Source organism: Vipera berus (genome assembly GCF_964194415.1).
Source record: "Vipera berus genome assembly, chromosome: Z".
Taxonomy (NCBI): Eukaryota; Metazoa; Chordata; class Lepidosauria; order Squamata; family Viperidae; genus Vipera; species Vipera berus.
In genome coordinates this window covers 51,364,541-51,436,629 of record NC_138205.1, presented here as the reverse complement: position 1 = coordinate 51,436,629, position 72,089 = coordinate 51,364,541, and the positions used below count along the sequence as shown (strand labels likewise).

Below are 72,089 nucleotides of genomic sequence, written 5' to 3'. Positions count from 1 at the left end.
ACACAAAGGTTCTAGGAGTGCTCTTGACTTTATAACTGACCCCACTAGTTTTCCTGGATGTCATGCCTGAAGGTTGCTGAGTCACAACAGGACTCATTCACAGGGAGTTTCAAAGAGAAACAACCTTGAAGAAAAAACCTCCAAGTTCCTGTTCAGGTCTGCCAGAAATGTAAGGTCCCTGGCCCTTACTTGAACTTGAGATACCATATCAATCTAATCAGATAACCCAAGCAGAGGCTTCTTACAGCTCTTTATTTGATTAAATAAGATGGCTGGGTGGCAGACAGTCTGAAATGCTGGCAGAGGTACATCCAGAAGTGCCACACCTTAGAAAGTTAGTAGCATTGCTTTATAAACTTTGTTAGCCAATGAAAATCAGCCATCAGAGCCATTACATCATAAGGAAGACATCAATCATTTCTGTACACTCCCTTATTCCCTCCTTCAGTACATCCCATCCATGTATATATTTCCCATGCTTGCATGAGATTTCCTTGGTGCAAAAGCTGATTACAGAAAGCAAGAAACAATTTCGTTCCAGTTACAGAAACCTTCATATTCCTTTTACATTCTGTTCAGGGTTACAGAATGTAAAAAGAATACATTTCAAAATTAATGTATAGCCTATTATTTGAGGACGTCTGTATTACAAGTATGGCTAAATCCCACTTTGTTGTACTGTACAATATACACTCAGGCAAAATAGAATATAGAGATTTCAAGTATGCTGTTTCTGACTAGTATTTGTGACACATTGTGACTAGGGCTGCCACACATTGGATTTGCAGTGTGGATTGTAAATTATCTTTGTTCATTTGCCTTATTTTAACTGGCTGCTCAGCTAGATATTAGCCTCCACTACAAGAGTATACATATCAAATAGAAGAGCAGAGAAAATTTAGAATTTAGGGTATATTTTCATGATAAGCATACTGTCCTTTTCACATAGCCATTTTCTATAACTGTAGAAATTGGACTGCTCTTATCCTCCCTACATTACTATGACGGACACAATTACCATGAATGGCCCTATAGTTTTGTGTGAAAAATAGAATAGAATAGAGCTGGAGAACCTACATGGGTAGGCAACCTTAGCTCTTTTATGACTCATGGACTTCAACTTCCAGAATTCCTGAGCCAGCATGGAAATTTCTCCTTAATTCCAGGTTGCTTCTCTCTTTGATCAGTTTCCAACCATTGTTTCTTGCCCTGCCCTCTAGTGCTTTAGAGAATAACATGACACCCTCTTCTTTCTGGCAGCCTCTCAAATACTGGAGTACTGCTATCATGTCACCCCTATTTCTTCTTTTCTTTAGACTAGCCAAACCCAAGTCCTACAGCTGTTCTTCATATGTTTTAGTCTCCATGCCTTGGATCATCTTAGTTGCTCTTCTCTGAACATTTTTCAAGTTCTCAACATCTTTTTTGTAGTATGGTGACCAAAATTGGTTGCAGTATTGCACGTGTGGTCTCACTAGGGTTTTATAAAGTGGTACTAATGCTTCATGTTGTTGGAAGAATCCAGAGAAAGAAATATTTTGGGAAATATTAAAAAGGCAGAATATATTTCCCCAAAGGATTTTAAAGGCAGAAACCAACCCCCACCCAAGTTTCTCTGCCCCAAACAGAAACCAGGTCTGCAGAAATGCAGATGTGATAATCTTCTCAGAAAGATTGGAGCCAGGAAGCTTGGATTAGAAAGAAAGATCCCTAGAATAAACAATCCCTCACACCAAAAAATCCAACAATAATCAGCCACAGCCCTGTGGAAACAGGATGTGACTTTTGGGACATAATAGAATTAACCCGCCACAATCAGAATATCAGAAAGGCTCACTCAGACTCAGGTCAAAGTTCATGCCACAGGAACAACTCCAAACAAAAGCTCAAGAAGGTATAAAAGCCTACCACTCCCTGCTACATGTGGTCAGTTTTTCCAGAGCCATCTTTCTGTCTGGTTCTCCTCTTCAGTAAACTACAACTTTGTTTCTAAAGCAGTCTCCATGTTATTTATTCCTGGCTTGGACTGGACCCTGATAAAGATTTTTTTCTTTCAACAATTTGGCATCCCAGATGGGACTCCAAGCTAACCTCTCTAATGGACTGAGACTGGTAAGCACCATCTTGCCAGCAGCAGACCCCTTGTGTCTGTGGATGGGTTTCCCAGGCTCTGCCCATTTGGAGTAAGGGTAGTAAAGGGAGTTTTGAGTTTGAGCTCAAGGGCTGCTTTGGAAAGAAGGTGAGTACCTCTAAATTTTAACTTTAAAGCCCAGGGGAGGGAGAGAAATGTGTGTATGTCTGTGTATGTGAATGAAAAGACCCATTTCCCAATCACAGTTGGATTTTGCTGTCTGGCCTTTCCTAACCGCAGAAAGAATCTGTTCAACCAACAGACCCAGGAAAGCATGGGGGTTTGACCACAGCAAAGAACTTTTTCTTAGGGAAAAGGGAGAGGCTATGTGAGATGGAATGGAAAAGTGAATGAGAGAATCAGATGTGGGCAATCAGCTGGTAAGACCCTGTAAGCAAAGCCCAGGTCTGGGAATGAGGTGCTCATGATCACTGCTTGGGAAAAAGGCAAGCAAATCCTCCCAGACTCCTCTGAGTCTAAAATAGTAAAAGTAGAAGTGTGCACAAAGGAAAAGTTGTGAATAAAAGTGTAGTTGTAAGTAGTTGTGAAAAGCCGGTGGAAGGAGGAGCCTATACCTGCTGGTTGGGGACAGTACGTCCTCTCAGACCCCTTTTGGCCTGCAAACTGAAAGGAAGTGTTCCCATTAAAGGAGGGGCCCTTACTCTGCGTTGAGAACCAGAGTCCTTTTGGACATTTTTTAGTCAAAAAACTGATAGGCAGTGTGGTAGGGATTTTGCTGTGAGGGAGACCCAGCTAGAGCCCATTGAACACACATTTGAAGGGAAACATGGGAAGCTGTAGCTCGAGGGTCGTACTCGGATCCCCTTTAAGTGATTTGCTGATGGCATGGGATGAGAGGCAAGTGCCCGTCCTAACTAATATGAAGAAAAAGTGGTAAAGGGAATTTTGTGAAGAATGGGTTTTGCTCAGGGCTTTGCTGGGAAACCAATTTGGCTAAATAAAAGTACTTAAAAGGAAAATAAAATATAGGAATAGTGATTTTTCTCTCTCTCTTTCTATGCAAGCACGTGTTATGTTAAGATTTGTGCCTTCCCTAATTTGAGCTAACTAAGATTTATGGTGGGAATGACCAGGATGTGTAAAACTAAGAGCTCGGTTTCCCTTTTCTGTTCTCTTTTCCTTGTCTTTGTGTGTATATGTGTATGAGGTAAATGTAACTGTTAACTGTCTCTAATCCAAAGAGAAAAGAATTTTAAAATTCTGTTAGAAATTCTGCTTAAAATAAGCTACCAAAAGGAAAATACCCTCAGTCTGTTTGTCTGGACAGCAAACAGGGTGAAGAGAAATGTGGGGTTTTTTTCTTCTTTCTCTCTCTGTACCTGTAAGAACAGCCCAAAGTTGTCAGGACGGAATGTTTTAAGTTCATCTACAGGAAAAGTTTCATTCTTCCTTTTCTGTACGTGTTGTAAATGGGTTTTATATGTCTATCCTTTTCCTGAAACATGAGGTGTGTCTACTACAAGAGCTTCATGAGCTCAAGTTTGCTTGTGTAGGGTAATAATCTTCTTCTTATGTTTCTTTTCTTATTCTATCACTGCTCAGTGAAACTACTATAGAACTAATCATGGAACATATAAGCATTTATTTTCAATCTCTAATGTGATAGTTTTATCTAAATTATGCATTGGTAATGCTGGGCAAAATGCTGTCATGATATTTTAAAAAAATTGAACTATTTAAAAGAAACAGACCAAATAAAAGAGGAGGTGGAGTTACTCTCTATATAAGAAAGAACTACATCTCTACAGAAATAGAGCACAAGAATGATGAAAACTGTAAACTTGAATGCATTTGGGTCAATATAAAAAGGGGGAGGGGGGAAATGACATTGCCATAGGTGTATACTATAGGCCACCCAACCAAACAGAGGAAATAGATGAACTTTTTGCTTGTCAGCTAACTAAGGTATGTAGGAAGCACACCACAATAGTAATGGGGTACTTTAACTACCTTGACATCAACTGGGAAACAACTCTGCACCAAGTGGAAGATCAAACAGATTCCTGACAAACCTAGCAGACAACTTTGTCACCCAAAAAGTAGAGAAGGGAATTAGGGGATTAGTCATTTTGGATCTAATTCTCACTAACAGAGATGAAATGATACAAGGTGTTGAAGCCACAGGAACCTTGGGAGGAAGTGATCATGCAATATTGGAATTCAACATTATGGAAACACAAGCAATAGAACACAGTCAAAGTAGAGTCTTGGACTTTAGGAGAGCAAATTTCAATAAACTTAGAGAGGGCTTGGAAAAGATTCCATGGATGAGAATCCTAAAGGGGAAAACAATTCAAGAAGCTTGGGAAATTTTGAAAAGTGAGATAATAAAAGCCCAGTCTAGCACAATGCCAACAAAGAAGAAATATAACAGCTCTCAAAAGAAACCAGCATGGCTGCATAAAGGACTCTCTGATAAATTGAAAGATGAAAGGGACAAGAATAGAAAGTGGAAAGAGGGGCACATAATTAAGTCAGAATATCAGCAAATAGTCCAAGCCTGCAAAGGTGAAGTGAGGAAAGCTAAGGCTCAAAATGAACTAAGGCTTCCAATCAAAGTCAACAATAACAAAAAAAAAGCTTCTTTCAACATGTAAAAAACAAGAAAAAAGTGAAGGAAATTATTGGTCTATTAGTGGGTGAAAGTGGCAAGAAGGTGACAAGCAACAGGGAGAAAGCAGAACTATTTAACTAATTTTTTACATCTGTCTTTACACAAAGGGGGAAAAAAACAGTCCAATCTATCAAAAACAGTGCCATAAAAAACAGAATAGAAACAGAAGTTAATATAGGCAAGGAAACGGTAAGTGAGCACCTGTCCAGCCTAGACGAGTTCAAATCACCAAGACCCGATGGATTACACCCCAAGGTTCTCAAGGAACTGGCAGATGTGATCTCAGAACCACTGAACTATAATTTTCAAAGATCCTGGAGCACTGGGGAACTACCAGAGGACTGGAAAAGAGCTGATGTAGTTCCCATCTTCAAAAAAGGAGAAAAAATAGATCCAGGAAACTACGGACCTATCAGCCTGACCTCAATACCTGGGAAGATTCTGGAAAAGATGATCAAACAATGATTCAGTGAACACCTGGAGCACGGGTCGGTAACCCGTGGCTCCGGAGCCGCATGCGGCTGTTTGAGCCGTCTCCTGCAGCTCCCAGTCGCCTGGTGTGCGCGCACCTCTCCGAACGGGTGGAGGTGCGCGCGCAGCTCTCCAAACCTTCAAGGCGGCACTCTGCCTAGAGAAGCGGGAACTGGAGGGGCCACAATTTTCCCTCCAGAGGAAGAAGGCGCCGGATGCGGTTGGCCCCGCGGGGAAGGGGGAGCGGCGGCGGGGGCGACGGAAAAGCCGCAGAAATGGCAGGAGAGATGCTGACTGGTGGCGGCCTCGGAGGAGGCAGAGGGGGGGAGGGAGGGAAAGGTGACCGGGCGGGGGAGGGGGGGTGAGCCAGAAGGAAAAGGGAAACTCATCCCGCAGAGCGGTTGCAAAGAGGGAGGAGATAAGCCAGCCCGGTACCTGGATCCGCTTCCTGTGTCTCCTCCGCTCCGCCATGATGTCCCCGTTTGGTCTCCTGGTGACGTGGGGCTGAGCTGGAAAAGGGGGATGGGGAGACCGAGGGAGGGAGGGACGGAGGGAGGGAGGAAGGAAGAGAGAGAGAGAGACAGAGCCAGCGCCAGCGCCAGACAGCCAGCGGGCTCGCAAGGGGCGGCAACCACGCGAGAGGCCGCGCGTGAGCCATTAGGTAACGTGCGCGAGCCCTTGGGGAGGCGGGGCGGGATCGCGGTCTGGCCGCCGGGCTTCCTTTCCCACTTGTCCGCATCGCTCCAAGGAACTGCGTTGTTTGGGGATGGCGACGCTGGTCGTTTGCTGCGGGGCTCCTGCTTGGAAGGGAAGGGAAGATTTGTGAGGGGAAGATGCCCTATGGGGGTGGACATATGTGTGCTCTGCAATATGTAGAGTTTAGTAACGGGCCGCAGGACCTTTCCATTCGGAGGCAGCTCTCCAAACCTGATGTTGATGACAAGCTTACTGTCGAGCCCCTCGGGCTCGACATACTCACCGGGAGAGGGATCCAGCCGCAGCCCGCAGCCGCGCCCGACAGCTGATCAGCGGCCGATGGAGACCCCGGGCACCCGCGCTGGGCCCGTATCTTCTGGAACAGCTGCTCAGCGGCCGACAAAGACCCCGGGTGTCCCGCAGCCGCAGCCGCGCCTGACAGCTGATCAGCGGCCGACGGAGACCCCAGGCGCCCACGCTGGGGCCGTATCTTCTCGAACAGCTGCTCGGCGGCCGACAAAGACCTCGGGTGTCAACGCCGAGGCCGCGCCTGCTCGAACATCTGATCGGCGGCCAAAAGCGCGTTGTAGAGGACCTGCCCCTGCCCGAACGGCTGTTTGGCGGCCGAAAACGGGTCTCGCCGAACACGGGGAAGCCGCGCCAGCCTTAGCAGCTGTGTGGCGGCCTGAAACAGGTCCCGGCAGGCAAGGGGAAGCAACTGTGGGGCGGCCTATTATCGGGTGCGTATCAAGAGAGGAGACGAGTGGAAAACGGCGTTTAACTGCCCATTGGGCAGCTACCAATTTCGTGTAATGCCATTCGGACTCCAGGGGGCCCCCGCCGTGTTCATGCAACTAATAAATCAAGTTTTGCATGAACATTTATATAGGGGGGTGCTCGTGTATCTTGACGACATCCTTATATATACGGAGACAATGGACCAGCACGTTGCCCTTGTACGCCAGGTTCTGCGGAAACTCCTAGAGGCACGGTTGTATGTGAAATTATCAAAATGTGAATTTCACGCATCTCGACTGGACTACTTGGGCTATCAGGTCTCGGCGGCCGGGATTGCAATGGATCCAAAGAAAGTGGAGGCTATATTGCAGTGGCAAGCCCCGGGGACCAGACAACAGCTACAGAGCTTCCTGGGGTTTGCCAATTTTTACCGCCAATTCATACCATCTTTTGCTGCAGTAGCTCTTCCATTAACAGACTTGCTAAAAACCAAGAAGTTAGCAGTGAAACCACGGCCAGGGTTGCGTGTAACGTGGACCATAGAATGTCAACGGGCCTTCGAGACCTTGAAAGGTTTGTTCACCCGAGAGCCCATACTTTTGCATCCCGACCCAGCAGCGCCATACGTTGTGCAAGCAGATGCTAGCGACGTGGCAGTCGGAGCTGTTCTATTGCAACACAACAGTAAAGGCGCATTGCAACCTTGTGCTTATGCGTCCAAAAAGCTATCGACCACCGAACGCGCCTGGGCTATCTGGGAAAAGGAGGCCTACGCCGTTCGGTGGGCGTTGGAGACGTGGCGGCATCTCCTGGAAGGGGCAGAGAAGCCCTTCGAAGTATGGACGGACCACAGGAACTTAGAAGCCCTACAATCCCCACGTAAGTTGGCCCCTAAGCATGTGCAGTGGGCCCTGTATTTCAGGCGGTTCAGGTTTACCCTGAAATACGTCCCAGGGGGGAAGAATTTCCTGGCGGATGCCCTCTCGCGGCTTCCGCAGTATGACAACCAGCGGGAGGAGGTGGTGCAAGCTCTTATCCCTCCTCTCGGCCCAGAGATGGTACGGGCTGTACAGAACAAGGTTGTGGATGACCTTGTACAGCGGCTGAAAAAAGCTCTGGTGGGAGATGGCTGGCTACAGCAGCACCCGCGGCTCCTAACCCGACGGGATGACCTGGCCTGGTATGGGAGTAAGATGTACGTGCCGCAAACCCTGCGAGAGACTGTGCTTTATAGGTGTCATGATGCCAAGCAGGCCGGACACCTCGGGTTCCTGAAAACCCTGCACCTTGCTAGACGTCAGTTCTGGTGGCCCGGGATGAGGCGGCAGGTCAAAGATTATGTCCAGCGTTGCCGCACGTGTGCTATGGCCAAACCCCAGCCCGGGAAGCCAGCGGGGCTTTTACAGACAGTGGCGGACCCTAGCCGGCCATGGCAGGACATTGGGATGGATTTCATCGTGGACCTACCAGAGAGCCGGGGGTACACTGTTATCTGGACCGTGGTTGACCTGTTTTCTAAACAGGCCCATTTTGTCCCGTTGAGGGGCTTGCCGTTGGCCCGGTGTCTGGCCTGGCTATTTATAACCCACGTGTACCGCTTACACGGGGCGCCTAGACGCGTTATCTCGGACCGAGGAGTGCAGTTTACCGCCAGGTTTTGGCGTGAATTCCTCCAGTTCATCGGGTCATCCCAGGGATTAAGCTCGGGGTACCATCCCTGCACGAACGGTGCTGCTGAACGGGCCAACGCGGCAGTGGAGCAATACCTACGCAGTTATGTCTCGTACCAGCAGGCAGATTGGGCTGACCTACTGGCGTTTGCAGAAATCGCCCACAACAACGCTGTGCACAGTAGCACTGGTCTCCCACCGTACACAGTGGTGTCTGGCTACGACTTCCCTCCTGTTCCCGAGTGCGACCAGGGATCGGCTTCCCCTTGTCAACCCCAGGAGTGGATGCTACAAATCAGAAAGGCATGGGCAGCAACCAAGGAGGCCCTGAACAAGCAAGCCAGTATCGTAAAGGCCCAAGCAGACAAGAAGCGCCAACCGTTCTACACCCCAGGGGTTGGGGACTGGGTGTACTTATCTACAAAATACTTGAGGTTACAAATACCTAGCAAGAAGCTGGGCCCTAAGTATATAGGCCCCTTCCAGGTCACCCACATCATCAACCCGGTCACGGTGCGCCTTCGGCTGCCTAAATTCCTGGGCAAGGTGCATCCCGTGTTCCACGGCAGCTTGCTAAAACCAGCCCCCGTTCCTGTCCGGGGGGAGCCAGTAGGGCCGGGGCCCGTGGGTGATGGACAATATGAGATACAGGAGGTTCTAGACTCCAGGATGCGGAGAGGGCGACTGCAATACCTAGTGCTGTGGAAAGGATACCCAATTACTGAGGCATCCTGGGTGGCGGAATCGAATGTTCAGGCCCCTAGATTAGTTAAGGCATTCCACCAGAAGCACCCTGGTAAACCCTCGGGAGAGGGTCGAGGGGAAACTGCTGCTCTCCTTAGTGCATGTATGACTTCTATGTCTTGCCTTCCAGGAGGAGCCTTGGTAGGAGGGGCCGACTGTCGAGCCCCTCGGGCTCGACATACTCACCGGGAGAGGGATCCAGCCGCAGCCCGCAGCCCGCAGCCCGCAGCCCGCAGCCCGCAGCCCGCAGCCACAGCCACAGCCGCGCCCGACAACTGATCAGCGGCCGATGGAGACCCCGGGCGCCCACGCTGGGCCTGTATCTTCTCGAACAGCTGCTCGGCGGCCGACAAAGACCCCGGGCGTCCCGTAGCTGCAGCCGCACCTGACAGCTGATCAGCAGCCGACAGAGACCCCGGGCATCCACGCTGGGCCCGTATCTTCTCGAACAGCTGCTCAGCGGCCGACAAAGACCCCGGGTGTCCCGCAGCTGCAGCCGCACCTGACAGCTGATCAGCGGCCGACGGAGACCCCGGGCGCCCACGCTGGGGTCGTATCTTCTCGAACAGCTGCTCGGCGGCCGACAAAGACCTCGGGCGTCAACGCCGAGGCCGCGCCTGCTCGAACAGCTGATCGGCGGCCAAAAGCGCATTGTAGAGGACCCGGCCCTGCCCGAACGGCTGTTTGGCGGCCGAAAACGGGTCTCGCCGAACACGGGGAAGCCGCGCCAGCCTTAGCAGCTGTGCGGCGGCCTGAAACAGGTCCCGGCAGGCAAGGGGAAGCAACTGTGGGGCGGCAACAGCGAGGGGCGAACCCCGGCCATCGCGCAAGTGTTACGCAGTCGGAGACGAGACTTACGGACGTTTCGGCTGGTTGCATACCGGCGGGGATGCAGGGCGTTCTACAGCTACGATCAGATGATGGGGCTTGCCAAGGGGCTGCGGGTGTGACACGGAACACCGGGTTGGTGGAGGGGAGCACAATAGGGATTCCAGGGTATGAGAGAGGGGGATATTGGACTTACACCTTCCTTCACGCTGTATGGACCTCGGCGTCAGGGGAAGAAGCAGGGCGTGGGGCGACAGGATAGAGGGGTGGGGTTTTACGTGGTTCAGGCGGATGCTGGTCTGCGTGGGGGAGGGTGGGGCTAACGGGTGGGGCTGTTAATCAATTAGTAGCAACATTTAAAAGAAGCGTTGGGACGAGTGGTTCCCAACGCTGACTTTGTTATTGCTTGGAGATCCTGCTATTAAAGGTACTCTCGCAGTCATCCGTACTACGTCGTGGTTTTTGCTGTGTGCTTGCTTTTCCCGGCGAAGACGAGGTTGACACTTACATTTCCTTTAAAATAAAATAAAATGGATTCCCCTTCCCCTCCTTCCACCCCCCGTACCTCGCCGCCTGAAAGGAACACAGTATAACACTAGACTAGGCGTTTTACATGAGGGGAAACATCTCTCGTCTTCGCCCATCTTTGCTGCCGATGCTGTTTCCCGAGGCGCTCGGCTAAGGAGGAACTTTTTTTTTTAGCCTGGCTGGGACGGAGGACTTGTCCTGCGCGTCCACAGGCAACGAGGGCAAAACCCCTTGCGACCTGGTTGTGAGAAATGGGGAAAATGAACACACACACACACACACACACATACTTGGCCTCCCCGTCGCCTGGATTCTCACTTCCCCTTCAGGCGTGCTCTGAGACTCAGGCGCGCGGTGCTTTTCATTTGCGGAGCCGGGGGAAAAAAGTTGCCTTTCCCCAAAGTGCTGCGACTCCCTTGAAGCGACTCGTAGCGGGCCCCGTTTCCCCCCCCCTCTGCACAACTTCTGGCTATCCCCCATTTGCCAGGTCTGCAACTAGAGGCGAGCGCCTCGCCTTCAGCCGAAGGGCAAAAGCCCGATCTCGTCCCGCTCCCCTGTTCCCTCAGAGCGCTGCTTGATGGGCTCTCCGCGCGGGTTAAATGGTCGTCTCTGTCCGTTCCCACCCCCCGCCCAACCCCGCCATTGATTCTGTAAGTACCGCACACGACACACACACCCCGGGGCAATTGAAGAAAATAGGATGATGAAGGACTGCAAACTAACACGTTACACATCTCCATCGATTAGCCATCGATTAACCATTATTTCCCTGAATGACAAGCAAGCCGGTGGTCAAGTAAGTGAGGCTGATGATTTATTTACACGTGAGACAGGGAGAGACGATTTCTTTATTCCGCTGGCGAGCTCAGCACCCAGCAAGCTTTGGCGAGTCAAGAGCGCGGCTCTGGGATGCGCGCCGGCCTTTCCTGCCTGGGTTTTATGAGGGACGAAGTGAGTTGGGCTCCAGCTGCGAAACGACCGCGCTTCTCCGTTCTGCCTGGGAGGATAAGGACGAATATTGTTAAAAATTGTTTTTAAAAGAAGCATCCCCATTGGATATCTTTTCTATGCAATATGTTGATAATTTATTTCTACTACTCTTGGAAACATCTCTTCATACCTCTCTCTCTGCCTGCATCCAGATGATGTTTTAATGAGGTAATTGCTTTACCATGTTTATGGTATCTTAAACCAGACTAAACAATATTGTTATCCTTTAGCGGCGGTTTGGAGAGTGTGCGCGCACCTCTCCCAAGGATGGTGGCGGCTTTCTGACGCCTCTGGCTGGAATCGCACCCATTAGCAGCAGCGCCAGGAGCGTCCGCCGGGGCAAACGAGGGGAAGGGCGGCTCCCCCAGCCTCGCAGATCCTCGGGAGCGGCAAGGACCGGGTTTCTGCTCGGAGGGAAGGGGGAGCGCCGCGGGCAGGTCCGGCTTCATCCTCTGGCCCGGCCCAAACGCCGCCTCTCTTGCCCCCTGCGCCGGGGCCAGGGGCCAGGCTGGGCACGCGAGGCGTTGTTCCCCTTCCGCAGGGCAGCCGCGGAGCAGACAAAGAAGGGAGGGACATGCTCCCTCCTTCTGCCCCCCTCCGGAAAAGCGGGTGGGGGGCGGGCTTCCTGGCTGAGCTTCTTTGGGATGCTGGCGCCTGAACAAAGGGCGGGAGCCCCCCAAGGTGGGCTGCAGCAACTCGCTTCTCTGCCCCCCCTCCAGGCAAGCGGGGCTTCGTCCCCCACCTCTCTGGACCTGCCCGCGGCGCTCCGACCCTCCCACTTTTAAAAGCCGCTGTTCTTAGGAGAAAAGCCCCCGTCGCCCCCTCCCCCTGCGCACGCCGGCCTGGCCCCGTTTGACGAACGTGGCAGGACTCCGGACGGGACGGCGTGCACCTCTCCAAAGGGGAGACCCATCGCCGCACAGGTGCCTCCCATTTTGCGCATGCGCAAAATGTTTTTTGCGCATGCGCGTGAGTGGATGCACGCGCGTGCACTTTTTGCAGCTCCCACTTTTTTGTTTGTGTGACGGAACCGGTTCTGAGTGGCTCTTTTCCTTTTTCCGGTTGCCGACCCCTGGGTTAGCATATAGACTGAAAAAAGAAAAAGATAAAAAATTGATAAACAAGCTGCAAGATCCAAAAGGTGAATTACAGTTTCAAAATGATACAATTAAAAAAATTATGAAAGATTATTATCAGATACTTTATAAGGCAGAGGAAATTCCAAAAGAAAAAATACAGCAGTATTTTAAAAAAGCAGATTTACCAAAAATTCCAGAGAATATTCAAAACATATTAAATGGAAAAATATTAATGATGGAGATTATAGAGGCTATAAAAAGGCAAAAAAAATGATAAAATTCTTGGCCCAGATGGATTACCTAAATCATTACAAGATGTATTAAGTCCAATCCTGAAAGAACTGTAATGAAATACTTCTGGAGGCTAAAATACCAAATACATGGACTGAAGCCAACATTACTTTAATACACAAAGACTCTTATTTAACACAAATAAAAAGTTATAGACCAATATCACTATTAAATGTAGATTATAAAATATTCACCTCAGTAATGGCAGAAAGACTAAAGAAATTTTTGATCAAATTTATACATACAGACCAAAATAGTTTTCTACCTAAAAGTCAGATAAAAATAATTTAAGAATGATTCTTGATGTGTTAGAGTACAAAGAAATTCATTCAGGGAAACAGATGGCTTTAATATTCCTTGATGCAAACAAACATTCAAAAGATTTTTAAGAGAAGGATAAAGTTTACTCCACAATTATTTTTATTGGGTGTTATTACAGATTGTGATACTAAAGAAACTAACTTAATGTTGAATTTGATAACAGCTGCAAGGTTATTGGTAGCACAATATTGGAAGAAGGATTGCTTGCCTACTATAGAAGAATGGACGCTTAAAGTGTCAAATTTAGCAGAAATGGCTAAGATTTTTGCTTATTTGAAGGATCATTCACGAGAAAGATACATTTCAGTCTGGAGAAGATGGATAGATTATATTCAGAATAAAAATGGAACTAAAATGTTCCATTTAGCCTATGAGTAAATTTTAGATTGTTATTATTATTAATAGTTTATTATAGTGGAATTTTTATTAGTTTTAAGTATATGATATTATTATTATTAGTATTAGTATTAGTATTGTTTAATAATTTAGATATTGTATTGTTTATTAATTTGGATTTTAATTTGTTTATGTTTTTATTATTATGTATACTGTTATTTTGCTTGTATTTATGTTAAAGGGGAGTTAAAGCGCATTATGAACTTGGTTATTTATATAATTGGTTAATGTTAGTTAGATTATGATTATTATATTTGTAACCCTGTACTCAGCTCTGGGAAGTGGGGGAGGGAGAGGGGGGGTTTAGGGTGGGTTGGTTTTGGGGATTTTTTGTAACTTTTATAAAACTTTTCAATAAAAAAAAAGAAAGGCTGAGCGCCAAAGAATTGAGGCCTTTGAACTATGGTGCTGGAGAAAACTCCTGTGAGTCCTTTGAACTGCAAGGCGATCAAACCAGTCAGTCCTAGAGGAGATCAACCCTGACTGTTCTTTAGTAGGCCAGATCCTGAAGTTGAAACTCAAATACTTTGGCCACCTAATGAGAAGGAAGGACTCACTGGAGAGGAGCCTAATGCTGGGAAAGATTGAGGGCAATAGAAGAAAGGGACGACAGAGAATGAGGTGGCTGGATGGAGTCACTGAAGCAATAGGCATGAGCTTAAATGGATTCCAGAAGATGGTAGAGGACAGGAAGGCCTGGAGGAATGTTGTCCATGGGGTCGTGATGGGTCGGACACAACTTCGCAACTAACAACAACATTTGCATTATACAGCATTTGTAGAATTGGCACAGTAGGTTGGTGATTTTCTATACCTAATTGTATCTCTTGTTCTTTTTTTTAATATCCTTTGTATAATTAGTGTCTTTGGCCCCTAAGTGATATATTATTTTCTGTATGAACTTTTCAAAAATTTGACTACAGACTCCAGCTCAGAGTTAAACATCTTCGTAGCTCCCTCTTGCGGTCAAAGAATATTATTTATTTATTCATTCATTTACCCCTTTTTCTAGCCAATCAGGGGTTCATAAAAATTGGAAAATTTCAACCATTCACCAGAGCACAACACAGGGCTTCAGATTATTTTAAAAGTAGTTAATTAAGACCATGACTTTTACCCTTACATTTCAAAAGAAAAAATACTCCATACTTGCTTGTTTTAGCCTTATTAATATTAATATTCTAAAGAACAAGCTGTTCTGGAAAACATTTTAACTTATTTAGGGTCATTTTTGCTATTATAGCTTCTTTTTCCTGAGTAGTCATTTTTAATATTCTCAATGTTGATAATTGTCCCAGAGATGGTACTCATATAAGCGAAATTCCACTGCTTGTAATTTAACACAAAGACAATAAATAAATTTGAGTGGAAAGAAGATAGCTGGATGCTGCACAGGGATATCTCTTTATAATTTATCTGCTATCTTCTACTTATCTTATATGCACTATTGCAGGCTAATTCTGCCCACAGCCGGGAGTTTGATCCTAAAGGGCTCAAAGGCCTTCCATCCTTCCAAGGTCAGTAAACCAAGGAGCCAGATTGTTGGGGGCAATATGCTGACATTGGAAACTACTCAGAGAGTAAAGCACTATGGGACAGTATATAAGTCTAAGTGCTCCTACCCTCCTCCCTCCACTAATATCCCCCTTTTTTCTAGCTTTACGTAATTTGCAATAATATGTTTTAGTAGCTGGAGAATGACAGCCAGGTCCTACAATCTGATTTCCCATTGAAATGTATGATATTTCCCACTGTGTTGCTCACCCAAAAAAAATAATTGCAAATATCTGAATGATCTCATAAAGTCAACTCATTATCTAAAAAAAGAGATCACTACCTATTTTGTTGCCATGGTTCTGGCAATTCTATGATATCAGCAATTGTGGTAAAATGATGTCACAACCAAAGAGAACCCTTGAAATGTCATGGCCTTCTCCTGCAGCCTCCATATGGAATGACAAGTGGTTGCTTAGTAACCACAGAGAGTGACCGCTAATGTTGGCTGCCATACTCTAAGGCATCCATTTTGGGGTCAAATAGGAGATGTATAAAATGGGATGGTTTGCCATCTCTGCTTTTCTTTTCTTAGTTGGGATCCTATTGGTAGAGAGCAAGGGAAACCTGCTTCAGTTAGAGTGGCTGAAAAATCGGGGGAAGCGGGTAGGGGGACTAGTGCCTCCAAACCATAAGAGGTGGCTACAGGTGGCTCTGAAAGCAAAAATTATAGAATATGAAGAGAAAACTCACGAGCTGGCGATCCAAGAGGAATTGGCTAAAAAAATTTCAAAAACCTCTGGTGAAATCAGCTTGAAAACTAAAAGCCATCTGGAAAGGGTAAAGAGCCGCTATAAAGCAGCTCAGAAAGGTCAATGGCTTGGAAAATATCGAGGATTTGCAAAAAACACTGGAAATTTTGCCGGAAAGCAAGTAAAGCCTACTTCCCATACTATGGCTGAAGAAATAGGGAAGCCTCAGCACATTTCTTCCCTTAACAGGCTTCATCAAGAATCAGGTCATTCCTTACAAAAGTTCTCCATTTTACATCTTCCAACAGAGCTCCCTCCTTTGACTTCTTCTATTGTAGTGGAGGATAGCGGTAAGGACGGGGCTGGTAAGGTGGTCTTTGTTCTGAAGTCCACCAACAGATCAGCAAGGCCCAGCCATGTAAAACATATTATAATCACAGGGCAGGCAAAAAAGGAAAATACTCCAAGTGAACAAAACTCTGAGAAAGTTATTGAGAAAGAAGTTGAGCCTGAGGAATCCAGAAAGGTTTCCAAGAACATAATTGGCCTGTTTATGTATTTCATCAAAAAAACCTGCAAAGAACACGCTATCCAAATTTGTCCTGTGGATCATATCCTGAAAGAAATCATTCAATCAGCAGAAATTGAGAGGTTATCTGCTCTGCGGAAGTTCTACTTGTTGCCGCCTAAAAATGTAAACCATATCCCTACAGCAAGCTCCAGAAAAATGGAGAAGCCTTCTGATGAGGTAAAAGCGACCTAGATAAGTAGTCATAAGAAGCGCACTCTTAGGAGCTTTACCAAGATTTGATTACCTAGATGTGTGTCTTTTTTCCCCCCAAGAGACCAAATTGGTGCAAATTATTTGCACATTCATTTCTATAAAAGCAGTTACCCTTTTAGAGTAAAAGCCCTTTTAGATTGCTTATAGTAATGTGCGAACACCATTTCTCTTATGATTCCCATGTCTGTTCTCAAGCAAAAGTGACGTGTGTATATATATATATATAAAGTTGTTGCAATTTCTCTTGTGTAAAGATCTTTACACTGGTCTTTAAAGAAAAGGGATTTACAGAACAATGGTAAAGTTAAATGTTTCCTGCACAAGATGATGACAATGACGATAATGATGATGAAGAATAATTGTCTCTGACTGATTTATCAACAATTTCTGGTTTTGAAATTTGACACGCTATTTTAAAAGGACAAAATGGATATTGTAATAAATATCTAAAGAATTGTTTTAGTACTAAATTTGGCAAAGGTTTCCTAAACAATAGGAAAATGAACCTTGGATAATATACAATGGATACCTATATTTAAAAAATACCAAATAAGACTTACTTTAATTGAAATTTTTGTAATAATCCATACACAGTGTTGCACATAAAGAAATAATCATCGCTTGTTTACCTAATTGTTGAGTACTTTTAAAAAATATTTGTTAGCCTGACACATATGGTTTCTGCCATGTCCTAGCAGCAATAATACTTTTTCCATCTATATTTATACGACTACATTTGGTCAGTGATTAATGCAGACTTTAATGTTTTGTAAACATTTTTATATAAAATATATGACTTGCATATTCACTAATTAATTCCCAAGTGGGTTTATTATGAACTTGTATTTATAAGACTGATATAATCCAATGGGTATTTTGTCAGGTTTTGTGGGGATAATGGATGATTTGGCAGACAGACCTCAGACTCTTCCGTCTGTCTTGTATTCAGCAGACCAAACTGATGGGGAAAAGTTGCTAGGGAAAGTTACAAGACTGCGTGGAGGGGAACAAAAATTCTGAAACTTGCTTTTGTCTTGCCTTGAGTTTACCATGAATTGGTAAGGGCCTCTGGTATAACAAAGTATAAACCAATAATAAACCAGGGCTCTTAAGTTCAAGATAATAAAACCTGATAAAACATATTATGGATTAGTAAGCTAACTTCAAGATATGGGTTTACAGATTAGTTGTTGCTAAATTTTTATAGGTGTGATAATATGGGCTAAAACATTCAAATTAAGCAAATTCTAGCTTAGCATTATCTGAGAACTAAGCAGTTACAGAACAGTCTGATATATACTGATGAGTACAAGTTGTCCACAATGTCATTAGTCAGGATGAAGAAAATGTTGCAATACATGAAGGCTTTTGCTTCTCTTTGTTTAACCTTACAGACAGCAAGACAGAAAATTCCACAAGATGGCAAAGTCTACCTTATTTATTTGATGTTGGCTTTTTTGGTGACAATGTTTATTATGATTATTATTATTCTAATAGTTCAGGTAAGCTAAAGTATTTTACTAGAGATCCTTATTTTAATTTATTATTCCACTATCTCTCAAAGCCGAATAATGAAAAAACAAACTTCTCCAACTCTCAATATATTGCTTTAGTGAAGAGCTAATTTCCTTTTTTATACACATATTTTATTAATTTTCTAATTTTACAATCATGAGTACTTAATAAACAACATGTTGTCTGGATCCATTGGTAATTCAGTGGTAGATACTAACTTTCTCAGTCTAATTCCAATACTACACCATCCAGTGCTTCCTTGACCCTCTCTTCTTCTGGTGGGCAAATACAATTCTTGTTACTGTTAATCCATATACAATTAAATATAGACATCTTCGTCACATTTTCTGGTATTATACATAATGTCAGTTTATAATATCTTTTCTAGCCAGAAAATATCTCAATTGCATTTGCACTTAAAATCCATTTGGTCAATCAATATCCTGTTTTTCCTGCTTTTAAAAAAAATAATTTCCCATCAATGTTCAAAATATCTCTATCACATATAATTTTCTCATAATAAATTATATTTAGATAACCAAAAACTTTCCTTATTCAAACCTTTATAGAATTCATATTTCCCATCTCATAACAAAGTATAATATTCTAGTTACAAATCCTATTCTTCTAATTATTTGATTGAAGTATTTTTGGAAGAACACTCAACCCATTTATATTCATTAAACAGCCTCCATCCTTCTCCTTCAGTGTTTTTTTCCTTTCTTGTTTGTCTATATTCAGCATTTCTCTTAACAGTTTTATCATCCATTCAATCAGCTATTCTTCCTTATCTTCAAATGTGTTCTGAGATCTTGACAAGTAAGATATCTTTTCCATTACCAGTTTTATCACTGCATCTTCTAATTTTTTATTTCTCTGTATCTGTCTGTTAATTCCTTCCTTTAGGTCCTCGATCTTTAGATCTCTTCTAATTTTCCTTCTGTTTTCTAGGTTACTAGTTCCCTTTTTGTAGTCATTGTCTGGATTCGTAAGTTTAGGTTAGAAAATCATTCTTTTATCTCATTTGCATTATTTTTGGTATCATGAAATGAAACAATTGTCTCTTGGATTGATTTAAACATAGAATTTCTTTCTGAGATTCATTAACATTTTCTTGTTGGTATATCAAGCTGGGGACTTTGGAGACAAGTGTTAAAGATGCTTTTTATCATTTGAGGCTAAGTATGAAACACCCATTTTGTTTTTGTATGTAGGCTTTATTGTCCAACACAGATAAGCAGCCCAAAACGTTTTTTTTCCCTTTTCCCAGCTGCAGTCTGCAAAAGTGAGTTTCCAGGAACAACAAAGAGTCTTATTTAAGTCCGGGCTTCAAGCCAAGTTTCCTTTAAGCATAATAAATTGTAGTGCCACTAGATGTCATTGATTCCACCCTCCAGCTTACCAAATCCAAGCCTATTTTACAGACTTTCAAATATCTTTTCTAAAAAAAAGTCTCAAAGGTATTTTTAGTCCCCAAATTTCAAAGCTGTATTAATCTGCATTAATTCCAAATTGATCTTGTAGTTTTCTCTATGTTTCCCCAAAGCAATTAATTTGCTGAGGGAGTGAGGCAAAAACTTCCCTTCCCTCTCTCATCGGGGAGGATACTTTGCTTTGGGCATTCTTTTTTCCAGGGGAGTAGTATTAAGGTCATAAAAAAAGAATAAAGTCTCACCCAGTTCCATCCACATTGCTCAAAAATTGCTAGTTAGTGCTTATCTTTGGTTGTCAGGAGCGTCTAACTGGCCACACAAATGTATCCAGTCTTTCCCCCGCCGGTTTGGAGGGCTTCCTCAGATCCAGCAGAAAGGCTGCCCCTCCGCGATCGACGAGTGTCCCCTCCTTCTTCATCACCTCTTTGGGATGACTTTCGACCCTTTTTAGGGTCCCCAGTGGGGCAAAATCGAATGTGGAAGATGGAACCCCATCTTCCTACACCTGTCATACCGTGATACCTAACTGGACATCCCCCAGAGCTAACATTTCCTTAAACACTGACTCAGGGGGACCACATTACTGCAGCCAAAATTAAATATAATATATTCAGCCTCAAAGAGCCACAGCAGATGTGGCAGTGATATAGCAACATCACAAGAAAGGGTGGCACTGATTTTTGTAAAATTATTGGGGAGGGAGTCAAATAAATGGATGTATTGAGTGGGATTCTTTCCATCTCCAGTTCTGATAGTGAACATCTGGCTGGTAGGCTTGATTTGCTTCATAAGACCTTCTTAGAAGCCTTATCAAAACCAAGTTGAAGGCCGCAGACCTTTTCACACAGAGACGATGGAGAAAACGAAGAGTTTCTCATGGAGAAACAGAGAAAAGACATTGTTCTCTGTGCCAGTCATTGATTCTTTTTCCTCATTGTGAAAAATCGTTACATTTATCCCTCATAACCACAGCTCTCTTTTTAGATTAAAGAGATCCGTTCCCATCAAACTGCCAAGGAAATGGAAGGGACTTCTCTGGAAAAACGGTAACTCTTGCCTGAAGATACTTAGTTATTTGCAACTCTCTACTCTAAAAATGCTCTTATGAGGACCAGTCTCAAGATTATTTTGGCAATGCACCTATGAGTTTCACCTTTGAAAAGCAAATTTTAGTGCATAGGATGTTGCATGTAAAAGTTGAAAACACTGAGAACATTGCTGAATAATCTGCGTTTTTGCTGTCTGAATTTGTATGTATAGCATTGGCTTCCTGCTATATTCCCCAACTGGTCCCATAAGTCCCCCTCTCCTCTTGGCAACTTTAAACTATTTTCAGCGCCAAACTAATGCCAAACTTGAGAATGCCAAGCTGAGCATGCAAGCTAATGAAGCCAAAAATCCCCAAAGAAATATGTGGTTACCTGCAACATGCACTCTTAAAGCTTGGAGACAATTGCCAGTGTGTGTTTTAGCATAAGAGGCAATTAAGCTTTCTATTATCTGCATACTGCTTCTATGTGCACAAACGTGTCTTGTGACTGAAAAGATCTTTTGAGTCTTATGTTGAGAAACAGAAATATATACCCTATTTCCCTGAAAATAAGATCGGGTCTTATATTAATTTTTGCTTCAAAAGAAGCATTAGTGCTTATTTTACACTTAGATCTTATTTTGGGGAAAATATGGTACTAAATGCGTCAATCTGGCTGATGATCTTCACTGGGGCATATTTTTAGGGTAGCACTTATATTATGAGCATCTTGAAAAATGATGCTAGAACTTATTTTCCGGGTACATCTTTCATATTCATAAGAGTTTGTGTAATTTTCCAATACAGAAATGTATGCCACATTTTGTTTGAATATTGTCAAAAGGGTTTTATCCAGGCTAACATTTCACCATTTTTTCTTTTATTGTTTCTTTAAGGACACTTCTGGATAGAATGGAGAGAGGTACACTGGAAAAACAGGTGTGTAAATGTAGAAGCAACCACAAGTATTACAGATGTGGCTTAGGCAAGCCTGAATAATAATAATAATAATAATAATAATAATAATAATAATAATAATAATAATAATAATAATAATAATAATAATAATAATAATAATAATAATAATAGTAGTAGTAGTAGTAGTAGTAGTAGTAGTAGTAGTAGTGGTGGTGGTAGTAATGTGACTGGGTGGTGGATTTTTTTTTTAGATTTTGCAGGCTGCCATAAATTTGTTTAAATAAATAAAAAATAATCCTGTCATTTTGCGAGTGTATTAAACTCAATGGGGCTTAGTTCTGAGTACATATACGTTAGGATTGGGTTGCAGTGTTTAACAAAGGTTGGCTTTTACTTGGCAACTGATGTTTAGAGCCATCTGCTGTACTCTCTTTAAAGGTAACTGCTCCTGTTTTAAAGTCTCTCATTGAATTTTAAAGTCATCTAAGCCAGCACTGCAGTAGTGTGGATAAAGATGGCAGCTTCCCAGCCATTCCTCCTGAATTTGCCATTTCCCTCGCTTCTCTCCATTTCTTCTGGATCCTGTAAGCCAATCCATTGTCTTCAGGAACAGGAGGCACCCTTATTTTCTGCCCACATAGAAGTAATTCAGAACCACTCTGGCTTCTCTGTGGAGAAGGAGAAGGAGGCTGTTGGAATAGCCAATGGTCTTAATCCCAGCCTGTCCTACACCTGTGATTTCTAGATGACTGACAGTTTGAAATGCCCAAATACATGCTATAGTATTTAGAAAAAAGCAGTATTTTGAACCTTTTTGGTAGACCTTTTTATGACATACTGCAGTTCCCACATTGTGCCAAACTGTGGATGACCAGAAAATTATTTCTGGAATAAATCACAATGGCTGGATTCACAAAACCTGAAATGAAAATATGGCTTATTTGCAACTTAATGTGTAAAGTGTATTGAGTCAGGTGTGCAAACCATGTCATACAGTTTTATGTATTTTGTATATTATTCCTATGAGATCTTTTCAGAAGAAAAGTTTTGCTATAACCAGTTGTGACTTATTAAATATACCAATATTAACAAAGATGGCTTTGTTTACTGCAAGTATATTTGTATCAACTAGATGAATTGATAAAAGCCTCATTCTCAAACAATATTAAAGCATGCATTTATTTCATAGATCATAACTAAGCCCAAATTAAATGACATATATTAAACCCAACACCCCTTGCAAAATTTAGGAATACTAGGACTGGGGAATTTTTTAAAATTACAGTTACTAACTACTAATGTTACTGGCTACTAATACTAATTGGCAGAAGTACAAAATATGTTCCAGGAATCCCTATTGTAGATAAAGAGGGAGCTAAAACTGGTGACCTAATTAGGAGTTCACAATTAAGTTTGCTCTAATTTGCTAGTCACATATTCCTTCAGGAAGAACCTCCATTCCAGGAATTGGAATTTGAGATTCAAATAAAATGATAATGCAACATATAAATTAAAAACTTAGAATGAAGTTTTATGATCATTTTTAACATCCTTTCCTCATGTTCAGACAAACATTTGGGTTGAAGACATGTATCAACCTCTAGATGAAATAAGGAAAGAAGTTATGATTGAAAAATTACATGATGAAGAGTACACAGAAGAGGAAAACATATGTAATTGCGCTAACGCAAGGTATTGTTTCTTCTCTTTTCTTCTCTTCCCTTCCTTTCCCCTCCCCTCCCCTCCCCTCCCCTCTCCTTTCCCTTTTCTTTTCTTTTTCCCTTTGGCACATATTTCAAGAAAGAAACTGGCAAAAATCTGATGATGATGGGTGTAATGTATTGGCCTTGTGTCTATGTTGTAAGTGTTTGCTCTTGTTGCACTGCTTGCTAATTGCTTGCATTAAATTGCTAAGTGCTAGTTCATGTGTATGTTGTAGTGGGTGCTATCCGGCCCAGACTGGTTGTCTCCAGCCGGCTAAGTAGGTCTTTGGGCGGGAAACCTATGCTTCAAACCTATTGGTCGCCACCTATTGGCCAACCGTATAAACAGCTGCACAGCAGCTCCCTTGTTGCTTCTGTTCTGTTTTGACCTTTGATAAAGCATGTTGCTGTTTTGAACCTTCCGTCTTGCTCAATTCCTGCAAGAACCGGCTACACAACAATGGTGGTGATGCATTCAGTCATGTCCAACTCTTGGTGATTCTATGGGCCAAGTCTCTCCACATCTTCCAATCTTGCAATAACTTCTTTGAGTTTTTGTCTGCTCTGGCTAATGTCAGATCTGATAGTGTCCAGCCACCATGTTCTTTCATGGCCTGGACTTCTTTTACCACTAACTCTTCCAAATATCTTTGCTTTCTCCAGTGAATTCCCCTCCATGACAAAGTAAAATTATAGAGGGAATAGTCCCATTTTGCAAGTTAGAGGACATCTTTATTTTTTTCATTACAAAATTTTTGGGACAAATTTGCATTTCTCCAAATTTATATTACTGCAGTGCACTTTACATGGGGCTGTCTTTGAAGATCACTTCAAGTGCCCTTGAAGGTAACTCAGAAGCTACATCTGGTCCAAAAAACAGTGGCACGTGCAGTATTGGGTGTTCCTCTGTTTGCCCATGTTACACCTCTGTGGTAGGAGCTGTGTTGTCCCCCAGCTTTCTTCTGGGTGTAATTCAAGGTGCTGGTTGTCACTTTTAAATCCCTACATAGCAGGGAGCAGGATATTTGTGGGATCCCTTCTTCCTGACAGTGTCTGCCCATCCTACCAGATCAGATGGGGTAGGTATGCTCCAGGTCCCTTCCCTGAGGTCTTGCCCTCTAGTGGGAGCTTGGAAGTGTGCCATTTCCTGTGGTTGTGCCTACCTTATGGAATACTCTTCCCCAAATGATTCAGCAAGCCCTCACTTTTTCAGCCTTTTGGAAGGCTGTCAAAACCTGAGCTTTTACCTGGGTGCAGGGATGGAAGAAAGAATGTCTGAAGCTGATGGTGGTACATCCCAGGGGGATGACTGAGAAGACGGATTTTTGTTCTCATTTTATGGTTGTATAGTTATTGGTTTCTTTGTTATGAGCCACCCAGAATTATGGGCAGCCACGCAAATATTGAGAAGAAATAGAATAGAACAGAACAGAACAGAACAGAACAGAATAGAATAGAATAGAATAGAATAGAATAGAATAGAATAGAATAGAATAGAACAGAATAGAACAGAATAGAATAGAATGGAATGGAATGGAATGGAATGGAATGGAATGGAATGGAATGGAATGGAACGGAACGGAACGGAACGGAATGGAATGGAATGGAGCGGAGCGGAGCGGAATGGAACCGAACAGAATAGAGCTGGGAGGGACATTGGAGGTCTTCTAGTCCAGCTCCCTGCTCAAGCAGGAGACCCTATATCATTTCAGATAAGTGGCTGTCCAGTCTCTTCTTGTCTGAAGGCAAGCTGCTCCACTGGTTAATTGTCCTCACTGTTAGGATGTTTCTCCTTAATTCTAGGTTACTTCTTTCCTTGATTAATTTCCATCCATTATTTCTTTGTCTTGCCTCCTGGTGCTTTGGAAAATAAATTGACCTCCTCCTCTTCTGGCAGCCTCTCAAATACTGGAGTACTGCTATCATGTCCCCGCTAGTCCTCCTTTTCTCTTCTTCCGTTCTCAAATTCTGCAATTGTTGTTCATATGTTTTACTCTCCAGGCCTTTAATCATCTAAGTTGCTTTTCTTTGCAAATAAATTGAATAGAAGTAAAAGTGTGGCATTCTATAGAACTTTTTTTTTCCATTGAAAAAAGCCACAACAATTCTGCGAGAATTAATAATGTGTGAAACTGTAGCTGTTGCCTTTGCAGACTGCAAAATTTGGTTGTTCTAATCTTTTCATATACTGCTTCTATAGTTTGCTGGGGATACTAATTTGCTTTTCTGGCTGTGGCTGTTTTCTCTGAACGCAGGCAAAGGAAATGTATGTAATATTGTTTTGAAAATAAGTTTGTTTACAAACTCAATGTACAAAAACTGTACATTAAAACAAACCAAACTATACAAGTTGCAAATATATTGTTCTACAACAAACTCTGTAATTTCTGCTCTTCTTTACTTATCAGACCTCCAGTAATCCCTGAGTTTATTACTGTGGAAAAACTGTAAGTAACTACAGGCGCTACAAAAGATTTACTAATATTTGTATGTTAAATTTAAATTTACTGACAAAGAAGTAAAGGGAGATTACTTTACTAATATTGTTTTCCTCTTTAAAATTTCAAGCACCACAGCAATTCTGCATTTTTGTTGAAATGAAATTAGTAGAAGAGTTGTTTCCAACATAATTGAGTAGAGTTAAAGGTATTGTAAGAACAGTTATGGTACTTCATTGAATTTTTTAAATTTTGACTTTATTAGGTATTTTACACCATAGGGGCTTATGACCTGCAATTAAGTACTTTGTTTTTCAAATGTAACTATATTTTCCTCATATTTTAGCAATCCAAAAGTGAGGATAAAATTAAATTTACATTTTACAAACAGCTACAATTGATAGTCTGATGCCATGTTTTAGGCACTAGGAGAGAAACCGGGAGATGGTGAGTTCTAGTCCCACCTTAGGCATTATGCCAGCTGGGTGACCTTGGGTCAGTCAGTCTTTGGGAAGGAGGGAATGGCAAACCACTTCTGAAATCTCTCCAAGAAAACTGCAGGGACAAGTCCAGGCAGTTCCAGGAGTGAACATCAATATGAAGACAGGTACAGAAACAACGTTTGTTAAATGAATAAATCCACCCAGAATCTTTATTTAAATCCCCCCAAACCTGTTAACCTAGAGCAGCAAGGGTGCAGAACCACTTCAACACCTGTGTGAACAGGTATGCCTTTAATGAGTAGAAGCTTTCAGGCTTAGCGTCAGTCCCGAAGGAAAAGCAATAGAAATCCTTTATATTTGACTTTATCATACCATTAATGCCATTCAAGCCTTAATGTTGATTTTAATAAACATTTTATTAGACGTGCCATGTTAAGAGTTTGGAACAAATATAAAACAAGGCTTTTTATGAAATTGCCCCCGTGAGTGTCCTCCCGAAGCTTTTATTTTTTTAGAAAAGAAATGGTGGTGAATCCAGACTGGTGGAGGATGGTAAAATAGTATCTTTCCATTCTGGAAACCCCATCCTCAAGTCTAGGGAAGAATTAGAATTAGAAGGTCACGCTTGTCACTGGTTAACCTATCAACAAATGAAGGAAAGATTTAAACTAGACAAAAAAGACCATGGTTTTGAGTTCGCTAAAAAGGAATTGGAAATCCTACTAAGTGGTAGTGATGATCATATAATCGCCAAGGTCTATAAAATGTTATTAAAATTGAATTTGGAGAATGAACGTGTAAAACACCATATGATCCACTGGGCAAGGAATTTTGGGTATAATGTGATGTTTGAATCATGGGAGAATATATGGATAAAAGACTTTAAATTAACATTGAATTATAACCTAGTCCTAGAAGAAAATTTCTACAAAATGATTTATCATTGGTATTTAACACAAGTTATCTAGAGGGCTTTTCAACCTTTTCACCTATTGTACCACTTTTAGAATAAGGCACTATCCGAGTACCACCAGTCGTCCAGCAAGGTGTCAAAAACTTGACCAAAAAAAAGGAAAGTACAGGTAGTCCTCGACTTACAACAATTCCCTTAGTGACTGTTCAAAGTTACAACGGCACTGGAAAAAGGGACTTATGACCATTTTTCACACTTATGACTGTTGCAGCATCCCCAGGGTAATGTGACTTACATTCGGATGCTTGGCAACTGATTCATACTTATGACGTTCTATGTCCCAGGTTCATGTGATCAACTTTTGCAACTTTTCAACAAGCGAAGTCAATGGCTGGGGGTGTGTGGCCAGCTCATCACTCAGGTTGCAGGGTGCCTGTGTGTGTGTGGAAATCCGTGGGTCTCTGGTGGAATGGGGTGGGATTGGGGTGGGTGCCTTTCATCCCTCCCTCCCTCTCTCCCATTGTCCCTACCTTTCTTCTTTCCTTCCTTTCTTCCTTTCTTCCCTCCCTCTTTGTCCCTTCCTCCTTTCCATTGTCCCTCCCTTCCCTGTTTGTTCCTTCCTTCCTTCCCTCCCTCCCTCCCTCCCTCCCTCCCTTCCTTCCCTCTTTGTTCTTTCCTTCCCTTCCTTCCTTCCTTCCTCCCATTGTCCTGTGCTACGCCGCCCAGACCCCTCCCTGGTTTTGGCAGGCAGCAGAACATTTTCACCACATGGAGTGGCTGCAGGTGAAGTGAATCGGCGCCATCATGGCCCTGCCTGTGCATGCGCAGTGGCAGAGGAGAGCACATGCTTGAAGGTGGCCATGCGCGTGCCTCTTCTTTGCCCAGGGTGCCGCTTGACCCGCCATGCCCAGGCGTGTCGTGTGGCTGGCAGCTTTGTACAGCATGGCTGGGGTGGCGGGCAGGCAAGGGGGGCTTCTCCCTCTGGGGATGGGGGGAGAAAGACGCAGTCTCCAACTGGCTCTTCCTTCCCCTTCTCTGGGATGGGCTGCAATCTCACCCGCTGCTTCTGCGCCTCCTTCCTCCTCCCCCCCCTTGCAGAAAAAAAGGAGAAGGCAGGCAGTGGGGCAGAGGGTTCCCCCATCCCAGATGCTCCAAGGAAGGGTTTCCCTTCCTTGCCCACATCCCCACCCTGGATTGCTGGCATTCTCTGCTGAAGAAATCCTTGTCTTCGCAAGAGAGGCAGAAGTGATCACCCTTTTGCAAGCAGGAAATCTTGCATGGGAATTGCAGCCGGGGATTCCCCCCCCCCCACACACACACACATTTTCCCTGTCTTCCCCGTATCTGGGGTTTCCTTCCTTGTGATGAGACCTGCAAGATTTCCTGCTTGCAAAAGGGAAATCACTTCTGCCTCTCTTGGAAAGACAGGGATTTCTCTGACGGAACAAAGCAGAGAGGCGAAGAACGTGGAAGTATGATAGGAAGGCAATTCCTTAGCTTCGGCAATCATGCCTGAAGTTGAACACTTCCCACATCAATTCACAGCAGGGAAAAGCAGCCAGATGCTTCTCCGCCTTCTCGCCAGGTATCGCTAGTGGTGGCACATGGGGCGCTTGGAAGCCACCAACGCGGGGCGCTCGGAAGCCACCATGGAGTATGTTATGTATGCAGGCATCTGCATAGCAACAGCCATCAGGGGGCGTTGGCCTGGACAGTTTCGACGGGAAACCTAGGGCCAACCCCATTGGCTGTTAGCTTACCTGGCCAGGTATATAAGGAGGCCAGGTAGCCCTCATTCCCCAGTTCACTTCCCCTTCCAATAAAGAGCTGAACTCACACACCGGCTGGCGTCTCTCTTGCGTCGGACCCACTACACAATAGTGGCGACGAGGATGGGATTGCTGCTGACCAAGAGCTGAAGTCACTGGGGAAACGCTCCGCGAGCTGAAGGAAAAGACATTTTTCCTTCTTCCCCCCACGACCGCCAGCCGAACCGGCAACGCCAAGCGCCACATTCACGACCAAGACAGCAACTGCCGCCATGGCTAGAGCCGGACAACCCTGTGAATTCGAGACCCGCCACCCCGAAACCTGGGCCCATTACCTGGCTCACGTTGAACTATACATGCGGTTCAATCAGATATCGGAGGACGGTGCAAAGGCGGCCGCCCTGCTCTGCTTTGGGGGGCCAGCGCTGCTGGAAGTCGCCGCGAACCTGTTCCCCCAGGAGGCCATCAACACCGTCACGTATCAAGACCTCGTGGCCAGGCTCAACACACATTTCAGGCCTCGGCGCTCCAAGGTGGCCGCACGGTCACAATTCGAGAAAAGGGACCAGCGCCCCGACGAGACCGGCGCCGACTTCCTCGCCGCCCTGCGGGAAGCTGCCGTCGCTTGCAGGTTCACAAATTTGGAGGAGCGACTACGGGACCGGCTGATTTGCGGCCTACGCGACAGGCAGTTGCAGGAGCGCCTGTTCGAAAGAGAGGAGGTCTCTCTCCAGGAAGCCGAGGACGCCATTCTAGCACACGAAGCGGCCTGCGGGGCCGTCCAAGCCTGCCAGGGAACCCGGTCTGTGCCGGGCCTGCAAGAAAACAGGCCACATAGCCGCCGTCTGCCGTAGCCGCTGCCCCCGGGAGGAGATCCACGAGCTGCAGCCGGAGGAACCGCCGTTCAAAGGTACTGGGGCCCCCACCAAAACAAAAATTGGCTATGTTGAGAGCCGGCTGGCCATTAACCACACAGGTAGCCGCCGGCTGCTCAAACCCAAAATTAGATTAGCAATCCGTTTGCAAGGCATCCCTTGCAGCATGGAGCTTGACTCCGGATCAGCGGTCTCGATTATTTCGGACGAGACCCTTAACCACATAATTAGCCGGAGCAAGCAACGGATTAAATTACGGCCTACTAAATTAACCCTGACCGATTTTCAGAATTCGCCGGTCAAGGTGAAGGGGGAGGCCACCATTTCAGTGGGGTTTAAGGGTCATGAAGGGCACCTGGATGTTGTAGTGGTAGAGGGCCGCAGAGCCAGCCTGGTCGGGCTGGACTGGTTTGAGGCCCTGGGAATCTCAGTATCCGGGATCCATCGGATCCAGGGGGACTCCGTTGAGGCCGTTTGCCGGGAGTTCGCCGACGTCTTCGACGGGTCATTAGGCAAGTACACCGGGGCCCCCATATCGTTCAAGCTTAACTTGAACGTCTCCCCCGTTAGGGTCCGGCCGCGGCGAGTCCCTTTTGCGCTCAAACACAAAATCGAGCCTGAACTAGACAAGTTGGTGGCCCAGGGAATCTTAGAGCCCGTAGATGGAGGGGAGTGGGAAACCCCCATCGTGACCCCCCTCAAATCCAACGGGGAAATAAGGATCTGCGCCGACTATAAGTGCTCGGTGAACCGTGCCCTAAACCCACACGCTTACCCGGTTCCCACGGTCAGCCACGTTCTCGCTTCCCTCCAAGGCGGCACCATCTTTGCAAGGCTCGATCTTGCACAGGTGTACCAGCAACTCATGGTCACTAGGGAAACAGCTGACATCCAAACCATAGTAACCCATAGGGGGGTGTTCCGGGTGAACAGGCTGCAGTTTGGAGTCAGCGTTGCTCCTGGCATTTTCCAGGAGGTTATGGAAAAGACACTCAAGGGCATTCCAGGAGTCTGCCCCTATTTTGATGACATCCTGATCGCAGGAGCATCAGCAGAGGAACTGGCAGGTAGGCTTAGGGAAGTGCTGGCAAGGCTGCGCACAGCTGGCCTCAAACTCAAAAAGGAAAAATGCAGCATAGGTGTTCCTTCCACAGAATTTTTGGGGTTCAGAGTAGACGCCAGGGGAATCCACCCCACAGAATCCAAGGTGAGGGCCATCAAACTAGCACCCACACCCAAGAACAAAGCAGAGCTTCAGGCATTCCTGGGTCTGCTGAATTTCTACCATACATTCCTCCCACACAAGGCAGCCATCGCTGAACCACTCCACAGGCTGCTAGACAAACAGGCAACATGGGCCTGGACGGCCACCCATGATCAGAGCTTCAAGGCCCTGAAGGCATTGCTGTCGGACAAGTCCACAGTAACCCATTTCATCGAGTCCAAGCCCATTTGTATCGCCTGTGATGCATCCCCTTATGGTGTGGGCGCTGTCCTAAGCCACCTTGAGCCCAACGGGGCACAAGTCCCCATAGCATACTATTCTAGGACACTGTCTGGAGCAGAAAGAAACTACGCCCAAATAGACAAAGAAGCCCTGGCAATCGTGGCAGGAATCAAGAAATTCCACGATTACTTATATGGCAGGGAGTTTACTGTCTTCACGGACCACAAACCACTCCTGGGCCTGTTCACCACAGACAGGCAAAACCCCCAGATTCTGTCCCCCAGGATGCTCCGGTGGTCCATCTTCCTTGCAGCATACAATTGCAAGCTGGTACACAAGCCAGGGAAGGAGATGGGCCACGCAGACGGTCTAAGTAGGCTCCCCTTGGACACACACGACCCAGACCCAGCACCAGCCACACAGATCCTAGCCCTGCAGGAACTACCCGAGTGCCCAGTTCTTGCCAAGGACATTGCCAGCCACACAGCCACAGACAACATCATGGGCAGGGTGCACTCATGGGTTTGCACAGGGTGGCAGGACAAATCCCCGGGACCAGAGTTTCAGGCCTATTTCATTAGACGCGATGAAATCTCCACACACAAAGGGTGCCTCCTTTGGGGTAGCAGGGTCATAATTCCACCCGCACTACACGCCAGGGTATTGGACTCCTTACACGAAGGGCACCCGGGGGTGATCAGGATGAAGGCACTGGCTAGGAGCTACCTCTGGTGGCCCTGGTTGGACAAGGAGGTTGAGGATCGGGTCAAGGCCTGTTATACGTGCCAGAGATCCAGGCCAGAAGTGCCACATGCACCAGTACACCGGTGGGAGGACACACACACGCCATGGTCCCGCATTCACATTGACTATGCGGGGCCATTCCAGGGTCAACTATTTTTAGTAGTGGTGGACAGTCACTCCAAGTGGTTAGAGGTAGTCCCTGTCCCCAACATGACCTCGGGGAGGACAATCCAGGTGCTCAGAGCTCTCTTTGCCACACACGGCCTCCCCGACGTAATTGTGTCTGATAATGGGCCTCAGTTTACTGCTGCTGATTTCCAGGCATTCTTGAAGGCGAACTGGATTAGGCACGCCACCTCTGCGCCTTTCCATCCATCTACCAATGGGCAGGCCGAACGGATGGTAAGGACGACCAAAGACGCACTCCGGCGCATCATCAGCGGGGACTGGCACCACAGACTGGCCAAATTTTTACTAGCCCAACACACAACACCATGCGTGGCTACCGGCAAGAGCCCAGCAGAACTGCGATGGGGACGGCGCCTCATCACCAAGCTGGACCGCCTACACCCAGACCGGGTAGCAGCCGAAACCGGAAGGGCAACATCACCATCAGCACCATCACCAACAGCATCACTACCATCACCATTGCCATCATCATCCACACACAGGGTCCTCAACCTGGGGGACCTGGTCTGGGCAAGGAACTATGGGGCTGGACATCCTTGGGTTCCGGGGACAGTGGTCGGGAAAACTGGACCCCTTTCGTACATTGTAGGGGTGGAGGGGGACAGACGCATAAGGCGACACATCGATCAGCTCAGAGGAAGAGTCCCTGAGCACGTCACACACGCCCCTGAGCGTGTCACACACGTCCCTGAACTCAACGCACACGATCAACAGGAGGACCACACTCCAGGAGGGGTCAACCCAGCTGAGGACGTCACAGGGCAGGGACCAGAGGAGGAGGACTTCCTGATGCCGGCTCCTTGCAGCCCTGCACAAAGGCCTCAGGAACCCACAGTCCAAGCCCAGGGGCCAAGCACACCCAGACGATCCACCCGTCCACACAGGACACCAGCCTACCTGTCGGACTATGTGTGCAAGTGATCCTCACACAAGTACACCACTGTTTTTTTATATTTATACTCATAGTTATAGTAGTTGCATGTTGTTGTTGTTATGTGGGTCTTCTCTAAGGGGGGAAGGGTGTTATGTATGCAGGCATCTGCATAGCAACAGCCATCAGGGGGCGTTGGCTTGGACAGTTTCGCCGGGAAACCTAGGGCCAACCCCATTGGCTGTTAGCTTACCTGGCCAGGTATATAAGGAGGCCAGGTAGCCCTCATTCCCCAGTTCACTTCCCCTTCCAATAAAGAGCTGAACTCACACACCGGCTGGCGTCTCTCTTGCGTCGGACCCACTACACAATAGAGTACTCAGAAGCCAGCGGCATGGGGCGCTCGAAAGCCAGTGGTGCTCGGAAGCCACCCACACAGAGCGCTCGGAAGCCACCCCACGCGGGACACTCTGAAGCTGGCAGCGCTCAGAAGCTGCCCGGCGCTCGGAAGCCGCCCATGCTCAGAAGCCGTGCTCTGGGTGCAGAAGTGCGGCTCAGCTGTACTTGCACACATCGATCCTGCGTTCCTGCCCCTTTCTTGCTTTCTGCTTGCTTTCTGCTCATTTTGTTTGAGGAAAACATGCTTCTTGCTAAGTGAAGTCCCAGGATCAGTAGCCCAGGATCAGTAGCCCAGCACTGATCCTGGGGCTTCACAAGAAGCATGTTTTCCGCAAGCGAGCTGGGAATGAGCCGTTCACTTGCCAGCCCTTCCCCCCAAAACACAACACTTGCTCACTCACCCTTTCTTGCTGCTCCTCAGAAAACAGGCCAGGACAGTCTGCCCCTTTTATACCTCTCCTTCTCTTGGCCCTCCTCCTTTTCTCTTCCGGGTGCATCAGAAGCTCCAGTCCAATTAGTATGTCGCCACAGATCCTGGGGATTCAGGCAAGCTCTGCCGCTCCAACTGATCTCCTCCAGGTCTGTGTGGCTCCATATTAATTTTTTTCTCTTTCCCACTCCAATTACCTAGGCAGGCTTGCATACCACCAGCCAGGTGCTCGCTTACCACTGGTGGTATGCATACCACCAGTTGAAAAGCCCTAAAGGTATTTCAAATGAATGTTGGAAATGTAAATGTAAAGAAAGGAGTTTTTATCATTTATGGTGGACATGTGATAAGGCAAAGAAATATTGGAGTAGGATTCATATATTAATGCAGAAAATTCTTAAAGTGAACATAAAGATTAAATCAGAAACTTTCCTTCTGGGTCTAATGGAAAGAGAACTAGAAAAAAAATTGGAACTTTGATTTTATATATGGTGACGGAAGGATGCCTCGGTTCCCACCATGGACGAATGGACGAATGGTTACAAAAGCTGATGGAATTAACAGTGATGGCCAAATTGATTGTGCTGATAAAAGAAAAGAATCTAAGTACTTTTGTTTCTCCTTGAAAACTGCTTCTGGACTTTGTGCTTGAGGTGGAAAAAATAATATTATGATTTTGGGTTTTACCGATTAGACTGATTTGCCAATACAGAAATGGCTGAGATTTGATTTTAATGTCTGATTTTACTGCGAGAGAGAGAGTTGGAAGTCAATGCCTTTTGTTTCTCCCCCTCCTTTCTTTTTTGTTTTCCCTTTTTCTACTATTGTCCTCTACTATTTCTTTTGTATTTTCATATTTTTTGTTATAAATGAATAAAATTAATAAAAAAAGAAGTCCTTTATGTTTGGATGAGCAACAAAAACAAAACAAAAAAGTCTGTATTTTGTTCAGTGACAAATTCAGATTTCATATGGGCTAAAATTAGTTTGTTATTTTATTGCATCTTCTCCTCTAGGATGGTTAACAGTCTCTCAAGTTATAGAAGAGACATGAATATTTTTCAACTGACCAGCTTCTGGTACCAATGCTAGAGAAATATTTGTTTATATTTTTATTTGTTAGACGTGTGTTTTACCATTTTTTTTTATTAATTTTATTATTTAAAAACATTGGACACAGTACCAGCGAGCTGACAAACCTTTTTGTCTACAATGTTTAAATATATATATATATACATGTATATATGTACATCAAAAATACACTTAAATACACTTAGATTACAAATCGATAAAATACCACAATATTTAAAACAGTGAGCTAGTCTGTAAAACCTAATAGAGACCTTTCTTTTTATCCATCCAAAGATACAATTTGTTCCAAATTCTATAATAGTCTGATTGATCTTTATTCTTTAATTCCAAAGTTAATTTGTCCATTTCAGCGCAATCCCAAATTTTCCTAATAACCTCTTTTTGTCCTGGGATCTCATTCTTTTTCCATTTTTGCGCAAATGATAATCTAGCTGCTGTGATAATATGGATCGTTAAGTATAGCACATCTTTAGGATATTTCTCTTTCGTGATTCCCAACAAGAAAAGTTCTGGACTAAACTCCAGATCTTGATTCAATATTTCTTTCAGCCAAATCCAAATCATTCTCCAAAATTTTTGTGTTTTACTGCAAGACCACCACGTGTGGAAGTATGTTCCTATCTCTTCAGAACACTTCCAACATTTGGGAAATGCTGTTGTGTACATTTTTGCTAAGCGAGCTGGGGGAAGATGCCATCGGTAAAACATTTTAAATAAATTTTCTTTATACGATGAGGCCAGTGTTATCCTTTTATTTCTATCCCAAATTGTTTGCCAAGTATCTAGGTCGATGTTATGTCCTAAATTGTTAGCCCAGGTCAACATGGGGTCTTTCACTTGCTCTTCAAACAGCTTATATCCCAAAAGTAATTTATAAAAATTCCTTATTTGTTTAGAGTCCGGTCCCAATAATATTTTGTCCAATGCTGTTTCAGAGGTATATATCCCCCATTCATTTTTATCCTTCCTAAATCTCGATTGGATTTGTAAGTAGGCCCACCAATCGAGTTTTATACCTTGTAATTCTAGTTCATTCCTAAGTTTCAATTCCCCCTCCTCATTCAGAATATCCTTGTATGAGATTATGTTACCCAAATCAAACAGATTTGGGTAAACTATCGCTTCAAGGGTGGATAGCCAGACCGGAATTTTGGTGTAATTGTGAGATCTAATTTTTTTCCAAGTATTAAGTAGCGCTTGCCTGATCCGATGTCTTTGAAAATGCGAGAAAAGACCTTGTTTCTCCGTCCATAGGAAAGCATGCCAGCCATATTGCAAATCGTGACCCTCTAAAGTTAATAGTCTTCTATTTCTCAAGATTACCCATTCTCTAATCCAGCTCAGGGCCGCGGCATGGTAATATAATTCCCAGTCTGGCAATCCAAAACCCCCATTTTCCTTCGTGTCCTGTAAATATTTCAATTTAATTCTTGGTTTTTTCCCCTGCCAAATAAAACTTAGTGATAATTTATCCAAATTTCGAAAAAATTTAGAGTCAAGTTGAATTGGGATATTCTGAAACAGAAACAGGATTTTAGGCAGAATATTCATCTTAATGACAGCGATTCTTCCCAATAATGAGAGTTTTAGGTTTCCCCATCTTTCCAGATCACCTTTTATTTGGTTCACTACATTATCATAATTATCCTTTTTGAGTGAAGTGCATCTAGCCGTAATGTTAATCCCTAGATATTTTATTTTCTTGACTATTTCTATATCCATGATTCCGGCCAGACTACCTTTTTGTTTATTGGTCATATTTTTAACAATCATCTTGGTCTTATTTCTATTTATTCGCAGTCCGGCAACCTCACCATATTTAGATAATTCTTCCAATAGCTTTGGTCCCGTCTGACATGGATCCTCCATAATAAAAACCAGATCGTCCGCGAAAGCTTGCAATTTAAAGGTTTCCTTTTTAATGGTTAATCCTTTTATCTTTGGGTCATTTCTTATAGTTCTCGTTAATACTTCAAGAGTCAATATAAAGAGCAATGGTGATAGGGGGCAGCCTTGCCGTGTTCCCTTTTGAATTTGAAACTTGCTAGATGCTTCCCCATTAATAATTATTTTTGCTTCCTGATTGTCATAAATTGCCCTAATTATATTTATAAATTTTTCACCCATATTCATAAAGCTAAGCTGTTGGCACAAAAAAGACCATTTAACGTTGTCAAATGCCTTTTGGGCGTCTAAGAAAAGTAATGCCATCTGTTGTTCGCTATGTAATTCATAGTACTCCAATGTATCTAATATTATTCTAATGTTGTGCTTAGTGTGTCTCTTAGTGAGAAAACCATTCTGATCTGCGTGTATGAAATCATTCAGAAATCGTTTCAATCGTTCCGCTATAATTGATGTAAATATCTTGTAGTCCGAGTTAAGAAGTGATATGGGTCTGTAATTTTGGATTAATGTATGGTCCGTGTTATCTTTCGGGATAAGGGTTATGTTTGCCTCTAGCCAAGATTTAGGCGTCCTTGCGCCTTCTAATACTGCGTTAAATACCTCCACTAGGGGTTGAGCTAGGATATTTTGTAATTCTTTATAAATTTCTGATGGAAGACCGTCGGGTCCCGATGCTTTATTATTCTTTTGTGCATTAATAGCTTTTATCACCTCAGATAGTCGAATTTCCTCATTTAACATATTTCTGGTATCTTCTGTGACCTTGGGTAGTTTGGCTCTTTGAAAATATTCCTCCATTTTCTCCACACTTGCCTGACTATCTTCTTTGTATAAACGTTCATAAAATTCCTGGTCTATAATTTTTTTTTTTCCTCCTGGTGGAATATTCTCCCTTCCTCATCTCGTAATTCGTGAATCCAGTTTTTCCCCTTTTGTTTTCCCAATTTATATGCTAGCCACCGGCCCGGTTTATTTGCATTTTCAAAAAAATTTTGTTTCGTGTTTCTCAATTGTTGGGCTAATTTCTCTTTGTCTAGAATGTTAAGTTTGTGTTTAATCAGATCCATAGATTGCTTGATATTCTCTTTTTGTGGATCTTGTTGGAGTATAACTTCTAAGCTCTTATATTCCTCTTCTAATCTTTCCCGTTGTTGTCTTTTCCCCTTATTTTTATATACCATATATGCCCTCGCTACCCCTCTCATCATTGCCTTAGCTGTATCCCAATTGTTTTGTACTGAGGTGTCTATAGCTTTATTTTCCTTAAAGAAAAAACTTAGTTCTCTCTCCATCTTAGATTTGAATTCGTCTTCTTTTAAAATTGCTCTTTGGAGCGTCCATCTGGGTATTTTTTTGGAGCCTTTCCAGATAAGTTTAATAGGATTGTGATCTGCCCAAGTACCTGTCGCTATATGTACCTCGTCTATTTCTGAACTAATTTCTTTCGTCATCCATACCATGTCTATTCTAGACCATGAGCTATGTCGGTTGGAGTAATATGTATATTGTCTAGCCTTACGATTTCTTTCCCTCCAGACATCTTGGATATTTAGTTCCTCCGCCAAGTTGAGAAAAGATCTCGGTAGAGTTCTTCTCTTCTTTTTCCTAAGCGTCTTTCCCATATAATCCAAATTTGTATCTAGGATAGCATTAAAATCTCCTATTAAACAAATCTCCTCATAATCAATGCTACATATCTTATTGTGAAGTGTTTTGAAAAATTGTTCTTGGTTATGGTTTGGGGCATATATCTCTACCATCATGACCTTCCTGTGATTTATTATAACCTCAACTATCAGTATTCTACCCTCTTTATCGTTATAAATTTGTTTTGCAGTCAATTTTGGGTTTACATATAGTGCCACTCCTCTCTTTTTCTTGTGTCGGTCTAAGGAAACGAATAGGTTCCCTATTCTTGGTTGTACTAACAAATATTTTTGTTGTTCCTTTATATGGACTTCTTGTATTGCCACGATATCCAATTGTTGGTGAATAAGCCTATTAAAAAATTTCCGCCTTTTCACTGGCGAATTCAATCCATTAATATTCACAGACATAATACTACACTCACCTCCCTTCATCTTACTTATTTTTGGTTTTTGTGGATCTCGTGATTCGGGGCTCTCTCTCTTCCTTGTCTCTAGTTCCATGTTTCTCTGTTAACTCACCGGATTTGTTCCTTCTATCCTCTGTAGCTAAGATCTTCCCATCCATTGCCACACGTATTGTATCTCTTTCTCTTACCTCCCTTCCATCTTGATCTTCTAAATCTGCTTCCTCTTGGCTATGGAAGTGACGTTTATAGAAATCTTCTGCCTTCTCTATCGTGTCCAGTCTATGCCTTCTATCCTGCCACGTAACTAGAATACCCTCTGGAGTTAGCCATCTAAAGTTTACATTTTCTCTTATTAATTTAGATGTTAAAAATTGATAGCCGCGTCTCAGATCCCTCATCCTTTTAGGTATCTGTTTAAGGATGGTGATTGGTTGGCCCCGAAATTCTAATGGTTCCTCTCTAGATCTATGCAGAAGCTCATCCCGAATTGATTTTTTAACTAACCTTACATGTACTTCTTTTGGGAGGTTGTGCCTTCTCGCATAATTAGTTTGGACCCTGTATGTTTCATCAATTTCCGCCAGCATTTCCTCCTTCCCTACACCGAGTGCCTTTGCCATCAGTTCTGCCATCATGACCAACAGATCTTCCCCTCTTTTTTCTTGAACGTTTTGGAAGCGTAGATAATGAGCAGCCTTTTCTGCTTCCAGAAAAATAACTGTTGTTTCTAACTCCTTATTAGCCTGAAGGAGTGTTTCATTTAGATCATCTACTCTCTTTTCCTCTTTTTCCATTCTAGCTTCCATATCTTGAAGTCTTTGTTCATTTTTGACTAATTGTTGTTGAATCCCTTCAAATTTATCATCTATCGCTTGGATCTTCCCCTTTAATTCACCAGTGTCGTTTCTTATTTGGCCTATTTCTCTCTTCATCTCCTCGTGATTTTTGGCCATTGCCTCGTGTAGGTTTTGCAAAAGGGCATGTAAATCTTTAAAGGAATTCGAGTTAGATCTTTCCCTTTGCAGCATATCCTCTATAGATTTCTGATTGGAGGGACTTGAGGCCATCCCCTGTCCCTGTGCTGCCGCCTTTTTACCAGCGCTAGGCTTAGTTGCTCCCGAAATGCTTGTCATGTTTCCCCAATTATAGCAGCGTTTTATCAATGTGTAATACCCTGAGTGTTATATAAACCTTTTAACTCTATGACAAAAAATATATAAAACAGTTACCACCAGATACTTATTACCAACTAAGCAATTTATATAATAGAATTCTATAGTATGAATATATTCAAAGTCACGTTCTTCTTTTTTTTTTTTTTCCCCGTTTCCGGCGCAGAAATTGGCACCTTTTCCGTCTTCCTCTGCTGTCAAAGACCAGTAGGTGTCCCACTAAACAAACCTCCAGTTACTAAATTGCTAAATCAAATGGCCGCCCGTGACAAGTAGAGTAGAGTTTCAAAGGTTTCAAAAGTTCACAAATTCAAAATTTACCAGAATAGACCAGACTAGACCAAGCTGATCGCTTTCCACGCCCGACAATCCAGAGTTCAGTCTCTAAGGCTCCAAAGCTCAGACTTTGACCTGTTGTAGTTTATCTCCAGCTAAAATGCAGTCATATAGTCTTCGGCTTTCTTTCCCTTGCTGTTTTTGCCAAACGCCTCCCTCAAGACTTCTATCGCCGCTTATTCCCTCTCCATGAGGCACCCACTTCGAACCAGTACCTCTTTCACAAGCGCTTCCTATTTAATATTCGGATACACTCTCCGTCAGCTCCGCTCTACCGTTGTCCCGCTGCTTACGTGCTAGCTCCGTCCCTCTGTCAGATCTTCATGTCGGCCATTACTGGCCTCCTTCTCCCCGGTTCGCTCGCATCAGACTTTCTCCGGATCTTCAACACGAACCGCCGCTCATGAAGGTTCTCCGGGCTGCCTGCAACTTCGGATGTCCCTACAGGACCTCCTGAAGCTCCGAAAAGCCCCCGCGAACACTGGGTGAGAGGTTGTGCGTGGAGAGAGCTCCGTTCACACAGCCGCCCGCTCTGACAGTTGGCTCCGCCCCCCTTTTCTGTGGACTCAAGGTAGCATATAGGAGAATCCCCCTCATTTTATCCCAACAGCAACAATCCTGTGAGCCGGGTTAATCCCAGGAAGTGACTGGTTCCAAATCAGAGGACTCCATAACATTTGTGGAGATTTGAACTTGGGTCTCCCCACACCTGGTCCAACAGTTTAACCCAGTTATCCTTTAAATCCCACTTTCAGCTATGAATTAACAAGCTGAAGGAATGAGAATACATAAAAGAAATAAATGTATATAAGAATCAAAGACTTGAAAAAAAGAACAAGAGTCTGCTTAGGCATTTTGTGAAAGCTGGACTTGAGATTCATAAAAGTAAGGCCCTGGGTACACACAAGCATTCTCTAACATGCAGGCAACACCTGGGTTTTGCAACAAAGCAATTATATAATTGTTGCTTCCTTTAGAGAAAATGTGAAATGCTGGGTTCACACAAGGAAACAAAAGATCTTTGATCTTTATTAACCCATTTAACTTGGATTAATCTTTGTTTCTATTTTGTCCTCCTAGGGAGCTAATGCCACCACCAGCACCACCAGCACCTCTGACTCTGGCTCCATCTGAAGCTCCAGCTCTGGCTCCGAGTCTGGCTCCAGCTCCAAGTCCTGCTCCAGCTCCAGCTCCAGCTCCAGCTCCGGCTCCAGAGGCTATGTTAGGCACACACCTCCAGAGGCTATGTTAGGCACACACCTGCCCGGCCACCTGATTGGCCCAGCCGCACGGCGGGAATTCCTGGACACTGGGTTGGGTGACCAGGGGCTAGTGTGGGAAATCTGAGCCTGGGGGTTGGCCAGCGCCGGGCACGCCGGGCATATAAATACTAGCGATCGGGCAGGTAAGGCCAGTTCGGCCACGTGTACCTGAATAAACAGCTAACAGCAGTCTGGCTCCGCGTTTTCACTCGCCCGACCATTGAATTATGAAAGAGCAGACAGTGGCGCACTGCTTACCGCCAGGAGTTCAGACCTGACTGTCTCAACATTGACTTAGCCTTTCATCCTGCCGATGAGGACTCAGATGAGGACTCAGATTGTTGGGGGAATATATTGATTCTATAAACTGCTTAGACAGAGCTATAAAGCACTGTATGTAAGTTTTGGTGCCATTGCTATTTAATTTATGAATCATATTTATATAAAATGGTTGTGTTTCATAGTTGCTAGACAAAGAGAAATTGAAATTGCTAGCCGTATCTAAAGGCAAGCAAATTGGGATGGAGCAATATTTTGTTTAATTTGTCCAGGAGAAAAAAAATTCTCCAAAAGATTGGAGCTCATGGTAGCCATGTTCCAGAGGACAATTTGTCTTTAGCAGGATTTCTCAATCACAGGGCCTTTAAGATATCTGGGTTTCAACTCCCAGCCATACTTAAGATTAACATCTTAAAAGACGCTGAGATTGAGAAAAACTAGGTTAAAACTTCCTTTCATTTTAGGAACTTTGAAAACAAATGAGCCATCATCCTTCCCATCCTGGAAGGGAGACAAGCGTAGCTGCAGCAGAGTTCTTTTTAACTTCTGCTCTGTCTTTCTGTTCTTTGTCAGATCTGAAAAAGAGTCTCCCGCTAGTGAAACTTCTCCAAACGTTGAGTGAGTAGTACAGTCTGTCAAGGGCTGTTCTTTAATTTAGAACTTTTTTCTTCCAAAATATTTCCTTGGAAGAAGACAATCTTAACTGCACCAGAGTTCTTTTTAACTTCTGTTCTGCTAAAATGTTTGTCTGTTCTTTGTCAGATCTGAAAAAGAGACTCCCACTAGTGAAACTTCTCCAAAGACGGAGTGAGTAGCATTCCTTTAAAACAACATCTAATATATACTGTTACTATTGCAGTTTCATTGCAATTAAAATTAACAAAAAGAAATTGTAGTCCAACATACAAAAAAAAAACTACTGTAAAAGACGATCTAGAAATAAAAATTAAAATAAGCAAGAAAATGGTTAGTGAACACCTATCTGACCTCGAATAACAAATCACCGGGATGCAACAGATTACATCCCAGAGTTCTGAAGAAGCTCGCAGATGTTATCTCAGAACCATTGCAAAAATCCTGGAGCACCGGGGAAATACCTGAGGATTGGAAAAGGGCTGATGTGGTTCCCATCTTCAAGAAAGGTGGGGTGGGGGGACAGATCCAGAAAACTACAGACCAATCAGTCTAACATCAATCCCTGGAAAGAGCCTGGAAAAGATAATAAAAAAAGATCTGCAAACAACTAGAAGCAAACAAAGTTATAACTAGTAGACAGCATGGGTTTGTTAAAAAGAGATCATGCTAAACCAAGCTTATTTCATTCTTTGATAAAGTGGACATTAGTAGACCAGCGAAATGCTGTGGACATAGTATACTTAAATTTCAGTAAGGCATTTGACAAAGTGGACCACAACCTATTTCTTGGTAAGCTTGAAAAAATGTGGAATAGTCAACATCACCACCAATGAGTAGTCCTCAATGGTACTACATCCACATGGAGAAAAGTAAGCAGTGGGGTACAAGGCTCCATCTTAGGCCCAGTACTCTTCAATATCTTCATAAATGACTTAGAAGAGGGAATACAAGGGGAACCCATCAAATTTGCAGATGACACTATGCTGGCAGCAATAGCCAACACCCCAGAAGACAAGCTCAGGATCCAAAAAGATCTCGACAGACTTGAACAATGGGCCCTATCCAAAAAATGAGTTGTAATGTGGAGAAAAGCAAGGTTTTACATTTAGGGAGGAAAATCAAAGTTATAAGTAGAGATTAGGTGAGACCTGGCTCAAAAACAGTAACTGTGAGAGGGGCCTTGGAGTCCAAACAGTAACTGTGAGAGGGGCCTTGGAGTCCTAGTGCATGATCACTTGCATATGAGCAGTGTGCAGCTGCAGCCAAAAAAGCTAAAACAATCCTGGGTTGTATAAACAGAGGCATAGAATTGAGATCACACGAAGTATTAGTACCACTTTATAAAACCCTAGTAAGACTACACTTAGAATACTGCAATCAATTTTGGTCACCATACTACAAAAAAGATGTTGAGACTTTTGAAAAAGTTCAGAGAAGAGCAACTAAAGTGATTAAAGTTCTACAGACTAAAACATATGAAGAATGGCTGCAGGATTTGGGTTTGGCTAAATAAAAGAAGAAATAGGGGAGACATGATAGCGGTATTCCAAAATTTGAGGGGCTGCCACAAAGAAGAGAGGGTTACGTTATTCACCAAAGCACCAGAGGGCAGGACAAGAAACAATGGCTGGAAACTGATCAAAGAGAGAAGCAACCTGGAATTAAGGAGAAACTTCCTAACAGTGAGAACAATTAACCAATGGAACAGCTTGCCTTCAGAAATCGTGGGTGCTCCATCATTGGAGGTTTTTAAAGAGGTTTTTGTCTGAGATAGTATAGGTTCTGCTGCTTGAGCAGCAGGCTGGACTGGAAGGCCACCAACGTCCCTTCCAGCTCTATTCTATTCTATCTTTAACAACTCTACACACCCAAAACTCTTTGCATATATAAACTAAATAGAAAATACACTGCCCACAGAATGTTAATATCCTAATTTCTCTTGTGCTGTAGTAGTGTAAGATGCAAAAAATAAAGGGTCCATTTTTAGTAGCTGAACATAGTTCAGATTCTAAGAGCATTCTGAGTTAAAAATTCAGATTGGGGAAAGCAGAACTAGGAAGCAGAGGACGCCTCCTAGTACTAGCACTCACTAACCTGGTTGAAAATACAAGGCAAAAATTGCATTTTTTTTCTAGACCGTCCTACTTCACTAACCCAAATGAGAGTTCCTAGCTGATGTAGAAATCCTCTGACTCTCACTCTCTTTAGCTGTAAGTGAATTGAGTTAATGACACTACAAAATTTCTTTGCTTGCTGGCAAAATGGAGGATGGGAGAAATGCCTTGCACAATGCTTTTGAAGCTGTGCACAAAAGAGGATTGTCATCTTCTACCACAAATTCATTTACCTGCAAAGTATGTTCCAACTTGACTAGGGCTTGGATAAGAAGGCTTAAATGTGAGGTTGACTTTCCTCCAAGCCCAACAGAAGAGATCACACTGTGAGATTAAAGAGCATCTTTTTGCTGATGTCCCATTCGTAAAATCCTCAATGGCTGCTGTTATATATGCAGGCACCTGCATAGCAACAGCCACCAGGGGGCGTTGGCCTGAACAGTTTCGGTGGGAAACCTAGGGCCAACCCCATTGGCTGTTAGCTTACCTGGCCAGGTATATAAGGAGGCCAGGTAGCCCTCATTCCCCAGTTCACTACCCCCTTCAATAAAGAGCTGAACTCACACACCGGCTGGCATCTCTTCCTTGCATCGGACCCACTACACAATAGTGGCGACGAAGGTGGGATAGCTGCCGACCAGGAGCTGAAGTCACTGGGGAAACGCTCTGCGAGCTGAAGGGAAAGGCATTTTTCCTTCTTCCCCCCACGACCGCCAGCCGAACCGGCAACGCCAAGCGCCACATTCACGACCAAGACAGCAACTGCCGCCATGGCTAGAGCCGGACAACCCTGTGAATTCGAGACCCGCCACCCCGAAACCTGGGCCCATTACCTGGCTCACGTTGAACTGTACATGCGGTTCAATCAGATATCGGAGGACGGTGCAAAGGCGGCCGCCCTGCTCTGCTTTGGGGGGCCAGCGCTGCTGGAAGTCGCCGCGAACCTGTTCCCCCAGGAGGCCATCAACACCGTCGCGTACTGAGACCTCGTGGCCAGGCTCAACGCACATTTCAAGCCTCGGCGCTCCAAGGTGGCCGCACGGTCACAATTCGAGAAAAGGGACCAGCGCCCCGACGAGACTGGCGCCGACTTCGTCGCCGCCCTGCGGGAAGCTGCCATCACTTGCAGGTTCACAAATTTGGGGGAGCGGCTATGGGACCGGCTGATTTGCGGCCTTTGCGACAGGCGGCAGCAGGAGCGCCTGTTCGAAAGAGAGGAGGTCTCTCTCCAGGAAGCCGAGGACGCCATCCTAGCCCACGAAGCGGCCTGCGGGGCCGTCCAAGCCTGCCAGGGAATCCGGCCCGGCAACCTGGCAACCAGCATCCACCGGCAAGGGGCCACAGAGGAGGACGACCTGAGCATCGACCTCCTCCCTCGGAAGTCGACCCCCGACCAGCGAGCCAGACGCCCAGACAGGCCCAGGCCTCCCAGCAACACCACCGTTCCTCAGAGGTGTGCAGGGTGTGGTGGGAACCCTGTGCGCAGCCTCTGCAAGTTCCGGTCCGCCACGTGTCGGGTCTGCAAGAAAACAGGCCAGATAGCCGCTGTCTGCCGTAGCCGCCGCCCCCGGGAGGAGATCCACGAGCTGCAGCCGGAGAAACCGCCGTTCGAAGGTACTGGGGCCCCCACCAAAACAAAAATTGGCTATGTCAAGAGCCAGCTGGCCATTAACCACACGGGTAGCCGCCGGCTGCTCAAACCCAAAATTAGATTAGCAATCCGTTTGCAAGGCGTCTCTTGCAGCATGGAGCTTGACTCTGGATCAGCGGTCTCGATTATTTCAGATGAGACCCTTAATCACATAATTAGCCGGAGCAAGCAACGGATTAAATTACGGCCTACTAAATTAACCCTGACCGATTTTCAGAATTCGCCGGTCAAGGTGAAGGGGGAGGCCACCGTTTCAGTGGGGTTTAAGGGTCGCGAAGGGCACCTGGACGTTGTAGTGGTAGAGGGCCGCAGAGCCAGCCTGGTCGGGCTGGACTGGTTTGAGGCCCTGGGAATCTCAGTATCCGGGATCCATCGGATCCAGGGGGACTCCGTTGAAGCCGTTTGCCGGGAGTTCGCCGACGTCTTCGACGGATCATTAGGCAAGTACACCGGGGGGCCCATATCATTCAAGCTTAACTCGAACGTCTCCCCCATTAGGGTCCGGCCGCGGCGAGTCCCTTTCGTGCTCAAACACAAAATCGAGTGCGAACTAGACAAGTTGGTGGCCCAGGGAATCTTAGAGCCCGTAGATGGAGGGGAGTGGGAAACCCCCATCGTGACCCCCCTCAAATCCAATGGGGAAATAAGGATCTGCGCCGACTATAAGTGCTCGGTGAACCGCGCCCTAAACCCGCACGCTTACCAGGTTCCTGTGGTCAGCCACGTTCTTGCTTCCCTCCAAGGTGGCGCCATCTTTGCAAGGCTCGATCTTGCACAGGTGTACCAGCAACTCATGGTCACTAGGGAAACAGCTGACATCCAAACCATAGTAACCCACAGGGGGGCGTTCCGGGTGAACAGGCTGCAGTTTGGAGTCAGCGTTGCTCCCGGCATTTTCAAGGCAGCCATCGCTGAACCGCTCCACAGGCTGCTAGACAAGCAGGCAACATGGGCCTGGACGGCCACCCATGACCAGAGCTTCAAGGCCCTGAAGGCATTGCTGTCGGACAAGTCCACAGTAACCCATTTCATCGAGTCCAAGCCCATTTTCATCACCTGCGATGTATCCCCTTACGGTGTGGGCGCTGTCCTAAGCCACCTTGAGCCCAACGGGGCACAAATTCCCATAGCATACTATTCTAGGACACTGTCTGGAGCAGAAAGAAACTACGCCCAAATAGACAAAGAAGCCCTGGCAATCGTGGCAGGAATCAAGAAATTCCACGATTACTTATATGGCAGGGAGTTCACTGTCTTCACGGACCACAAATCACTCCTGGGCCTGTTCACCACAGACAGGCAAACCCCCCAGATTCTGTCCCCTAGGATGCTCCGGTGGTCCATCTTCCTTGCAGCATACAATTGCAAGCTGGTGCACAAGCCAGGGAAGGAGATGGGCGACGCAGACGGTCTAAGTAGGCTCCCCTTAGACACACACGACCCAGACCCAGCACCAGCCACACAGATCCTAGCCCTGCAGGAACTACCCGTGTCCAGTTCTTGCCAAGGACATTGCCAGCCACACAGCCACAGACAACATCATGGGCAGGGTGCACTCATGGGTTTGCACAGGGTGGCAGGACAAATCCCCGGGGCCAGAGTTTCAGGCCTACTTCATTAGACATGATGAAATCTCCACACACAAGGGGTGCCTCCTGTGGGGTAGCAGGGTCATCATTCCACCTGCACTATGCTCCAGGGTATTGGACTCCTTACACGAAGGGCACCCAGGGGTGGTCAGAATGAAGGCACTGGCTAGGAGCTACCTCTGGTGGCCCGGGTTGGACAAGGAGGTTGAGGATCGGGTCAGGGCCTGTTACACGTGCCAGAGATCCAGGCCAGAAATGCCACATGCACCAGTACACCGGTGGGAGGCCACACACACGCCATGGTCCCGCATTCACATTGACTATGCGGGGCCATTTCAGGGTCAACTATTTTTAGTAGTGGTGGACAGTCACTCCAAGTGGTTAGAGGTAGTCCCTGTCCCCAACATGACCTCGGGGAGGACAATCCAGGTGCTCAGAGCTCTCTTTGCCACACACGGCCTCCCCGACGTAATTGTGTCTGATAATGGGCCTCAGTTTACTGCTGCTGATTTCCAGGCATTCTTGAAGGCGAACTGGATTAGGCACGCCACCTCTGTGCCTTTCCATCCATCTACCAATGGGCAGGCCGAACGGATGGTAAGGACGACCAAAGACGCACTCCGGCACATCATCAGCGGGGACTGGCACCACAGACTGGCCAAATTTTTACTAGCCCAACACACAACACCATGCATGGCTACCAGCAAGAGCCCAGCAGAACTGTGATGGGGACGGCACCTCATCACCAAGCTGGACTGCCTACACCCAGACCGGGTAGCAGCCGAGACTGGAAGGGCGACATCACCATCATCACCATCATCACCATCACCACCAGCATCACTACCATCACCATTGCCATCATCACCCACACACAGGGCCCTCAACCTGGGGGACCTGGTCTGGGCAAGGAACTATGGGGCTGGACATCCCTGGGTTCTGGGGACAGTGGTCGAGAAAACAGGACCCCTTTCGTACATTGTAGGGGTGGAGGGGGACAGACGCATAAGGCGACACATCGATCAGCTCAGAGGAAGAGTCCCTGAGCACATCACACACGCCCCCGAGTGCGTCACACATGTCCCTGAACTCAACGCACACGATCAACAGGAGGACCACACTCCAGGAGGGGTCAACCCATCCGTGGACGTCACAGAGCAGGGACCAGAGGAGGAGGACTTTTTGATTCCGGCTCCTTGCAGCCCTGCACAAAGGCCTCAGGAACCCACGGTCCAAGCCCAGGGGCCAAGCACACCCAGACGATCCACCCATCCACACAGGACACCAGCCTACCTGTCGGACTATGTGTGCAAGTGACCCTCACACAAGGACACCACTGTTTTTTATATATAATCATAGTTATAGTAGTTGCAAGTGTTGTTGTTATGTGGTTCTTCTCTAAGGGGGGAGGGGTATTATATATGCAGGCACCTGCATAGCAACAGGCACAAGGGGGCATTGGCCTGAACACTTTCGGCGGGAAACCTAGGGCCAACCCCATTGGCTGTTAGCTTACCTGGCCAGGTATATAAGGAGGCCAGGTAGCCCTCATTCCCCAGTTCACTACCCCCTTCAATAAAGAGCTGAACTCACACACCGGCTGGCGTCTCTTCCTTGCGTCGGACCCACTACACAATAGCTGCAGTTGGAGAGACAAAGACAAGCTAATCTAAAGGTAGTAGTATTTGAAATTAAAGGACTGAAATAATAGATCCAATGCATGGAGAACCCATAGAAAAAGCAAGCTTACATACAAGCGCCAACTGATGCAAGGGCTGCTGCAACCCATGTAATTCCTAGGGCCTCTAGAGGGGTCCATGTTACATCACTGCTCTGCGAGCTGTACTGGTTGCTGGTTTACTTACGGATGCAATTCAGAGTGTGAGTTACTACCCTCAAAGACTTGCATGGCTTACTTGAGGAATAGTCTCTTCAGACCTTCAGACCTTCCATATGGGCCTGACGACCTGGCTCTGGTTGATGACTGGGGGCCCCAAGAGGAGAGCATGACACTGGAGGTAGTTGATGCATTAAGAGAGAATCTGCCTCAACTTTTATCTTTTAGTTATCTTTCATCTATTAACTTTGTCTTTGATTATAACCATTTGTATTATCTTAGAAATATTTATCTTTTATTGTTTTAATGCTTTCAATGCTGTACGTCTCCTGCAGTGTATGCCTCCCAGCATACACAAAGAACAGCACAGCAGGAGGCTGATGGTGCAGATCAGCAGGGGGGTTGGACAGCTCCAGGCGATAACTGCTCACGCGGATAAGCCTAATGAGTTAAGCTGTTGACAGCCCCAGGCATGGTCAGCCTGGTGCAAAGCCAGGATTTAAACCCATTGGTCACCTGCACTGGCGGGAAGCCCGGGTTTGAACTGATTGGATGCCATCCACCTGGGCAGGTACAAATAGACGCCAGGTTCCCCCTGTTTCCCCAGTTCGTTCTATTCTGAATAAACTCATCGTTACCCAGCTCTGTGTCCGCCTCTCTGTGAAGCACGCAACTTTACACTGGCGACGAAGGTGGGATCCTGCTCTGGAAAACGCTAGCCGCGGACAAACCCCCATCGGCAGCTCAGGAACCGACGCAGGACGACCCCGACCAAGGTAATGGCACAACTGGGACAATACCCCATCTTCAACAGCAACCGCCCTGAGGAGTGGGAGGCGTTTGTAGGTCAGCTCAAGTGCTACCTACAGGCGAATGGGGTCAAGGATGACCGACAGAGAGCAGCGGCACTACTCTGCAGCTGTGGCACGGAGACGTACCAGCTGGCGGTCGGTCTTTGCGCGCCCGACGACATTCACGCTGTCGGGTACAGCGAACTGATAACCAAACTAATGGAGCATTTTAAGCCCGAAACATCAGAGATAGCTTGGCGGTACCGTTTTGAGAAACAGTACCAGCGTCCAGGCGAGACCGCGAAGCAATACATGGCTGCCCTGCGACAAGTGGCAAGACTCTGCAATTTTGACAACCTCGAAGTCCGTTTGCGAGATCGGATCATCTGCGGGCTAAGGGACCGGAAGCTGAGGCAGAAGATGTTTGCCAAGCAGAAGCTGACCCTACGGGACGTCCAGGAGGAGTTCTTAGCCTGGGATGTAGTGGAGGAGTCCAACGCAAGGGAGAATGGGCCATCCATCAGCTGTCCAGCCCCGGCGACGCAGACGGGGGAGACTTCGAGGTAGACACCATCCACCGCCAGCAGCAATCGACCACCTACTCCTGGGACTGTGTGAAGGAGCAACGCCCAGCGGCAGCCGAGCAGCGGTATCAGGAGTGTGGATGCGGAACGAGCGGCCCCTGGTCTACCCAGTTTCCCGGCTGCAGCGCCCATCGCTCCCGGTCTACCTAGCAGTGCAGCAGCGGCCCCAGGTCTACCCAGCCCGGCTCACTAGGACAACACCGGTCTACCCCGTGCATCGGCTGCGGGTCAGGAACCTCCAACCGATCTACCCATTGCGCCAGCTGTGGAGGACAGCACCCCCGGTCTACCTGCCATTTCAAATCGGCAAAGTGCAGAGCGTGCGGGAAGACCGGCCACATCGCGGCGGTCTGTCGGAGCCGGCCGAGGGACAGTCTACACGAGGTGGAGGCAGACTTCCAGCTGGCCACAGGTACAGGGGAGCGGTTGCCGAGGCTTACGGTTAGCCACACGGTGGGATGGTCGGCTGTTTGCGAAACCGGGGAACACCCACTCCTCATCCCAAAAATCAAACTGAGGGTCAAAATTCAAGGTGTCCCCTGAGGCCATCCAAACTGACCCTCTCAGACTTCCAGAACTCTCCGATTAAAGTCAGGGGGGAGGCGTCAGTCACGGTCCACTACAAGGGGTTTAAGGGGAAGTTGAGCGTGCTGGTTGTCAAAGGGCAACGGAGCAGCCTTGTGGGGCTAGGGTGGTTCAGGGTGTTGGGCATTGGGATCACCGGGATCCACCAAACGCAGTGCCACCCCTCTCTGGAGGGCATCTGCAGGGAGTTCGCGGATGTCTTTGACGAACGGTTGGTGTCAAGGTAAAAATCACCTTTGTAGAGGGCGACGGACCGTGCTTCAGAGAATGCATGATATGCTTGCAGGAAGGCAAGAAAAAAACGACGCATAATCTTACTAAATAACTTTTACTTACAAAAATATAAAAACTAAATATATATTATACAGAGCTAGCTGGGCTACATCCTAACGTAACAGACAGTAACAGCAAAGTGAAGAAAACAATACAGATAACAACTCAGAACTTTCTCTAGACATGCGCAATAAACGGACTGAAACCATAACATAGCTAGTCATATGGGATTCACTATGGTTACCAGATAAGTTATCACAACAGGTGCAGAGAGCAGGGGAAATGTACAGTTAGAAATGAACTTTCTGACGAACATAAAAAAAACGTGCAGTGACATTCCCCTTCTTTCGTCAGCAAAGTGAAGACTCAAGTAAGGCACATCTTCTCACGCAGATACTCATGCTGGGCTGTAGGAAGTGGTTTGTTCAGCATGTCAGCAATTTGATCACGTGTAGGCACATACTGTAATGACACAAAACCTTGTTTAACCAGTTGCCTTATGTTTTGATATCGGATGTCAATGTGTCTGGACCTTGAACCTGTAAAACGTGTTTCAGAAATATAAACCACAGATTCATTATCTTCCATCACTGTGATTGGTCGAATCGGATGTGTCCAGATATCTGTGACTAAAGCATCAAACCAGGTTAAAGAATTGCATGCATCAGACACACAAGCATACTCAGCTTCTGTAGAGGAACAAGAAACAAAATTCTGTTTACGCACATGCCAGTAAACAGGACATCCATTTAAAAACATCATGTAACCTGATGTACTTTTCCGTGACTTCTTATCACTCGCCCAATCTGAATCTGCAAAACAACATAACTCTGCATAGTCAGTATGTGTGGGTTCCAACAACAACTTCATGTCTTTGGTGTGTTTTAGATACCTTAATAACTTCTTAACACATGTCCAATGAAACTGTTTTGCCTTGCCTACGTGTCGTGATAACAGATTAACACTAAGTGCAATGTCGGGTCTAGTCCAACTACTAATATACAGCAGCGACCCAATGACTGAGCGATATAGTGTTTGATCTTCGAACTCAGGACTTGGTTCATGTGCCAAAATGTGAAAATCAGTTTGCATGGGTATACTCACAGGCTTAGCGTCCTCCATGTTACAGTGATGTAACAGTTGTTCAATCTTCTCTTCTTGTGTGAGACTAAACCCCTTCTGAGTTTTGGCAATTTGAACACCTAAATAAGTGTTAATACATCCTAAACACTTCAATGTGAAAAACTTTTGTAAAGCTTTAGCAAAAACCTCACTCATCTGCTTATTTGGACCAATATAAACAATATCATCGACATAAACAAGAGTTATCTCATACCTATTACCGGATCTTTTAGTAAACACGCATTCATCTGTTTCGGACTTAATAAAGCCCATTGAATTTAGTTTGTCAGAAAGACATAAGTACCACATTAAACCAGACTGTTTCAGACCATAAAGACTTTTGTGTAGAAACCAGGTATCCCCTTCTTGCTGTCTGAAACCTGGAGGACCTTTGACATAAATTTCTTCATCAAGATCAGCGTGTAGATAAGCCGTTTCAACGTCGAACTGGAAAACTTCTAGGCCAAGGATAGTTGCAGTGGCTAAAGCAATTTTCACACTTTCAGTCCGCACTGTGGGTGAGTATGTATTTGTATAGTCCTCAGGATAACGTTGAGCGAAACCCTGGGCTACGAGTCTGGCCTTGTACAACGACTCACCATTCGGCTTCTTTTTGATCCTGTAGACCCATCGAGTACCAATAACTTTCTTGTTTGCTGGAGGGCTTGCAGGCGTAAACACTTGAAGTTTCTTTAGACTGTCCATTTCAGCCTGCATTGCCTCAAACCATTTATCTTGTTCTGATTCAGGAAGATGTTTGATCTGTGTGAACTTCTCAGGTGGAAGTGTAACATTACAAATCAAAGGTACAGGTGTTTTTGTTACTTGCCTCGAATACCGTTTTGGAGGGATTCCCTTTGTGGACCTCTTGGAACGTCTCGGGCCAACCGTCCATTCTTCTTCCGTGTCGTCCTCGTCTTCATCGTCGCCAGCAGCAACATCGGCGGCTTGCGAAGACGGAACAGTAGGTTGAGAAGAACTCGTGGAAGGAACATTCTCCTGTGAATCTTGATCATCAGGTTGCGTGGCATCAGCAACATCATCTCTAGGAAAATAAACTCCAGGATCGTTAGAATGAATCCTGGACCAGTCAGCATCTTCCTCAAAAGTAGCAGATTGAGAAACCACAATAACATGATGAGAGTCAATGTATTTGCTCCATTTTGAATTATCATCAATGCCCATAAATCTCATCCTTTTTGCTGCAGGACCCCCTTTCTTTCTTTGGGCTAAAGGAATATTGACCATAGCATAGGAACCAAAAATATGGAGATGTGAGAGATCAGGCTTGTGTCCATACAACATGAAATAAGGGGTCTGATTTATCACACTACTCCAAGTGCGGTTGATGATATGGTTAGCATATTTGATAGCTTCACCCCAGTATGGAAGACTGAGGTTAGCATCTTCAAGGAGGCAACGCATCATGGTTTGCAAAACCCCATTTCTGCGTTCTGCCACCCCATTTTCAGCTGGAGTATAAGGAGCGGATGTCTGATGTACTATCCCATTCTCACGCATCCAGTCCTGGAAACGCTGAGACATGAATTCAGCACCGCGATCACTCTGGATTCTGGCAATGTTGACCTCGAATTGGGTATAGACAAGACTAGCAAAGTCTTTAAAGATCTGAAAGGTCTCAGATTTTTCTTTCATAGGATATACATATCCATATCTAGAATAATTATCAACGATTGTCAAGAAATATCTTTTACCACCAAGTGTTGGTGCAAAAGGACCAACTATGTCAGTGTGTACCAAATCAAAAATGCGTGTTGACAGGCGTGTAGCGCGTTTTGGAATTGCTGCTGCCTTGGATTTGGCTTTCTTGCAGACAGCACAGTCCAAAAACACCTTACACCCCTTTAGATCCAAACCTCTTGCGAACTCTGGCATCTTCTTCAGAACACGGAAACTGGCATGACCCAATCTTCTGTGCCACTTATGGATACACCTGGAATGCAAAGGTTTATCTGTTAGTGAATTCTCAACATTAGCATTTTTGTTAGGAACCCCAGGCTTGCTGTGAGCAACCTGTGTCTTTTTTGTATTTTTATCATTATTAGGAACCTTTGGAGTAGCAACAGGATCTCTCTCTGGGACGTCTCTCTCTGGGCCTGTGCTTTTTGGAACGTGTATACTTGCCTGCTCTTGCTGCTTAGACTTTGGTTTTAAATAATAAACACCACCAATCAACACGGTTTCAGCAACAATATCTCCGTCTTTGACTATATAACTTGCTTTTTCAAGATGGTGGACCTGAAAATGAGAAAACCTAGACAAATGACTCTGACTAAGCAAATTACTACTGGCAGACGGAACATAGTAAACATTTGGAATGAGAGCATCAAGCTCTTCAATGTAGACAGTTCCTTTTCCCATGACCTGAACAGGATGATTGGAAAAAGAGTAAAGTTCACGAAGTTCAGGTTCAGGCTCGTGCATCTCTGTGTAAAGCTCTTTTCTGTAGGTAACATATAATGCTGCTCCACTGTCCAAAGTCCAAAGAAGTCGTCTGTCGTACTCTGGTTGAGGCTGTGGATCGTTGGTCACAACCAATGTGACAAGTGGAGCTTGTGAATCACGCCTGGAACCACGACCACGACTTTGTCGTCCGCCTCTACCTCTGCCTCCTCTGGAATCTGTTCCTCTGGGCTGGTATGTGACGGGCGCTGGAACTCGTTGGGGACAATCCCGGGTGGCATGTCCCACACGATTACAGATGTAGCATCTTGGCATTCTTGGAACGTAAGTCCTTCCACGGAAGGCACGCCTCGCTGAAGCTCTTGATGCAGGTGGTTCCCTTAAATGTGGCGCAGCTTGCATAAGTGCCTCTTCTTCGGCTAAAATTCTGCATACATGATCCACTGTGCGTTGAGCAATAGGCACTTGATTAATCTTGGAAATAGCATCTTTCCACTCATGATTCAAAGAATTGATGATAATGCTGATCATTTGAAAATCATCAATAGGATAGCCTTTTTCACCCAGTTCTTTTCTAATACCTTTCATTTTAGTCAAATGTGCTCCAATATGTTCACCAGATTTTAATCTGGAACCATGGAACTCAGACAAAAGTAAACATGTAGACTCAATTGATGTAGGCCGATAACATGCCTCTAACTGAGTCCAAATTTGTTGGGCAGTTGCATCTTGTGAAAACGTGAGCTGCAATTCAATGTCCATTGACATCAATAATGTTGTGCATGCTCTATTATCCAAGTCCCATATGTCAGGAGTCCATGGCTGGGCAGGAGGATTAAACACCATCATGTGAGTACCTTCTCTGCGTAACAAAAGTCCAACCTCACTGACCCATGCCCTGTAATTCTGTCCTGACTTCTTTAATTTTGAATCACCAGCCAGTGGTACAATGGAAGGTGTTTGATGAGGAATATACAACTGAGGTACTGGCTGTGCAGGTTGTGCAATCCGACCATAACCTGCAGTGGGCACCAGTGGCGTCTGTGCCTGGACATGCGGCAGTTGCATTGAAGCTGCCGGTAGTCTTGGTGCTGGCTGTGCCTGTCTTTGAGCTGCTATTCCACCCTGGCCAGCAGGAGGCGCTGGCGCTTGGACTGGTGCATTAGCATAATCTGCAGATGACACTGGCCTTCGCATATAAGAACCCGGTGGCAATTGCATGTGGGTTAAATATGGCTGTGTTCTGCCAGGTAGAGGGGCTTGCATAGAAGCAATATTAACAGGAGAAGCAACAGTAACAGGAATCCTAGCACCATCAGGGGCTGGAGCCTCAGATAACGGCAGAAATCTTGTATCTCTGAGCAAAGACTCCTCCATAGACAATTGCGAGAGTGAGAGCTCCAATTCATGTCTTAATGCAGCTTCACCAGTAGATGGTGCTATAACATTTGCTTCAGGCATCACTGTGGCTCTGTATGGCCTTTGGGACAGCCCATAATCATGTGACATAGGAGCCTCCGGTTCCCAATCGTCTTGCATGACACTCAATGATGGGCGTGACTTAGGCTTTGGGGAAGAAGGAGGCAATATGGCTTCTCCTTGTGGGTGTGGCAATATGGCCGGTTCATGCTCATAATTCCTCTCATATTGCTGAACCATTGACACATATTTCTTTGCCTGCTGCAAACGCCTTTCAAAAACCCCAATTTGTTCACAGTAGCCTTGCATAGCCCTATCTCGCATAGTTTGCTTGGGGCTTGAAGGAGCAGAAGAAATTTTCTTTGGCTGAACTTTAGGTTTCGCTCCAAGCCTTTGAAACTCATCTTGAGCCCCTGGAGTGTGAACATTTTCAAAAGCAGCTGCCAGGGAGCTTGGAAAAGTAGAAAAAGGAGTGACTGACCTTGCATCGTAGACAGGAGCAGGTGCGTCTTCTCCAAGGCGTGTGGCCGAAGCTATCGGAGTTTTTAAAGTCGAAGGGAGCTGGCCCACAGAAAGACTCCTTTTCAGCCGTGGCTTCCTTCCTGACATGTTTCAGCAGTTAATCACCACTGCCTCACTAGCACTAACTAACTGATAACAGCCGCAGAAACATGCATCTCCAAAAACATAAATCAAACCATCCTCGATACCAAAATGTCAAGGTAAAAATCACCTTTGTAGAGGGCGACGGACCGTGCTTCAGAGAATGCATGATATGCTTGCAGGAAGGCAAGAAAAAAACGACGCATAATCTTACTAAATAACTTTTACTTACAAAAATATAAAAACTAAATATATATTATACAGAGCTAGCTGGGCTACATCCTAACGTAACAGACAGTAACAGCAAAGTGAAGAAAACAATACAGATAACAACTCAGAACTTTCTCTAGACATGCGCAATAAACGGACTGAAACCATAACATAGCTAGTCATATGGGATTCACTATGGTTACCAGATAAGTTATCACAACAGGTGCAGAGAGCAGGGGAAATGTACAGTTAGAAATGAACTTTCTGACGAACATAAAAAAAACGTGCAGTGACAGTTGGGGAGGTACACCGGGACCCCGATTTCTTTTAAATTAAATCCCCTAGTCCCGCCGGTCAGGATGAAGGCGAGGAGAGTTCCCTTTGCGCTCAAGCATAAAATTGAGCAGGAACTGGATAAGTTAGTGGAACAGGGGGTGCTGACGCCGGTAGATGGGGTGGATTGGGAGACCCCCATAGTTACCCCGTTAAAGGCAAATGGGGACATTAGAATCTGCGCAGATTACAAAGGGACAATCAACCGGGCATTAAGTGCGCATTCTTACTCGGTTCCCGCCGTAAGCAGCATCCTGGCATCCCTGCAAGGCGGGGTGGTATTTGCAAAATTAGATCTTGCCCAGGCTTATCAGCAGCTGCCGGCAGACCCCGAGGCAGCAAGGGCCCAGACGATCATCACCCACAAAGGGGCGTTCCGGGTAAACCGACTGCAATTTGGGGTGAGCGTAGCTCCGGGGATTTTCCAGGAAGTCATGGAAAAAACACTAAAGGGGATCCCCGGGGTTTGCCCGTATTTCGACGACGTCCTCATAGCGGCCAGCTCGGAGGACGTCCTGGCATCACGGCTAAGAGTGGTACTCGGTCGTTTTAGGGATGTGGGTCTAAGACTAAAAAGGGACAAGTGTAAAATTGGGGTCACGGAGACGGAGTTCCTGGGATTCAGGATAGATGCTCAGGGCATCCACCCGTCAGCCTCCAAGGTGAGGGCTATCAAGGAAGCCCCAATTCCAAAAAACAAAGCGGAACTGCAAGCGTTCCTTGGTCTCTTAAATTTTTATCATACATTCCTGCCGCACAAGGCAACCATCGCAGAGCCCTTGCACAGGCTCCTGGACAAACAAACACCCTGGGACTGGACTGCCTCACACACAAGCATGTTCAGGACCCTTAAGAACATGCTAGCCGGGGACGCAACGGTCACTCACTTCAGGGAGGACCAGCCCATCTGCCTAGCGTGTGATGCATCCCCTTATGGGATAGGGGCGTGTTGTGATTCAGGGTCAGCCTGTGGGTTTGGCAGTTGGGTCGGATGACTCAGAGGAGGAGGAGGGGGTGTTGAAGACCTTGCTGAGGGGGTTGAAGATCTTGCTGATGAGAGCCCTCAGCCAGGCCCCTCCCACTTGGTCACCACAGAGACCCAGCTGTGTGAGCCTGACAGCGTGGATGAAGATGACCCACAGCTGGCCCTGTTCAAGGACGCCAGACACAGGAGGCAGTCAATTAGGAGTAAACAGAGGAAGGCAATGGGGCTTCTCGGAAGGAGGCAGAGAGAAGCCACGCCCTGAACTCTATATAAGGGGAATGTGTGGGGAGGGCTGGTTTGCTGAAGGCAACCGCTTGGATAGTTTGTGTTTCTTAAAGCTCCTGTTTCTTGGTTCGTGTCTTGTTTGTTTTTGTAGTAATAAATTTGGCAGGCGTAACTCCAGCCTCTTGCCTTATTGTAAAAGGGTTTGTCCCTGCCTTTTCTGCAGGGCCGGTAGCAGGCTGGTACAGAACAGGGCAGTCCTCAGCCACCTAAGGGAGGATGGCACGCAGGCTCCCATAGCATACTATTCCCGGACCCTGTCAGCGGCGGAGAGAAACTATGCGCAGATAGATAAGGAGGCGCTGGCAGTCGTCGCGGGGGTTGAAAAGTTCCACGACTACCTGTATGGGAGGGAGTTCCTCATTTACACAGATCACAAGCCCCTGCTGGGACTATTCAAGATCTGCAAGCGGAGCGGCCAGCGGGTTCCCCTGAGGCCATCCAAACTGACCCTCTCAGACTTCCAGAACTCTCCGATTAAAGTCAGGGGGGAGGCGTCGGTCATGGTCCACTACAAGGGGTGAAGCACGCGACTTTACATCTCCCAGGATCACTTTGAAACAAGACAGGTGCCAATTACATCAAATAAACTTACTGTGCAGTGTGAACCCTGGCTCTTCTGGAACATAATAACTCTATAGACATATATTGAGAAGAATAGTATCTCAACAGCATCTGACTTAGTACAAAATGTTTCCATTATCCTTTCTGGAATCAGAGAAGCTGGCAATACCTAGCTAACCATATCTGATTTTTAAAAAGCTGACCAGAATCAGGCCCTTTTAGCAACTGGAAGGATCATCTCCAGGTAATCCCAAGGCTGTAGATAAACTGGAAGGTTGGGGGAAAATGAGCAACAAGAGTGACAGTAACTAAGCACAGGGGAGAGTTTTTCTTAAAACTTCATTCGTGGTCATAAAAGTGGTGAAGCAAGCTTCAGTTATCTCTGAATATATATATTCTGAATAAAAATGACATATGCCAATTAATGGCTAGAGGCTGAGATATATATCTGGTTACCAGTTATAAAAGGGACACGGTGGCTCAGTGGGTTAGGACGCTGAGCTTGTCGATCAGATGGTCGGCAGTTTGGCGGGTCGAATCTCAAGTGCCGCGTAACAGTGAGCGCCTGTTACTCGCCCCAGCTTCTGCCAACCTAGCAGTTCGAAAGCATGTAAAAATGCAAGTAGAAAAATAGGGACCACTTCGGTGGGAAAGTAACAGTGTTCCTTGCGCCTTTGGCATCGAGTCATGGTGGCCACATGACCATGGAGAAGTCCTCGGACAAGCGCTGGCTCTTCGGCTTTAAAACGGAGATGAGCACCGGCCCCTAGAGTTGGAAACGACTAGCACACATGTGCGGGGGAACCTTTACCTTTTTACCAGTTATAAAAACAGCACATTGATGATACCATACTATGTGCTGCTGGATGGCCTCCTGCAGTGGTCTCACATAGATGTTAAAGAAGAATGGGGAGGGGGGGAGCCCTGAGGCACTCCACATTACAGAGGCCTAGGGCCTGACATCTTCCCTCCCTCTGAGCTTACTAATATTTACCTTTTCATCCCATATGCCATCTCTTTTCTATAAACAACTGCATGCAACATTGGATACAACAGTTTTCAGTCCTTCTGTCAGCAGAAAGTCCATAAAGGATTACCAGAAATAACAACATTTTGCTTTAACGATCAAATAAACCAAAATATAATGAAACTTTATATTCCTTTCTTTTATTTCTAACAGTCTGAATCTAATAATAATAATGATAATGATAATGATAATAATAATGATAATAATAATAATAATAATAATAATAATAATAATAATAATAATAATAATAATAATAAGAAGAAGAAGAAGAAGAAGAAGAAGAAGAAGTAGTTGGAAGGGACCTTGGAGGTCATCTAGTCCAACCCCTGCTCAGGCAGGAAACCCTATACCATTTCAGGCAAATGGCTGTCCAGTCTGCTCTTAAAAACTTCCAGTGTTGGAGCTTTCACAGCTTCTGGAGGCAGGTTGTTCCACTGGTTAATTGTTCTAACTGTCAGGAAGTTTCTCCTTAGTTCTATGCTGCTTCTCTCCTTGACTAGTTTCCATCCATTGCTTCTTGTCCTGCTTTCTGGTGCTTTGGAGAATAGCTTGACTCCCTCTTCTTTGTGGTAGCCCCTGAAATATTGGAACACTGCTATCATGTCACCCCTCACCCTTCTCTTCGTTAAACTACACATACCCAATTCCAGCAACTGTTCCCTATATGTTTTTAGTCTCCAGTCCCCCAATCATCTTTGTTGCCCTTCTCTGTACCCTTTCTAGAGTCTCAACATCTTTTTTACATCGTGGTGACCAAAACTGGATGCAGTATTCCAGGTGTGGTCTTACCAAGGCATTGTAAAGTGGTATTAGTACTTCACGTGATCTTGATTATATCCCTCTGTTAATGCAGCTAGCACTGTGTTAGCTTTTTTGGCAGCTGCAGCACACTGCTGGCTCATATTGAAGTGATTGTTTACTAGGACTCCGAGATCCCTCTCACAGTAACTACTATTGAGCAAGGTACCACCTATACTATACCTGTGCATTTTATTTTTCCTGCCTAAGTGTAGAACCTTACCTTTTTCACCACTGAATTTCATTTTGTTAGATAGCGCCCAGTATTCGAGACTGTCCAGATCCTCCTGTATTTTAAGCCTATCTTCTGGAGTATTGGCTATTCCTGCCAGCTTGGTGTCATCTGCAAATTTGATGAGTTCCCCATCTATCCCCTCATCCAAATCGTTGATGAAGATGTTGAAGAGCACTGGGCCCAGAACAGAGCTCTGGGGCACCCCAGTACACACTTCCTTCCATGTAGATGCAGTTCCATTGAGGACCACACGCTGAGTACGGTCTGTCAGCCAGCTATGAATCCATCCGGTGGGGATGCTATCTAACCCACATTTTTCTATCTTATCAAGTAGTAGGTTGTGATCTACTTTATCAAATGCCTTACTGAAGGCCAAGTAAATTATATCTACAGCATTCCTCTGGTCCACTAATTTTGTCACTTGGTCAAAGAATGCAATAAGATTTGTCTGGCATGAACTGTTTTTGACAAACCCATGTTGGCTTTTAGTGATAACTTTGTTCGCATCAAGGTGTTCGCTGATTTGTTGTTTGATTATCTTTTCCAGAATCTTCCCAGATATTGAGGTCAGGTTGATAGGTCTGTAGTTTCCTGGATCTATTTTTTCCCCTTTTTTGAAGATGGGAACTACATCAGCTCTCTTCCAGTCCTCTGGTAGTTCCCCAGTGCTCCAGGATCTTTGAAAAATATAGTTCAGTGGTTCTGAGATCACGTCTGCCAGTTCCTTGAGAACTTTGGGGTGTAATCCATCTGGTCCTGGTGATTTGAACTCGTCTAGGCTGGACAGGTGCTCACTTACCATTTTCTTGCCTATCTTAACTTGCGTTTCTATTCTGTTTTTTATGGCACTGGTTTTGGTAGGTTGGACTGTTTTTTCCCTTTGTGTAGAGACAGATGCAAAAAATGAGTTAAATAGTTCTGCTTTCTTCCTGTTGCCATTTCCCCCCAGTAATGGACCAATCATTTCCTTAACTTTTTTCTTTTTTATATGTTGAAAGAAGCTTTTTTCTTATTTTTGACTTTGGTCGCAAGCCTGAGTTCATTTTGAGCCTTAGCTTCCCTTGCTTCATCTTTGCAGGCATGGGCTATTTGCTGATATTCTGCCTTAGTTATGTGCCCCTCTTTCCACTTCTTATACTTGTCCTTTTTATCTTTCAATTTATCAGAGAGTTCTTTATTTGATTCCTTTTCATTTATTCTTTATCCAATTGTACAGAGTTCTTTCAAGGCTTTAAATACAATAGGAAAAATTATCTGAATCTCTCTCTTGGTCTGTCATTTGCATTTCCGTTTTAAATTTTATAACAAGGGTTTTTGTAGATCCAGTAAAGCATCTGTAATTTCTTCAATATTATCTTTTGCATATAGTCTATCCACAGAAGCAGACATCAGTACTGAAATTGTTGATATTATTCTGGATCGAAGCTGTTGTGCTATAATTAATCTCTTGTAAGACTTCTATGGTCTGTGTAAGCAGATATAATTAACCTTAACAGGTCTCTCCAGATAGTTTGAACTTGTAGAAACACCTTTTATATAGAAATACCTTTATTGCAATTCAGATGACGTTGTACAGCATTTCCAAGATATTCCCAAGGTGTCTCCAAGGTTAGAAAATGATAATGCTCCCAGGGTCTGCATATTGGGACCCCATGTTTTCTCCTAATGAAGCATGGCTCTCTAGGGAAAACGCAGGAGGAAGTCCATCCCAGAAAGGGGAGGGGAAAGGAAATACATCATAGGGTAGGAGGGTCTGACTGCCCACACTGTGATTTCTCCACACAGCCATGTGGTGGCAGCACACTCCCCGTCTGGTATTTCATAATACCACCATATAAAATCCCATAACGGTAGTTATGCAAATGCAAACACGTTTGTGGTTTGTTGTTGTCAGAAAACACCTAAAAATATAAGTAATACATCTGAGAAAAATATATAAAAATAAACATGCATACATATAAATGTAAACTTGAGAGATATAAAAAAAATAAACATGATATATGAGGCATAAAAACCTGAGAGATATAAGAGGTAAACATGCGTCCATATAGGACATAAAACCTGAGATATATAAGTAAACATGCATACATATTGCAATAATAAAACTGCCATTTCAGGCTGAGGTTTTGCTTGTTGCGTTCAAGACCTGAAAAATATAAAAGAACATGCATATATATTGCAACAATAACAATTGCCTTTTCAGGCTTCAATAGTCTGGATCAGGTTGAAGGCACTTTTCTTCTTGAAGGCAGGATTCAACAGGAAAACAATGAGTTCAGTGTTCAAGGGTTAAAGGCAAGACAAGTTCTGCAATGGTCTGGTGAAAGTTTTGGTGTCTTTCGAGTCTTGAGCTCATTGGACGTTGAACCGAACAAGGTCTCTAACTTGGAGATTGGAGTTAAGATGAGACGTTTGTGACTGGAGTGTGACTTTGGTGCTCCCCGCCATGCTGCTCCCCGCCATAACGTGAAGCAGGGTTGGATACAGGTGGTTGCTGTGGATTGCCTGGAAGTGGATCAGGATGCATAGCCGTATCGTGGTTGTCGCTGCCACATTCTGTGCACTTGATGAAGGCTTTACAATTTTTAGCAAAATGGTCATATGAGGCACAGCACCTGTAGCATATTCGAAGTTTCTGGAGGACCTCTTTCCGCTCTTGTACAGTCATTGCTCTAAGCTGACGACATTTCCTGAAAGGGTGTGGTTTTTTATGAATAGGACACTGACGATTAGGATCATCATTCCCACCACCTGAATCACTCCGTTTAGGAGGAGATGGCACAGGAGGCAAGATGTCCGTCTTTCTTGTAAACACAGCTCCATGTGCGTCACTGTGTTTAGCTGTGGTGCTATCATGCCTTGATGATGATGATGCAGTAGGCACACTGAATTGATGTTGGTTGAAACTGTGATCATTTCTTGTCCAGGTGTGTCTGTCGGTGAACCTTGATGATAATAATGTAGCATGCGCACTGGATCGAGGGTGGTTAAAACTGGGATCTGTGTTCATCCAGGCGTGTTGACTTATGAATTCACAAAAAAATGGGAACGGGGGATAAGAAACATCATGGCGTCATTTGTAGTCTGTGCCCTGCCGTTTCCAGTCCATCTGCATGCTGTAGGGCAGTTTTAACACCAATGGATCGACACCGAAGGAGGAATCCAGGTGTCGTAGACCAACTAGACGTGGGTCTTTTTTTGCCGATTCTATTTCGGTGAGAAGATCACTTAGTTTTTGAAGCTTATAATGGTCATTGTTGCTTATCTTTGGAAAGTTATATAGTCTTACGTATAAGGCAGCCTCTAACGCTTCTGGGCTTCCGTAGGTTCGGTCAAGTCTTGTCCATGCAGCAGCAAGACCTGTGTCTGGGGAGTCAACGTGTGCTACACTCAGCCCTTGCACATGATCTGCGGATTCTGGGCCTAGCCACTTTATGAGTAGTTCAAGTTCTTCTCTGACGTTGAAGTTGAGATCAGCAATAGCAGCTTTAAAGGTTGCTTTCCAGAATCTATATTTCTCTGGACGGTCATTAAACTTTGAGAGGCTAGAGTTGAGAAGCTCTCAGCGAAACATATATTTGGCATGATCAGAGCGTTCTGACCCTTCAGTCCGCGATGCCAAAGAAACCTGTGGGACTCCTTGATTGTGAAGGTTCTCTGGAGAAGAAGGATGAGGTGCACTGGGATGGAAAGGTGTTGCAAGAGCATTCAGCTGTGGTGTATGCCCTGTGGTTTGTGCAGGCTGTGGGGTCAACCGTTGATCTTGGTTGGGAATTACATTGTCAGTGACAAGAGGTGATGCCGTTTGAAGTATTGGCACACCTGTATTGTGGGGTTGACTAGGTGCAAGTCTCTGCAGGCTTGGGGTCTGGGTGCTGTTTGAAGGAAGCACGGTTGATGCACCTGTGTTGCTTTGGAGAAGAGGTGTAGGTCCTGGCAGGCGCAGAACTTCTGCGGTGTTTGTGGGAAGCACAGCTGATGCACCTGTGTTTTGGAGGAGAGGTGTAGACCCTGGCAGGCGCGGAACTTCTGCGGTGTTTGTGGGAAGCACAGCTGACGCACCTGTGTTGTTTTGGAGGAGAGGTGTAGGCTTTGGCAGTTCTGTGGTCTCTGACTGGTGAGTGGGGGGTGCCAAAGATGCACTTGTGCTGTGGTGTTGAAGGAGTGCAGGCCCTTGTGGTTCTGGGATGTCTATGGTTTTTGTAGGCAGTGTGGAAAATGGCTCTGCATCATTACAAACATTATGCTTTAGCACGTATTGACTGGTGCGTTCCATCGGATCTTCCACTTCCGTTGGGATGGAACCATCTACATCGGTATCTTCCTGTGTCGCTTGTTCAAAGGCCTTCAGCTTTGCTAGGGCAACGGCTTCTTCTCCTTCAATTCGCAGAATCTTTATTTTGGCTGCCATCGCTGCTTGACGGGCTTTCTCCTGTGCTTCCATCTCTGCTTGACGGGCTTTCTCCTGTACTTGACGGGCTTTCTCCTGTGCTTGACGGGCTTTCTCCTGTGCTTCCATCTCTGCTTGACAGGCTTTCTCCTGTGCTTCCATCTCTGCTTGACGGGCTTTCTCCTGTGCTTGACGGGCTTTATCCTGTGCTTGACGGACTTCTTCCTGTGCTTCCAGCTCTGCTTCCTGTTTGGCAAAGGAAGCATGTACTTTCTTTGCTTCTAGGTGTGCACGTGCCTCTGCCAACTTGTTACTTATTGTTGAAGTCCTGGAGCGAGAGGATCTAGCGGAGTGTACTGTGTGTCTACTTGATGTGGACCTATGAGATCTAGTCTCTTGCAGGTCAGCAATGCGGTTTGCTGTGTGTCTACTTGATGTGGACCTATGAAATATGGTCTCTTGCAGGTCAGCAATACGGTCTACTGTGTGTCTACTTGATGTGGACCTATGAGATCTGATCTCTTGCAGGTCAGCAATACGGTTTTTTGCCTTATTCTTTGCCGCTTGCACCATGAGATCTCTTTGCTGGTTCAGATCCTCAATTTTAATTAATTACCGTATGTTGAGGAATTAGCTATATTAGAGTCATTCAAAAAACCTATGTATTTTGTAGACAGCTGCTGGTAACGTTCATAAGCTGTAGATAAGTGATCTATAGAGTCTCTTAATACAGCAGGATTACCATCAACACTGAGCAAAATTGTTATGGCGTGTGTGGTTCTGTCCCATATCTCTGACAGATTAGTGGAAAATTCATCTTTCTTTGCCTCATAAATTTCTTTGAGTTTCTGGGTTGGTTTTATTGTACGCTTGGGTCTTCCAACTTCTTGATGCAATTCAGGGTTGTCTGGCTGAACCAGTTCTTCAAAATCAATGAGACATTCCGCCATGGCTAAGACAGATACAGAAATTTTCTAGATATTTTCTGATTAAATTCGGTGAACTTCGCTATTTGACCACCAGGGGGCGCCTTCTGTGTGGTCAGAAACTTCAGAGAAGTTCGCTTGTTGGCCACTAGGGCCACTTTTTGTGTGGTTAGGGACTTCAGGAAAGTTCACCCTTTGACCACTAGGGGCACTCTACACGTGCCTGAGGACAAGCCTTTTAATTGCTGAGCAGCCACTGGAATGCTGCTTGTGTAGGTGAGTACTTCAATGAACTTCACCTCTTGACCACTAGTGTCGCTGTTTGGATGCAAGCCTGGTATCTTCCCTAGCTTAAGTTGGAACATTAAGTGAAGCAACTGTTCTTCCCTGTGGCCACAAGTTGTGAGCCGGTTTGAAACTAAAGGAAAATAAATAAAGGTTATTCTTTTATAAATGGTACCAAATGTAACACCAAATGTAACACCAATGAATTGTATCAAATGTAACACTAAGATGTGGGGGCCATCTATTTCCTGCTTAGACAGAGAATTCACACATGGTAATCAACAAAGCTCTTTTGAAATGTTAAAAAGGATACTCACCTCAAGAAGGTGAGTAAAACAAGATAGTGTAGTGACAGATGTAAGGAAGTTGTTACAATAAGTCTTTTGGAAGTGAAGGTTCAAAGAAGATCTTTTTGACTTCAAAGACTGACTTAAGTTTCTTAAGGGGGGGCATGTATCGAGAAAAGAAAGTATAAATACTTGCTTTGAAACTTGCTCAGGGCACTCTTTGAACCCAATCCAACTTGGGAAGGGTCTAAGAGGCCACGTTTGCAAACGCTTTCTTTCTTTATTTTTTTTAATTATTTTCAATTTCTTTTCAATAAATCTTTGTTTTTGTTAACCAGACTTGTCTTTGAGTTGTGAGTATCAAATTTTGGGTTTTTAAATCTCACAAAACCCTTGGAGGAACTCTCTCTCCGTGTTAAGAGCTAAACCGTAGGCTGTAACTTGTCACTGACAGAGGTTAATTGCTCCCTCATTCCTTTGTTTAAGCTAGTGGGCTGGGTAGGATTGGTTTGGTTGCTGAATGATCTCCTTTTTGGAGCATTAAAACACCTATTTTAGGATTTTAGATCATTTTCCTATCATATAAAAATGCTTGCATAGCTTGCTATAAGTGTGAATCAAAGTCTCTCTCTGTATACAAGCTTTCAGATGCGTTTCAAATTTGCAGACAGTTTAAGTGTTTCAGTTTGGCCAAGAGTCACTGTCTCTTACTTGGCAAATAATTGCTTAATGGCCTTTTTATTGTTGTTTCTCAGAAATCTTTATTGCAAAAGAGAGAGGAAAGGAAAAAAAATTGCTAACTGGCAAACTTTTTGTTGGAGCTCAACTTTAAAAACCAATGGCTAATAGCACAGGATGATCTCTGTAGAAATGCTTGCATGGCTAGTCATAGGTTTCATTTGCAACTGGCAAAATTTTGTTTGAGAAAAATTCAACTCTCAAGACAATGGCTATAGATGAATGCTTCTCTCTTTGTATAATAACATCCAAGCTTACAAGCTGTTGTACAGCTCGCATTCCTAAGGTGGGGGTCTCCTTCACTGAAGAGCCAGTTACCAAGGCAACAAATTACTTTATTGTTAACTCTCTGAAACTTCTAGAGAAAAACTATTTGAAAAAAGGCAGGCAGGAAATTTCTTTAAGCTTTCTTTTGGTTTCACAAACTTGAAGGTGCAAACAAACAGTCATTCTAAATTGCAGGCAAGAACTGGCAGAGAGGCAATGAGATGTTTACTAGCCTTTTCAAACAAGAGTTCACAGAATGTTATCTACAAATCCTTTGTTACCTCTGCCTTGCTCAAAATGACATGCACATGAGAGATGCAGAGAGAAGGAATTCAGATTGCATTTCCTGACTGTTTAAAACTTGATTGTAGAAACGTTACAGACTTTAAATAGCAGATTTTAGAAATTAAAACACATTTCTAACTGGACTTTAAACTTGATTGAGGTAAACACATGCAGCCAGTAAGGATTAATTGCTATCCTTGACTTCTTACTTGCAGACAACACACACAATGCAGCCAGTAAAATTGATCACTGGTATTTCACTTAAGCTTTGCAGATAACATGCATACACAATGGATTGCAGGCAGTAAAAATTAATACTTGTCTTTTGACTGAGCAAGGATGCAAAGAGAAGAAATTCAAATTACTTTAAACTTGATTGCAGAAACATTTTCTAACTTTTTGTTTGTTGAGCAACATGCAGACAAGAGGAATTTAAAATCATCTTCTAACTATTCTGGATCGAAGCTGTTGTGCTATAATTAATCTCTTGTAAGACTTCTATGGTCTGTGTAAGCAGATATAATTAACCTTAACAGGTCTCTCCAGATAGTTTGAACTCGTAGAAACACCTTTTATATAGAAATACCTTTATTGCAATTCAGATTACGTTGTACAGCATTTCCAAGATATTCCCGAGGTGTCTCCAAGGTTAGAAGATGATAATGCTCCCAGGGTCTGCATATTGGGACCCCATGTTTTCTCCTAATGAAGCATGGCTCTCTAGGGAAAAGGCAGGAGGAAGTCCATCCCAGAAAGGGGAGGGGAAAGGAAATACATCATAGGGTAGGAGGGTCTGACTGCCCACACTGTGATTTCTCCACACAGCCACGTGGTGGCAGCACAGATATTGTGGCTAATATTTTTTATTCCATTCTTCAAAAGTCTTCTTCAGTATTTTTACTGTTAAATTTTGCAACATTTTACAGACTTGCAAATCTTTTTTTCTATTTAAAAATTTGAATCTATTCTTATCTTTATTTTGTCTTGTAAAAATCAAAGCACTATCTGTTTCCTATGGGAAGCTGTTTGATTTTTTTATAATTATTTCCAAAATCTTATTGAAAATTCAAATTTTATCTGGACTCTTAGTCTGTTTATAACTTTCTAAGATCAAAGTCTTATTTACCTTTTTGCTATTTATTTCAGTGAAGGGGTGCGATGGTTCAGCAATTAAAGATGCTGAACTTGTCAGTTGGAAAGCTGACAGCCTGGGTTTGAAACACAAGCGCTGTGCAATGGGGAGAGCTCCCATCCTTGCCCCAGCCCACGGGTCAGCAACCTGCGGCTCCGGAGCTGTATCCAGCTCTTTAAGCCATCTCCCCCGGCTCCCAGTCCTCCTCCGCCATGTGCAGTTTTGAAAAAAAAGGGGGAGTAAAAAAGTCCCATTGAGAGAATGGGGCGGCGTAGGTTTGGAGAGCTGTGGCGGAGGTTTGGAGAGCTGCGGCGGAGGTTTGGAGAGCTGAGGTTTGGAGAGCTGCGCAGGTCTCCAAACCTCCATGGCCCCATTTGGAGAGCTGCTGCCTTGTCCGCATTTCTTTCAGGGCCGAAAGAAACACGGACGAAGACAGCAGCTCTCCAAATGGGGCCGCGGAGGTTTGGAGGCCCCAGGGGGAGGGGCAGGGTGCTCAGGTGGCTCCAGCGGCGCCCGGGCTGAAGGCGGCGCCATGACCCAGCGCCCGTCACCAGGGAGACCCACCTCCACCGCCGAGCAGGTGCCTCCCGGCTTGGGGGAGCTGCGCTGTGGGAGATGCTCGCAAGGCTTTCTTCAGCCAGGGAAGGGCCCATTGCCTCTGAGGGTGGCCCAGGTGGGATCCTCTGACAGGCCATTTCCTTCTTCGTCTTCGCGCGGCCCTCTGCGGTTGTCTTGGCCTGCGAGTCTCCCCTCCTGCCTGGTAAGCTGGCAACACTGGGCGGTGACAGGTGTGTGCAGTTCAGGATGTGGCATAGGCGTCGGGGCTGCCGAGGATCGGTGCAGTGCAAGCGATCCAGGGCAGGAGCTGATCCCGAAGCTTCACAAAAGGCGGAAAGAAAAAAGTCCCAGAGAGAGAGTGAGCAGGGCGGGGGGAGAGCAGTTTTTTCTGAGGGAGGAAAAGCCAGGGCTGGTGCACGTTTTGCCTTGTTCTGCACACGCGCGTGCGTGCACGCATGCGTGTGCACAGTTTGTGGCTCCCACTTTTTTTTGTGTGTGATGGAACCGGTTCCAAGTGGCTCTTTTGCTGTTTCAGGTTGCTGAGCCCTGACCTAGAGGCAGACAAAGTCATCACTAAAAGTCAACATGGGTTTGTCAAAAACAGATCATGCCAGGCAAATCTTATTGCATTCTTTGACCAAGTGACAAAATTAGTGGATCAGAGGACTTACTTGGACTTCAGTAAGGCATTTGATAAAGTAGAATCTAGGCAAAAGAGCACTGCCTTGAACCAGTTCTTATCAGAATATAGTCTTGCTATCAGAATCCACATTCTTGCTAGTCTATTTCAAAGAAATAGAAATATTAATTGAAGGCACTCCTTGTTACTGAAAACAGTTATTTAAAGAGATCCATGGAATTGAAATATTTAATTTGCTCCCCCTATTATGACTTCTCCACTTTGATATGTAAATCAGGAGCTCCAGGTGTAAAAATGATAATGATTGCTTTGTCTACTTGCAAATGAGATTTTTTAAAAAAATTGTATCTTTTGATGCTTGCTCATTGCAATTCTTTGTTGGGGGGGGAGAGAGAGAGAGAGAGAGAGAGAGACCACTAGAGGAGTCACAATAACCCTTGTAATACATTTGGAAAAGATGTATATTCTGTTACTGCAATCACAGCTCATTGTTTAGGATTGTTTTCTGTGCATTATGTTTTTCGTTACCTTTTAAAATCGACATTTATATGGCTGCACATATAATATACTCCTTCTGCACTTGTCCTAACTTGCAGCTTAGCAATCATAATCAAACCCAGGTAACACCAATCTTTTCCCTTGCTCCCTTTACTGATGGCCTATTGTTAAAAAAGAAAGCCTGAATTCATAATTAGGGATAGCAATGTAGTATTTTTTCCCCTTCTAGCTGCTATCAAAACACACGTTGAAAG

The 72,089-nt window shown here is 45.0% G+C and overlaps 1 protein-coding gene across 1 annotated transcript; it reads left to right on the top strand.

The window, feature by feature from the left end:
* Positions 1-13,920: 13,920 nt before the first annotated feature.
* LOC308678977 (uncharacterized protein) lies at positions 13,921-41,667 on the top strand (the record flags this gene model as incomplete). Its single annotated transcript, XM_081346208.1, has 9 exons — positions 13,921-13,941; positions 14,972-15,035; positions 16,346-16,512; positions 17,943-18,050; positions 20,481-20,542; positions 21,423-21,465; positions 23,012-23,136; positions 25,556-25,594; positions 41,310-41,667. 9 exons carry the CDS (start codon positions 13,921-13,923, stop codon positions 41,479-41,481), a joined length of 801 nt encoding a protein of 266 aa, XP_081202334.1. The 3' UTR covers positions 41,482-41,667.
* Positions 41,668-72,089: the final 30,422 nt, after the last annotated feature.